General features: G+C 48.3%; 1 protein-coding gene across 1 annotated transcript; it reads right to left on the minus strand.

Annotated features, from left to right (window-relative positions):
* Positions 1 to 22,586: 22,586 nt before the first annotated feature.
* LOC144146381 (uncharacterized) lies at positions 22,587 to 47,448 on the minus strand. Its single transcript, XM_077678337.1, has 4 exons — positions 46,603 to 47,448; positions 27,060 to 27,303; positions 26,285 to 26,524; positions 22,587 to 22,765 (listed from the first exon to the last, which is right to left on the minus strand). Exons 1-4 carry the CDS (start codon positions 47,446 to 47,448, stop codon positions 22,587 to 22,589), a joined length of 1,509 nt encoding a protein of 502 aa, XP_077534463.1.
* Positions 47,449 to 72,089: the final 24,641 nt, after the last annotated feature.

The following is a 72,089-nucleotide window of genomic DNA, read 5'->3' on the forward strand; positions in this document are numbered from 1 at the left end:
GAAATGCGTTCCCGAGATACTTAGCAAAGCAACGTCATCAGCAAATCTGGGGTTACAAAGCTATTCTCTTTAGCCCTTAAGCCCACAATTTCCCATTCTAATGTTCCGAATACCTCCTATAAACATGCTGTCAAATGCGTCGGAGAGACTGTGTCTTCTTGTCTGGCTCCGTTCATACTTGGTATTTTACTGTTGTAATTATGGAGCCCTATGGTAGCTGTAGGCCCATTGTAGATATCATTTCCTATTCTTACGTGATGATCGGCTACACCCTTATACCGCAATGCCGCCATAACTGCTGAGGTTTCAGCCGAGTCGAATGCGCTCTTATAAAATACGCATGCAATGTATCAGGGCTTAGTATACACCACGGATTTTTTTTCTCGAATGATCGCTCATGTTAAAAGTCTTTTCTTTAACATCCTGTATAAAACCCTGCTTGCTCATTCGGTAGACGGAAGTCTAAGGGGGCAGAACGTCTCCTAGATACTACTTGTTGTAAGTAATTTGTAGACAACTGACCGCAAGCTGAGCAGCTAGTAATTTTTCAAGTCTATCACGCGACCGTTCCTATGGTCTAGGATAATGTTCGCGTTCTTAAAAAATTCCACCACACTCGCGGTAACTGGACCGCCCCACTCGCGGTGCAATTTGCCCGCCATCCTTCAAAGGGGACTTTGCCCCCTTGCAGTTTTTGACAGTTTTTTTTACTTCTTTCTCGTTACTGGTCAGTGGTATACCTCCTCTGAACTGGTTCTTTGTTCGGTAATATCCTGGATATGGTGATTAATATCCAGATATGGTGATTAACACCCAACTCTATTGAACTCCTCAGCTAATACAATTATTTCAAGCCTATTTATGATTACCTTTAGTTGCTCGTATTTCTGTGCAGATATGTAGATTTTGGCCAAGGCCACGTTCTTCTCCACTGCTTATAAGGCTGCCTCCGTTCTTTGCAATATGCTCAATCCTCTCCTTAATATACATCGTTATGTCACCTGTCTGACTCTTATTAACTTCGCAATCTCAGCGAGTTCCATTTTTTGGAACTTGGAATTTGGAAAGAAAGAAAGAAAGAAAGAAAGGGGAGAAAAAATGCCCGCCAGGTGGGATCCAAACCCACGACCTCCAGAATACCGGTCCGGTGCAGTAACTACTACGCTACCGGCGGGGCGATTTTCCCCTCCACTTTCTGGGAGATTTATGTTTAGGTATTTTTGTTTCCTGTGCTTGGGGGTGGTAGCCAGCGCCTCTCGGACTACTCGGGGTGAAGGGGACCTTCTTTTTATCCCCCGGACCGTGACTCCAGTGTCAACGACATGTCGAGAGTGGTCGACTAGCGTTGAAACCTCTTAAGCTTCCTATGGCACCAAGACGGCCAGAACAGAGGCCCTCGCTATGCATGTAGCTAATCAGAATAAGAAATGAGGGGCTCGTGGAAAATAACACAGAAATAAGAGTTGGCAGTCAAGAAAAGCTCGGAAGCAAAGGGGAGGATGTGGTAGGCCATTGAAACAGATAAAGAATTTGGAAAGAAAGAAAGAAAGAAAGAAAGAAAGTGAAGAAAAAATGCCCGCGAGGAAGGATCCGAGCCCACGACCTCCAGAATACTGGTGTGGTACGATAACCACTACGCTACCGGGGTTGGGGGGCTATTTTCCCCTTCACTTTCTGGGGTGGGTTCTATCTGGGGTGGGATCCGAACTTTATCTGACGCTTGACTGCCGGCATTTCTTTCTGTATTTCCTAACGAGCCCCTCGTTTCCAAACCCTATTATCGTGTGAAAGCTTAGTGAAGGCCTCGGTTCTGGCAGCCTTGATGCCAAGGTAGCATAAGAAGATTTCCCGCCAGTTACCCGCTCATGACAGGCTGTACACGTTGGCGTCATGCCCCGGGGGTTGAAAAGAAGGTCCCCTTCTCCCCGTGAAGTCGGAGTGGCGCTGGCAACCACCCTCAAGCGTCGGATACAGTTGCAGTAAATATAAATACCCCAGAAAGTGAAGCAGAACACAGTCGCCCAGAGAGCTGAATTGGTAAGGCATTTGAGATGTAATCGAAAGGCGTGGGTTCGGTACCCACTTTGTGCGCGTGTTTTTCTTTCTTTCTCACGTAATTATAATAATAATGAAAAAAAATAATTTGACGTCACTTACGGTAAAATATAGTCTAACCGTTCCCCTATACCTTCTTTAATGTTGTAGACTGCCGGCATTTTTTTCTGTAATTCCTAACGAGCCCCTCATTTTCAAACCCTATATATATATATTTATATACATATATATATAACACAGGAAATAAGGGTTGGCAGTCAAGAAAACCTCAGAAAGCAAAGGGGAGGTTGTGGTGGGTCATAGAAAGGGATAAAGAATTTTTTGAGTCAGAACGAAATTGGTGAAATAATGCTCGCCGGGTGGGATCCGAACCCACGACCTCCAGAACACCGGTCTGGTCCGATAACCACTATGCTACCGGCGGGGCTGTTTCCCCACCAGTTTCTCGGGTATTTATGTTAGGTATTTTTTGTTTCCTGTACTTGGGGGTGGTAGCCAGCGCCACTCGGACTACACGGGGTGGGGTGAAGGGGACCTTCTTGCAAACGCCCGGGCCGTGACTCGAGTGCCTACGACATGTCAAGAGTGGTCGACCAGCGTTGAATCCTCTTAAGGTACCTTCAGCACCGAGACTGCAAAAACAAAGGCCCTCCCTAAGCATGTAGCGAATCAGAAAATTGGAAATGAGGAGCTCGGTTAAAATAACACAGAAAATAAGGGTTGGCAGTCAAGAAAACCTCTGAAAGCAAAGGGGAGGTTGTGGTGGGTCATAGAAAGAGATGAAGAATTTTTTGAGTCAGAAAGAAATTGGAGAAATATTGCCCGCCGGGTGGAATCCGAACCCACGACCTCCAGTATACCGGTCTGGTGCGATAACCACTACCGGCTGGGCTGTTTCCCCACCAGTTTCTCGGGTATTTATGTTAGGTATTTTTTGTTTCCTGTACTTGGGGGTGGTAGCCAGCGGCACTCGGACTACACGGGGTGAAGGGGACCTTCTTTTAAACCCCCGGGCCGTGACTCGAGTGCCTACGACATGTCAAGAGTGGTCGACCAGCGTTGAACCCTCTCAAGCTACCTTCGGCACCAAGACTGCCAGAACAGAGGCCCTCGCTAAGCATGTAGCGAATCAGAAAATGGAAAATCAGGAGCTCGGTGAAAATAACACAGAAAATAAGGGTTGGCAGTCAAGAAAGACTCAGAAAGCAAAGCGGAGGTTGTGGTGGTTCATAGAAAGAGATGAAAAATTTTTTGAGTCAGAAAAAAATTGGTGCAATAATGGCCGCCGGGTGGTATCCGAACCCACGACTTCCAGAATACCGGTATGGTGCGATAACCACTACGCTACCGCCGGAGCTGTTTCCCCACCATCTTCTCGGGTATTTATGTTAGGTATTTTTGTTTCCTGTACTTGGGGGTGGTAGCCAGCGCCACTCGGACTACACGGGGTGAAGGGGACCTTTTTTTAAACCCACGAGCCGTGACTCGAGTGCCTACGACATGTCAAGAGTGGTCGACCAGCGTTGAATCCTCTTAAGCTACCTTCGGCACCAAGCCTGCCAGAACAGAGGCCCTCGCTAAGCATGTAGCGAATCAGAAAATGGGAAATGAGGGGCTCGGTGAAAATAACACCGAAAATAAGGGTTGGCAGTCAAGAAAACCTCAGAAAGCAAAGGGGAGGCTGTGGTTGGTCATAGAAAGAGATGGAGAATTTTTTTTGTCAGAAAGAAATTGGTGAAATAATGCCCGCCGGGTGGGATCCGAACCCACGACCTCCGATTTCACCAATTTCTTCCTGACTCAAAAATTTCTTCATCTCTTTCTATGACCACCACAACCTCCGCTTTGCTTTCTGACGTTTTCTTGACTGCCAACCCTTATTTTTTGCGTTATTTTCACCGAGCTCCTCATTTCCCATTTTCTGATTCGCTACATGCTTACCGAGGGCCTCTGTTCTCCCAGTCGGGGTGCCGAAGGTAGCTTAAAAGGGTTCAACGTTGGTCGACCACTCTTGACATGTCGAAGGCACTCGAGTCACGGCCCGGGGGTTTAAAAGAAGGTCCCCTTCATCCCGTGTAGTCCGAGTGGCGCTGGCTACCACCCCCAAGTACAGGAAACAAAAAATACCTAACATAAATACCCGAGAACCTGGTGGGGAAACATCCCCGCCAGTAGCGTAGTGGGTATCGCACCAGACCGGTATTCTACAGGTCGTGGGTTCGAATCCCACGCGGCGGGCATTATTTCACCAATTTCTTTCTGACTCAAAAAATTCTTCATCTCTCTCTATGACCCACCACAACCTCCCCTTTGCTTTCTAAAGGTTTTCTTGACTGCCAACCCTTATTTTCTCTGTTAGTTTTACCGAGCTCCTTAGTTCCCATATATATATATATATATATATATATGTAAATATATATGTATGTATAAGGGGTATGCAAATACCAAAATTTTAGAATACCAATCGAATACGAATATCTAGCCTCGAATATCGAATCGAATACCGAACAATTAAGGCAGGAAGGGGATTTCAAACTCAACCTTTTTTAATTTAATTGTATATTTTGATGAAAATTGGCACAGCAATTTGAAATACCTCTATAATGACACCTTAAAAATTTAAAGATAATATTTTGTGACATTTTTTTTTTTATAAAGTATTCTTTCTGTTCACCTTGTAGCGAGCTTGAGCGGCTTATAAAACATGACAGAAGACTTGTTCGTAATGCATTTCATGCCCCAATGAATGGGCGAGGTCGTACAGTGGGATTTTTTATTAAAACACGTTTTTACTTTTACTTGTTTTAAGGTGAATTTACAAAAGGCACCAAGACCATGAACGACTATTTGAATAAAAATTCACAAACCTTAAACATGAAAAACCAAGAGTGTCACGCCCGGAGCTGTTCGTCAAGGAACTTAACGCAAAGAAGTAAGTCAAAATAGACCTAGCGGTCACGAAGAAATCACTGGAACAAGCTGCGTGCATGGAAAAAAGCGTTTTTAGAAAACGGCTTCCCGAGTTGTAACATTGACTTTATTCCTTAAAAGTTGGTAGGGTTGCAGTTTTTTATGTCCTTTTAAACGCAGGACTTCTGAAATGCCTTTCCTTGAAATTGGTGTGACTTTTGCAGTCTTTTTCATTCCATAAAACATCATTATTAGCTCCTCTGAAAAGAGAACATGGCCCAGTTTGCAGAGCAAACGGAGGTAGTTGGTGTTGAATGCATAGTAGGTCAGCTGGTTGCCTGTAGTGAGCTGAACAACTTCCCTCTGCAGCGTTGTGACCATGGCAACAAGTGATACTGACTTTTATTTTACTTAAATTTGAAAACAGAATTTTGACTTATTTTGCGCTTTATAACCTAGTCTGTAGCAGCAACTTCATACACGTACGCGCAGGTGTTCGTTGCCAAAAGTAAACATACCACAAGGGTACAAATGAGCTACTTTGAAGCTTGGTATAAGGTTCTACACAACCCCAAATTCAATGCATGTACATTTTTTATTACAATGGACAGTAAGGGCCTCTAATATTCCTCGCAGAACAGCCAATATGCAATAAACTATAGATGTAAATATCGGTACTATTAATGACCCTAATAATTCAATTGTTTAAGTGCTACGATAGTAAGGCACATTTTCAACACCACCAAGGCGTTGTTATTCCTATCTCAGACGTTTCTGCATGATTACTCGAAGTGCTCGACAAACGTTGTGAAAGAAAGCGATATGGCTCGTCCGCATCGCGGCACTCGTATACCGCTACATGTCACACTTTGGTTAACCCTTACATGGCCCGCCTGGTCGCTCTTACGAATAAATCTAACGTCACTGGCATTGATTACAACTACGGGGTTCAATTGTACCCGGTTGCGCAGTCAGGAGATGCTCCAACGCGCATTGAACTACGCCGTGCGCGCCGCAGCTTTTGACGCATCGGCCATTTCTTCCCCAAGGCTAGCGAGCCTACTGTAAAGCAAAGCAATAACTTAGCGTGTAAGAATCGCAAATCAGACTAAAATTTTACTTCGCGAACAGCTATCACAAACGCGCACACCGCGTTTCACCCTTAGGGATGAAATGACGCGCACCACGAAGCGTTCCTTTTCTCCGCCTTTCGAGCTACGCAACCTCCCGTAATCTGGCTGGAGATCTCAGACACTGCCATTGCGATAATTTCCGCGTTTAATACCACAGCAGATAACATGACTGAACAGAAACTTGCCGAGCGAAGAATCGAAAATGAACTCAGAAATGCGCACTACGCAGTTCAGGCGGCCGCTATCTTGCATTATCGTGGCGATGTCCGATCAGGAGGGCTGTTTCAGCGCGGTCCGTCCGGAAAGGTTTCTGCGCGCGCCGACCGGGCAGAATCTTATTCTGGATTTGTCTGCGCGTCTTTGTTTTCTTCTGCTCGTGCGTTTGTAAATCAACGAAGATGTAAGAGACGGCCTGTACCGGAGAGAGGATCGCTCAGCCCATATAATGTACCAAAATGGCCGCGCCAGGTGTCACCGTTGCGGAGGCACCGCTACCGAAAATTGCCATTTTTTTGCTGTTTTGGGCTTCATTGCCGCTTTTCGGCGGAAAAACGTTGCAAAAGCATAGGATACGAAAACCTACAAGCGGAATACATAGCCTTCAAAAAAACGATGTTTCGTTCATTTTCTTTCCAAGTTAAAAGCCGCGTACGTCCTGCGTTAAAACTAATCAATCGAAATATTCTATAATACCGGATTATTCGAACCATTTTGAATATACGCACATCCCTAATATATATATATATATATATATATATATATATTATGTGCCACAGGAAGCTGAAGAGGGTTCAACACTGGTCGATCACTCTTGCTCTTGACATGTCGTAGACACTCGAGTCAGGGCCCGGAGTTAAAAAAAGTCCCCTTCACCCCAAGTATTCCGAGTGGCGCTGGCTACCACCCCAAAGCACAAAAAACAAAAATATCTGAACATAAATACCCCAGAATGTGGAGGGGGAAATTGCCCCGCCGGTGGTGTAGCGGTCATCTGCGCCAGACCGGTATTCTGGAGGTCGTGGGTTCGGATCCCACCTCGCGGGCATTTTTTCTCCATTTTATTTCTTTCCAAATTCTGTACCTGTTTCAATGACCTACCACATCCTCCCCTTTGCCTTCCGAGGTTTTCTTGACTGCCAACTCTTATTTTCTGTCCTATTTATATATATATATATATATATATATATATATATATATATATATGTGTGTGTGTGTATATATAGCGATCATAAATGGGAAATGAGGGGCTCAAGTAAGACAGAATAAAGGTTGGCAGTCGAGAAAACCTCGGAAAGCAAAGCGGGGAATGCTTTACGTCATAGAAAGAAATGAATTTTTTGAGTCAGAAAGAAAGTTGTGAAAAAATTCCCGCCGGGTGGGATCCGAACCCACGACCTCCAGAATACTGGTGTGAGAATCAATATGTCCGATGCGCTAGTGCCCACTTCAAGGAGACATGGATAAGGGCCCTTGTACTGTCGTGGCAAATTCATCGTATACTTCGTCTGCGTCCCAGGACAATTATCATCATCATACCATTCCTCATCTATTCTTCATACCCATCCTCTTCATCATTCCTGGGGCTTGAGTTCTTGGTTGCGGTTGAGAATAAACGAGCTGTTTCCACTACCTCTGCGACGTGTCTTCTGGGTGACGGCTGCCCTTGACGTCACCCTCAACTGGTTGAGGTCCACCTCGGTCCCGTCCTCTGTCTTTCCCAGTCGCACACCTGGAGCTCCGTTCCGGTAGGCACTTGTCTCTGATGATGCAGCACGAGAGCCGGAACAGCACCCCCCCCCCCGGATCGTCAGCTGCTATGCCTGCTGCGTTTACAATCACCAGCCACCAACGCGATCCGCCAAGTTTTTCTGGCCGTCGAGGTGAGGATGTCGACGACTGGCTAGAGAGCTATAATCGGGTCAGCAGCTTTATTCGGTGGGATGACGCATTCAAGCTTCGAATCGTCTCCTTCTCCCTGCATGAGGCAGCCAAGACGTGGATCGGTAACAACGAACACACCATCACCGACTGCACAAACTTTACTCGGGAGCTACGAAAACATTTCGGCACGCCGTCTATTCGCGCCAACGTAGCCAGACAAGCGCTTGCCGTTCGCATTCAGCGCCGTGATGAGACATTCGCCTCCTACATTTAGAACGTCATCGCTCTTTGTCGCCGTGTGGATGAAACCCTGCCAGAGGCTGACAGGGTGCGTCATGTTTTGAAGGGTATCGCTCCGTTTGCCTTTAACGCTCTGGCTGTGGAAAATCCGGCAAGCGTCAGTGATGTCCGCAAGACTTGTCAACGGCTGGACCAACTGCAGTCTATTCGCCTTCGCCAGGAGGCTTGCGCCTCTCATCAATACTGGGACTCGGATCTGCGCAGCCTCTATCGCACGATCATCCGCGAAGAACTGCAGCAACAGGACTCGCTTTGCTCGTCGCGTGACCATTGTCACACTAATGCGCCGGAGCTTCGAGATATTGTCAGGGAGGAGCTAACATCCATGAGGGATATTCACCTGCACGTTCTCCTCTTGCCACCGTCTGCACTCAGTCCTACTCGCCCACGACCCCTCCATTGGCCACCGTCTACGGCCAAACCACCCTTGCAGCTTCAGCCACCGTCGCCGCAAGCCTATGTGACACCGATTGCCTCAGCCCTTGCTTCCCTGCATTATAACATCACCATGCGATCGGGCCGTCAACGGTTTCCTGGAGATGGCCCAGTGTGCTGCTATTGTGGGATCAGGGGCCACATTTCTCGTTTCTGCCGTCGGCGTCAGCAAGACGAGCGAAGAGGCTACGCGCCGTTCGAACATGACTATTCCTGGTTTTCTAGGGCTATCGGCGTACCGAACACGTTTCCCCCCCCCCGCCGCCCTTCGTCGCCTCCAGGTCCACTCGAGCCTTCCAGTCATCGTTCTGCACGCCGGCGCTCGCCTTCACCGTACCGTCGAATTGTCCCCCCTCCGTCGTGCCACCCACGCTACTAACACCACCAGGAAAACTAGCTCCTGCAGTTTTTGGAAAGAAAGCTGCACTAGTGGGAAAATCGACAATTCCTCCAGACAAACCCTCAAACACTGTTAGAGCCGATGTAGAATGTGTTATTGTTGATGCGCTAGTGGACACAGGAGCCAGTATTTCAGTGGTTGATGAAAAGTTATTTTCAGAACTGCGAAAAGTGAAAACTCCGTACACTGGGCCCTCTTTATGTAACGCGAACCAAGGTGTCATCGAACCTACTGGATATTGTACAGTGCGTGTTTTCATCGATGGAATTCGGCACCACATACAGTGTGCGGTACTTCCGCATTGCGCCCATCAGCTCATTTTAGGGTGGGACTTCCTTTCGTCGGCATCCGCTATTATATCCTGTGACCGCCAAGACATGGAACTGACGGAAAGGGTTGATTCAACTATTGATGACGCGCCGCAGCAGCGCCTAGTAGCCAGCGCGCATTACATCCTTGATCCTGGCAGTAAGGAAATCATCTCGGTTAGTTCCAATCAGTTTTGCGATGGTGACATTCTCATCACTCCCTCTCCTCGCGTCCTTCCCAAAGGGCTGGTGATCGCTCTGAGTCTCGTGCGCTTTTCAAAGGAAACTGCTGCTGTTATCGCAGTTAACACCAATCATGAGCCAATGATCCTACCTCGGCTCACCACCTACTGATGCTGCCTCTACTCCCGCCTGTATTTTCCCTCTCTGTGCGGTCTCATGTACTACTAATCTCAATTCGGACTCTCCTGATCCCACTCTAACCGCCACAATGAGCTCTGACCTTTCCCCGGATGAAACTGAGTCGTTAATTTAGCTTCGAACAAACATAAATCTATATTCGATTTTATTTGTACCGTACTGGGTAAGACATCGGTGGCAGCGCATCGTATTGAAACCGACGGGTCTCGCATTATTCACCGCCGTCCTTACCGTGTGTCTTCATCAGAAAGGAAATTTATCAATGACAAAGTCACCGAAAGGCTTCAGCGGAACATTATTCGCCCTTCAAATAGTCCGTGGTCTTCTCCGGTAGTGCTACTGCAGAAAATGAACGGATCGGTGAGATTTTGCGTCGATTATCGCGCTTTGAACAAAGTTAACCGCAAGGACGTTTACCCGATGCCACGGATTGATGACGCCCTCGGTAGCTTACAAGACGCCGAATATTTCTCAAGCCTTGGTCTGCGCTCGGGGTACTGGTAGATCCCCATGCATGATGACGATAAAGGGAAGACCTCGTTCGCCACACCCGACGGGCTCTATGAATTTCACGTCCCGGCATTTGAGCGTTGCAATGCCCCTGCAACATTTGAACGAATGATCGAAAATGTCCTCCGCGGTATCAAGTGGAAAATATGCTTTTGTTATCTCGACGACATCGTTATCTTTTCTTCAAGTTTCACTGAGCATCTAAAGCGACTGGATGAAGTTCTCACCTGTCTTTCCAATGCGGGGCTTCAGCTCAACACTAAGAAGTGCCGCTTCTCAAGTCGAAGCATTAAAGTTTTGGGGCACGTAGTAAGCAAGGATGGTATTCGGCCTGATTGTGAAAAAAATGCTGCTGTAATCAACTTTCCGCGCCCGTTACAACAAAAAAATCTGCGCAGCTTCTTAGGTCTGGCTTCGTACTTCCGTTGCTACGTCCAGAATTTTGCTGCTATTGCTTCTTCTCTCAGCAAGCTGATGCACTCCGGAACACCCTTTGAGCGGTTTGATGAATGTGAGCAGGCCTTCCAAGAGTTGAAACATGCACTTCAGGTCCAGTACTCTGTCATTTTGACGAGTCCTGACCGGTTATTCTGCATACTGACGCCAGTGGACGTGGCATCTGTGCTGTGCTTTTGAAGGCTACACATGGAAAGAATTGTTTCTTACGCCAGCCGCTCTGTCAGTCCAAGTGAGAAGAATTACACAATTACCGAGCAGGAGTGCCTCGCTGTTGTTCGGGCTGTTCAGAAGTTCCGCCCATGTCTATACGGCCGTTCCTTTACAGTGGTGACAGACCACCATGCTCTCTGCTGGTTGCTGTCGCAGAAAAACCGAACTGGACGCCTCGAACGCTGGATTATTCGACTGCAAGAATATCACTTTACAGTCGTTTACAAGCCTGGAAAGAAGCACCTTGATGCAGATGCCCTCTCACGATGTCCGCTGGAGTCATCCGAATCTCCAGGTACGACTCCGTCGCGCGGCACGACACTTACCATCGCCCCTGTCAGCCACATAGGGCCTAACCACGTGTCTGACTTGGCAGGACTTCAACAATCAGATCCTTACTACCATGAAATAATTGACTACCTTACCGGAACCAAACATCCTGGGAACAGCCGCTGCCGTCGTCAACTTCAACAATTGCGGCTTTTAGATGGAGTCCTTCACCATTCCAACGGCCGTGTTGTACGCGTAAGTTATGAAAGGCAATACTTCATCCCAGTTTTTGTGGTCTGATGCTACGTACATTGAAATCATGTTTAGAAGTGTTCGAGTTGTGCGTTCAACAAGTCCGTTGGTCTGCGGATGATATGGTGTAGCATGGCGAAACTGTAAGGTGCAAAGGAGAAGTAGCTCCTCTACAACATCCGCAATAAATTGGCGGCCACGACCACTAATAAGTACGCGCGGAGCGCCACGCCTCAATATCATACAATTTAGCAGGAACATAGAAACCGAGGCTGCTTAAGCCGTTGGTACGGCCGCAGTTTCTGCGTAACGAATGAGGTTGTCCACGCAGATGATAAGCCAGCGGTTTCCAGCTAGCGTCCGTGGAAGTGGGCCAATGAAATCAATCCCGACTTTTTGAAATGAAGCAGTGGGTGGATTCACAGGATGGAGAACGCAGGGCGGTGTGGTTGCAGGACGCTTGTAGCGCTGACATTGCACACAACTGGCGGCGTATTTTTCAGTCGTGCGCCGCATGTTGGGCCACTAAAAGAGTTCCTGTGCGTGGTGTAATGTGCGAGCGGAGCCAAGGTGTCCAGACGTCAAGTCAACATGCATACCACGAAGCACGCAAGGGCGCAGCCGCTCGGTACAACGTGAAGGAACCGCGCTCCAGTCGCATTGTAGTTAGCTTTGTAGAGCAGCTAGACCATCCAGTAGAGAAAAGCGGTTGGTAGGGTTGAAGTCACGACGACTGCCGAAGAAGGACGCTAGATTGGGGTCACCTTGCTGCTCTTGCCGGAAGGTTTCTATGTGAGGAAATGTCTCAATGACTGCTGCAAGATAGTCGCCGAAATTGCCAGCGTCGCAAGCGGTAGATGAAACTGGGAGCCGGGAAAGGCAGTCAGCGTCGGTGTGTCGGCGGCCGCTTTTGTAAGAAACAACAAAACCAAATTCTTGGAGTGTGAGGGCCCAGCGGGCTAGCCGTCCAAATGGATCACGAAGCCCAACCAGCCAACATAAGGAGGGGTGGTTCGTTACAACTGTACACATCCGTCCATAGATCTAAGGGCAAAACTTATGCAAAGCAAAGATGACAGCCAAACATTCTTGCTCAGTCACTGTATACTTTTTCCTCGGGTTTGCTGAGCGTGCGGCTGGCGTGGGCAATTACATGCTCAGTGCCGTAAAATCTCTGCACAAGGACTGCTCCGATTCCGATGCCGCTGGCGTCCGTGTGCACTTCTGTAGGAGCAGCCGGATTGAAATGGCGTAGTATTCGCCCCGACGTGAGAAAAAATTTCAGGTGAGGAAAGAAGGCTTCGCACTCAGATGTCCAGTTGAAAGGAGCATTTTTGCGTAACATAGAAGACAGAGGAGAAGCTTGCTATGCAAAGTTTGGTACAAACCCTCGAAAGTAGGACCATAGCCCCAGAAAACGTCGTAGGTCGCACCCGCCGCGGTGGCTCAGTGGCTAAGGCGTTGCGCTGCTGAGCACGAGGTCGCGGGTTCAATTCCCGGCCGCGGCGGCCGCTTTTCTGATGGAGGCAAAAAGCAAAAATGCCCATGTGTTCGACATTTCGGCGCACGCTGAAGATCCCCGGGCGGTCAAAATTAATCCGGAGCCCTCCACTACGGCGTGCCTCATCGCCTGCGTTGCGTCGGCGCGTTAAACCCTACAATCAATTCGTATGTCGCGCACAGACTTTGGCTGCTTAAACTGACTCACGGCTTCAATCTTTTGAAGATCAGGTCTAACGCCGTCTTTTTTGACCAAGTGCCCAAATACTAAGCTCTGGCGCTCGCCGAAGCGGCATTTTTTGAATTTAGCACAAGACCGGCTTTTTCAAGGCAGTTCAGGACCATGTCAAGGCGGGTGTTGTTCTCTTCAAAATTGCGTCCAGAAATTACTACGTCGTCGAGGTAGCACAAACAAATCTCCCACTTTAAACCCCGCAAAATTGTGTCCTTGAACCTTTCAAATGTAGCTGGGGCGTTACAAAGTCCAAACGGCATGACGTTAAGCTCAAATAGCCCGTCAGGAGTCAGAAAAGGCATCTTCTTTTTGTGGACCGGGACCATCGGAATTTGCCAGTAACCAGATCTTAAGTCAACTGACGAAAAGTAGGAGGCGGAGTGCAGACAGTCAATGATATCATCTATGCGAGGACGAGGGTGCACGTCTTTTTTTGTAATTGCGTTCAGGCGTCTGTAGTCAACACCGAATCGCCTGGAACTATCCTTCTTCTTCACCAGGATTACCGGCGCTGCCCAATGGCTAGCTGATTTCTGTACCACTCCATTCTGTAGCATCTCGTTGACCTGGTCTGCCATGACCTTCCTCTCGCCAGGAGATACCCGATACGGTTTTAGCCGGAGCGGGCGGGCGGTTCCGGCGTCTATGCCGTGGCGAGTGCTAGAAGGCGGGATTTCGGTTTGTTGCCGGGGTTGGTGGAAAAGTCAAACACTGTCGCATGCCTTGAAAGGACATAGGCTAACGCCTCTCGCTCGGCAGAAGATAGGCCTTTGTTTATTATCTTCAAAAGCTGTTCACCACGCGTAGCACAGTTACCCTGGAAATCACAAGTTTCGTCACTTACTCTTTCCAGCGATACTCTGGTATCCTTTTCAAACAGCGCAAGCTTCATCCCTAGCGGCAGAACGGTAATAGCTGCTGAGCAGTTAACTGCGCATATGGAACTGCGCCCACCGTGTACGGAAATCAAACAGTGCGACAACAAAACATCCTTCTTGACGCAGTTCGGCAGAATGGGCTCAACAGTTGCACAAAAGGAAGGCTCCACAGCACCGCAGACCATGGCAAGTACAAAGGACGCTGATCGGGGAGGTAGAACCATGTCTACCAAAACAACCAAAGCATGTTAGCTCGAACGTGAAGATTCTTCGGCAAGTGCAGAGTAAAGAACACTGCTTACACAGAATTCGCCAGTCGCACAATCTAACTTAGCACCACATTCTTGCAAGAAGTCAATGCCAAGAATAACTTCGTGTGTAGGCTTCTGAAGTACCGCAAATTCTGCTTTGAAGCTTTTGCCCCCTAATGACACATCCACTGTACAAGTACCAAGGGGCCACAACGGTTCACCACCAACGCCTCGAAATGTGCCACTGCGATCCCAGCTGAACATTACTTTAGTCCCAAGGCTGGCTTTAAATGCCTTGCTCATCACAGAAACTGTTGCACCAGTGTCCACCAAAGCCATCGTTGGCACACCATCAATTAAAACTTCAATCTTATTTTTCACCATGTAAACGGGCAGTGGTATATTTTGTAAACGCTGTCCGGCGACCTCTGCTCTATCGGGCGCGCCGGCTAGTTTCCCGCAGGTGGCGACATTGGACGGTGCCTAGGTGATGTAGACTGGCGGCGCCGTACAGGCGGTAGAGTCAAACTTCTGTCCGAAGCGGGGGAGCCATTGTGTGTACCGGTCGGCTGGTTGTTACGTGTTGACGACAGTGGTGGATACAATCGAGTGCAGGTGTTGAGATTATTGGGCCGAGGAAACGTGAACGTGAGATCGTCGTTGGGTCCTTGGCGCCGATGGCGACAAAACCGCGAAATATGGCCGACTTGTCCACATCGATAGCGGGTGGGTCGTTCGCGACGAGGATACTGCTGATCAGGCGAGAATTGCCTTCTTGAAAAACTCGAGTGATGGTCCTCTCCCGGGTAGTATACGCCCTGTGTACGATGGGAATCACGATGAAATTCTTCCCGTTGCTGGTAGTGCGGGGCCATAGTGTACACGCCCCTTTGCTGGTAGTCGTTCACGTCAGCAACGTCCACCGACGGCCGTGAGGAGCCAAAATGTGTTGTGGAATGGCAACAAGTAGGTGACGCGTCGCGGAGGAAGCTTCCGTCACGAGAGGGTATCCAGTAACGAGTAACGTCTCCATGCTGCAGGAGCTCCTCGCGAACGATTTGTCGGATAGTCGCAGAGAGGTCGGCAGACAAGCTGACCTCCACCCTGGCCACCCTTGTGACGTGGGGCTAGTCGGCCAAAGTTGGGCGTAATCCGACGCGCCTGCAAATTTTCAAACATTCGGCAGTGGTGAATCACATCTGTGACCGTATTCAAGTGGTCCTTTCCGATAAGGAAATTGTATACGTCTTCTGCGATCCCCTTGAGGACATGCCACCTCTGTCATCTTCTGCCATGCTGGCGTCAACGATCCGGCACAGCTTGAGGATTTCCTCAATGTAAGTTGTAAATGTTTCCCCGGGCACTTGCGCTCTCTGGAGAAGCGTCTGTTCGGCCCTCTTCTTCTTCACTATCGAGTCACCAAATACCTTCCTAAATACTTCAACAAAGCGTTCCCATGTGGTCAATGCTGGCTCGTGGTTTTCAAACCACGTCAGTGCTGTCTCGTCCAAGAAGATTTCGAGGAAACGCGTCGGGCCACAGCATCCCAGCGGTTATATTTACTCAGTGTTTCATAATGAGCAAGCCATTCATCCACGTCTTCTCCGGCCTTTCCTGAAAATGACCGGGGGTTCCCGATGGGGCTGCCAGCTTCCCGTCAGTGGTGTCTGGGAACTGCCTGCAGGTAGAGCCATCGTTTCTTGGACGGGCGAGAGGCCAGCAACGCGACGGCTTCGGCGGAGATCCAGGGACACTGTTGTCCGCGGCGTCGTACCCCGCACCTTCACCAAAAACTGTTACGGTGACGCTCAGGCGTTGAGGGGTGACCTGAGAGTTTATTTAAAAAACCTGGGTGAGGTCTGTCGCTGAGCGTCGTGTCCAATCCCTGGATACCCGAAAAGCACCTCGTTCTTCTCTTCGTCACCCCGGCGTGTTTGCCGCCGGTATTGGCTGTGACATAGTCAATGCCATCTACCGTGCACAACATTCAACAAGTTATGTAGCGTTACAATGTATATATATATATATATATATATATATATATATATATATATATATATATATATATATATATATATATATATATATATATATATATATATATATATATATATATATATATATATAGTCTGGAGACAAAAGAAAACTGATATAGAGCGCGCGAGAATACGGTAAAAAGTGACAAAGACACAGGAGAAACATTAAGACATAAAAGCTTACCGAGATTTCAGAAAGAGGACTTTTGAAAGGAGGTCCTCTTCCTGAAAACGTCCTCCTCCAGTATGGATGCAGTCGGATATGCGTATGTTACAGCCAGAACAACAAAAAAGAGAGAAAGGGGTGAGGGAGAGAGGGAGAGAAAGGGGTCGTATTAACAAGGCAGCTGTCAAGGTTGTTTCACCACGGGGCAACGTACCTGGAATGGGCTGAATGCTCAGACAGTGCGGAAGACAAGACAATCGCGGTTTCAAATGGAAGGGAAAAGTATACAATAAGGTATTCAGTTGGTGGGGAGACTGGTTCGGACGAATCCATACAGGCATGAACAAAGAATGTGTTTTGGGTGTGCCCCCCGCGGATGGACAGAATAGATACAGTACACAAAAGAGAATTGCACAAAAGCTAGCAACTGAACAGGAAATAGGTAGGGTCCATAGATCTTACAAAGGGTTAAATGTTTCTAAGAGGGGGGGGGACAGGACCTCTTTTCCAAGGACAAATCACATTGTTGAGTCGCATTAGGCTAATAAAGCTGCTGTATTTGGGGAGGTTCTGTGAATTCGCATGGGAAACTCAAGGTTAAAATTAATAACGAATGTGATAAAAATTATGAAGTCGCCAATTTTATTCGAGGTATAAGCGCGCGAGTTTTCCGCAACTTTCATTAATACCAAGCGTCGCTGACCCAAAATTATAAATGAGGTCATATTCCCGAACCTCGCGGTCGTGGTGGGTTTGAAAGCAGATTCTAAAATTGTTGCTTTAAGATGTAAAAATCCGTGACTGGGGCCATTCACACGTCTTGACAGGGGAAATAAGGTCAACTTTTTGTATGAGAGCGGTGATTGTTGAACCATTTTCGGAAGGGAGTTTCAGTTTGGCCAATATATGGCTGCCTACAAACAGTGTACTCTAAAAGGTATGCCAAATTAGCGGAGTCACTGTTATAGGTACCCTTTATATTTACGTAGTAGTCTGAAGGCATGCTGGTGGCATGCTGTGAAGTGGTAATGTGTGCACATATTTACATCGAGTTTTATTACAGGGCATGCAACCAGGCGTTTTCGGTTCGCTGATACGAGAGTTAGGAAGAAAGTCAACTAAATTTTTTTATGCCGGTAGACAATGCGTGGTGCTTCGTAGAATATGCGTTTTATTCGTTCACTTTCAATTAGGATATTGTGATGTTTTCTTAGTGCGGTTGACACTCTTGGAGCGGAGGATGAGTAAGTTAAAACTAAGTTTGTCTGCGGGTTAACGTTCGGGGCTTTTTCTTACAGGTTTGGTTATGGTCTGATTGGTTGTCTCGCACTACAGCGTCGTCGATAAATTGTTCCGGGTATTTCTTATTTAGGAGAGTGGTCTTGAGTTCTCAACAGTTTCAGTTTAATTCGGCTTGGTTCCTTCAAATTATCCTAAAATGGTGGGCTTGCCTCTACGGTGTTGCTGTCTTGCAGTGTCTGACATGGCTACTTTGAAAGTGCAAATATTGCCGCGTGTTTCTTTGTTTTCTACACAGTTTAGTTTGAAGCCGACCTTGGGAAGTAGTAACGGTGACGTCCATAAAGTTTACATTGTGTTCTGAATAGGAATAAGCAAGAGAAATACGAGGAGTGGCTAGGTTAAATGCCTCAATGAAGGTGAGGAGCTCGACGTCACCGTGCTGCCAGATCATGAATATGTCATCAATATATATTTTATAGTACAGTGGCTTTAAATTTTGGTGTCAAGAAAGTTTGATTCGAGGTGAGCCCTCAAGATATTGGTGTAGCTCGGTCCGATTCATGTTCCCATTGATATTCCGCTGACTAGAACCTAATGAACTCCATCAAACTCAAAATTGTTAAGTTCCAGAATGAGCCTAAGGAAAGTTTAGAGAGTAAAATAATCGATAGGTTTGTCGCACGGTAACTTCTCAGACGCAAGCGATACATCGGTGATACCTCCTTAATGGGGGATGTTAGTAGGCAGGGACGCAACAACGAGGGTGACTAGCAGGAAATTATCAGGAATTTCAATTTTGAGATGTCTCAGAGAAAATCACTGGTATACTTAATGAAGGAGGGAAAGCTGGGCGGAATGCCGCAAATGAGATTATGGACAGAGCGCGAGAGTATTTTGGTAACAGGGCAAATACCAGAAACCATGGGGCGCCCTGGGTTGTTCCTTTTGTGAATTTTAGGAAGATGAAATTTGACAGCTACTGGACATAAAGGGATCAAGGAACGAGCCGGGGTTTCATTTATTGTTTTATTTTTAACAAGCTCAGGAAGTGGTTTTTTGACGATTTGCTTATAGTCTTGAGTGTGAGCTTTAGGTTGGGCTTTGTAGAACGTCGATACTAATAGTTGCTTATTGGCCTCGTGAACATAGTCGGTGTTTTAAAGAATTACGATGGCACCTCCCTTATCGGCAGGTTTAATAAATATTTCGGGATGGCTTGCCACTTCTCAAGGGCTTTTTTTCGTTGGTATTCATGTTATGGTGGAAAGAAATTTGTGTTGGTTATGCTTTTCGCACATCGCCTTGGACAGCTTTCATGTACATTTCGAGGCAACTATCACGCTGTGTTGGAGGGGTCCAGTGCTTATAGCTAGATAGGGTGCATCGGGCTTCTTCCGTCGCAGGGTTATGTTAGAAGTATTCTCGTAGCCTCATGTTTCTGGCGAAATTCCCTAAGTTCTTAAAAAGTTGCAATTCATGAAAACCACCAGTAGCCGGGAAAAGGTTTAGGCCCTATGACAAGACGTTCGTCTGAACCTTGGAGGGGGTTATACTGGAAATGTTCATTACAATCCCGGTAAGATTTTTTTGTGATGGCAGGCGAGGGAAAATTATTGGTACTTGTGTTTAACTAAACTGGTTGTGGTGAGACTGTGAGAAGGTCCCATTCATCGATTATGGCTTTGAGGACCTCCCACCCAGCTTGCCGAGTCCACGCTGCTGAGGGCTTACACCGAAGCTTCGAGGGTTTGGCCTTGCTGTCCGGCCACATTTGTGCACTCTGTTTCATTCAACAGCGCTGCCATCTTCTGGGGTGGCGCGACTTCGAAAGCACAGCCAACCCAGGTGCAGCCCCGGCTATCTTTTGAAATGACAGACTTTCCACCACTGCCTCCAATTTTATCCAGGGCAGGTCCCCGGAGGAATATCCGGCCAGCAGCCGACCGCCACCGCACCCCGGATCCATCACAACCACGGCACCCTGGGTGAACGCCAGCAGCCAGTTCACGGACGAGCGTGGCGTCAGCGGCATGCCGCCCCCACCCGCCAAACTTGAAACGGCCACTACCCCACAAGGGAACGCTCGCGGCGATAGTACAACGCTCCCCAAAAAGCGTCGCATCGACAGCATTCGACGCCCAACCTCCGCATCTTCAGCGACCGCCGAGGCCACGGGAAACAACAGCAGCGTGTCCGCTGGACCTTCCAGGGTCCAAAATACAGGGCTCAGTGCTACAAGCCCATACACCCTTCGCAAGAATCAGCATAGCAACAACTGACTACAACACAACAAAACAGGTAAGGCGGCCTCCTTTCTCGTTTCAAGACAGTTTTAAAAGTTTAGAAAAATTACTAAATAGCCCATAAGTTCGAATTGCACGTTCCCACTCTTGCACAGTATTTGGCTGCCGCAGTGGATCCCAGGGGTCTAAGGATTAGAATAAAACCTGCTACTACACAACATTCCCCGTCCAATATGAAAAAGTGGAAACAGGTACTCGATAAGACGTCTTTACAATTAACTGAGATATTCCTCAATCACTTCGAAACTACGGCCCATTTAAGAAATGCGTTCCGAATGTTTGTGATGGCAAAATCATGTAACTGTACTCTGATGAAGGCAAGATTCGTTGCCGCTACCCAAGTAAACCTTCATTGTTATTGTTCTTTCTCTCTGACTCTTTACTTATAGAATTTCTGCGTGCTTTGTGAGTTTTATTTTTCTCTTGATTTGTATATATATATATATATATATATATATATATATATATATATATACATATAATATATAAGACACAAATAAGAATTGGCAGTCAAGAAGACCTCGGAAAGCAAAGGGGAGGATGTAGTAGCTCAAGATAAAGAATTTGGAAAATAAGAAAGTGGAGAAAAAATGCCCGCAAGGTGGGATCCGAGCCCACGACCTCCGGAATACCGGTCTGGTGCGATAACCACTACGCGACCGGCGGGGCTACTTTAGCCTCCACGTTCTGGGGTATTTTATGTTCAGGTGTTTTTGTTTCCTGCGCTTGGGGGTGGTAGCCAGCGCCACTCGGACTACTCGGAGTGAATGGGGACCTTCTTTTTAACCCCCGGGCCGTGACTCGAGCGTCTACAACATGTCGAGAGTGGTCGACCAGCGTTGAACCCTCTTAAGCTCCCTATGGCACCATGACTGCCAGAACAGAGGCCCTCGCTATGCATGTAGCGAATCAGGATAGGAAATGAGGGGCTCGTTGAAAATAACACACAAATAAGAATTGGCAGTCAAGAAGACCTCGGAAAGCAAAGGGGAAGATGTAGTAGCTGAAGATAAAGAATTTGGAAAATAAGAAAGTAGAGAAAAAATGCCCGCCAGGTGGGATCCGAACCCACGACCTCCAGAATACCGGTCTTATTTTCCAAATTATTTATCTTGAGCTACTACATCCTACCTTTGCTTTCCGAGGTCTTCTTGACTGCCAATTCTTATTTGTGTCTTATTTTCAACGAGCCCCTTATTTCCTATTCTGATTCGCTACATGCATAGCGAGGGCCTCTTTTCTGGCAGTTTTGGTGCCATAGGGAGCTTAAGAAGGTTCAATGCTGGTCGACCACTCTCGACATGTCGTAGACGCTCGAGACACGGCCCGGGGGTTAAAAAGAAGATCCTCTTCACCCCGAGTAGTCGGAGTGCCGCTGGTTACCACCCCCAAGCGCAGGAAACAAAAACACCTGAACATAAAATACCCCAGAAACTGGAGGCTAAAGTAGCCCCGCCGGTAGCGTAGTGGTTATCGCACCAGACCGGTATTCTGGAGGTCGTGGGTTCAGATCCCACCTGGCGGGCATTTTTTCTCCACTTTCTTATTTTCCCAATTCTTTATTTTGAGCTACTACATCCTCCCCTTTGCTTTCCGAGGTCTTATTGACTGCCAATTCTTATTTGTGTCTTATTTTCAACGAGCCCCGCATTTCCTATTCTGATTCGCTACATGCATAGCGAGGGCCTCCGTTCTGGCAGTCTTGGTGCCATAGGGAGCTTAAGAGGGTTCAACGCTGGTCGACCACTCTCGACATGTCGTAGACGCTCAAGTCCCGGCCCGGTGGTTAAAAAGAAGGTCCCCTTCACTCCGAGTAGTCCGAGTGGCGCTGGCTACCACCCCCCAAGTTCAGGAAACAAAAACACGTGAAAAAATACCACAGAAAGTCGAGGCTTACGTAGCACCGCCGCTAGCGTAGTGGTTATCGCACCAGACCGGTATTCTGGAGGTGGTGGGTTCGGATCCCACCTGGCGGGCGATTTTTCTCCAGTTTCTTATTTTCCAAATTCTTGATCTTGAGCTACTACATCCTCCCCTTTGTTTTGCGAGGTCTTCTTGACCGCCAATTCTTTTTTGTGTCTTATTTTCAACGAGCCCCTCATTTCCTATTCTGATTCACCATATATATATATATATATATATATATATATTGTAAGGCGCGCACCAGTAGTCTTGGGGAACGTCTTTATTAGGCGAGCCTTGTCCTACGTGACAGGGAGCGAGCCCCAGAGAAAAACCAAGACGGGCGTTGATGATGATAGACAACTGATGACGATGATGAAGCATGATTGCATGTGGAAGACAGGCGTCCGGTGTACGAGTCCACTGGCGCATACCCTTCTGCTAGTACTTCGCACATACCGTTTGTGTACAACTACCGGGGGATTGTCCGGACGCACATTCCTCTGGTGTCGGGGCACTAACCAGCGCTTACAATATCCCCCCCCTTTGTGGAGCGGCCGACTCGGGCGCTAAGAGTGTGTAGACCGAGAGAAAAATGGCTTGAGCCGGGAAACGTGCACGGTCTCGGGTCCACGACAGCGACGGTCGGTGACACTAGCGTTGGGGGTCACTCGGTAATTCACAGGAGAAGTCTGCTCTACAATGGTGTAAGGTCCGATGTAGCGGGGCAAGAACTTCTCACAAAGTCCTGGGGCACGAAGGGGAGTAGAAAGCAGAACTTCATCACCAGCTTTGAATGAGACAACGCGATGCGTGGCGTCATAATTGGCCTTGCGCTCTTCTTGTGTAGCTGTTGTCCTGAGACGAGCTAGATGACGGGTATGATCCAGTCGAGAAATGAACTCATCGGGTATGTTGGTTCTGGGAAGTACTGGTGCGGACAAGAAAGACGTATCAAGAACAGAAGCTGGTTGGCGGCCATAAACAAGGAAAAATGGCGAAAATCCTGTAGTACTTTGAACGGCGGTATTATATGCGTACGTGACGAACGGAAGAATAATGTCCCAGTTTTTGTGGTCCGGTTGAATGTAAGAAGAAATCATGTCGGAAAGGGTGCGGTGGAACCGTTCGGTCAGGCCGTTCGTTTGAGGATGGTAGCTGGACGTAGTGCGGTGAACAGTCTCGGCTGCGCGGAGAACCTCTCCAAGCGCGCCAGAAAGAAATACACGACCTCGGTCGCTAAGAAGAACTCGGGAAGGTCCATGGCGTAAGAAAATATTCTTCAAAAAGAATTCAGCCACCTCGGTAGCGCAGCCTGTGGGAACAGAAGCCGTTTCCGCGTAGCGAGTGAGGTGGTCTACGGCGGTAACAATCCACCGATGTCCTGCCGAGGTAACGGGGAGAGGGCCATAGAGATCAATCCCTACAACTTCAAATGGAGATGAGGGACAAGGCAGGGGTTGGAGTGTCCCTGCGGGGCCGGAAGTGGGTCGCTTGCGATACTGACACGCGGCACACGACGCAACATATTTCGCCACGCTAGCGGATAAGCCGGGCCAGAAGTATCGCCTTCTTATGCGGTCGAATGTCTTGTGGAAGGCTAAATGACCTGCGACAGCATCGTCGTGAAATGCCTCCAAAATTTTGGGTTGAAGAAGACGGGGAATGACGGGCACCCATCTGTCGCCTGTTGGATGGTAGTTGTAGCGGTGAAGAGTGCCGTTAATAATTCTAAATTTGTGTAGCTGTCGTCGTGAGCGGCTGTTGCTGGGTCGACTCGCCCCGCTCAATTGGTCAATGAGCTTCCGGCAGTAGCTGTCGTTTTTTTGGAAAGCACTGAAATCACTGGGTGGTTCCACGCGAGAGTCCACTGGCGCAATATTTAAGGATTGCATTGTTTCAGAAGACGCCGAATACCATCTTGGGTCGAGGATAACGGGCAACGTGAGAGGGCGTCTGCATCTGTGTGCTTCTTGCCGGACTTGTACACAACGTGGTAGTTGTATTGTTGCAAACGAAGCACCCAGCGTCCAAGCCTCCCAGTTAAGTTCTTGAGGGAAGCCAACCAACAAAGAGCGTGATGGTCAGTGACCACAGTGAAATCCCGCCCGTACAAGTATGGCCGGAATTTCTGGACGGCCCAAACTACTGCAAGACACTCCTGTTCTGTTATCGTATAGTTCCTTTCCGCAGGTGTCAAAGTGCGACTTGCGTAGGCAATTACTTGCTCTACGTTGGAAGGTCTTCGCTGTAATAACACAGCCCCAATTCCGTGTCCGCTGGCGTCGGTGTGAAGGATGGTCGGTGCTTCCTGATCGAAGTGTCCGAGAACAGGGTCGGAAGTAAGTGCGTGCTTCAATTTTTTAAAGGCTGTTTCACAGTCCTCGGACCACATAAATGGGGTACCAGATGCCAGGAGTTTGTGTAGGGGCGTAGCAATTGAAGCGAAGTTTCGGATGAAACGACGAAAGTAGGATGCCAATCCTAAGAAGCTTCGGAGTTCTTTTTGGCGGTCTGGGCGCGAGAAATTCAGCACAGCATTCACTTTATCAGGGTCGGGCCGGATTCCTTCCTTGCTAACTAGATGGCCCAATACTTTAATAGATGTACTTGCGAATCGGCAATTCTTCGTATTGAGGGTCAGTCCGGCATTGGCAAGGCAAGTTAAAACGTCATTGAGGCGCTGAAGGTGTTCTTCGAAAGTGGTAGAAAATATAACTATGTCATCAAGATAACATAAGCACGTCTTCCATTTCAAACCACGCAGGACCGTGTAGATCATTCTTTCGAATGTCGCCGGGGCATTGCACAACCCGAACGGCATTACGTTAAACTCGTAAAGACCGTCAGGCGTGGCAAATGCTGTTTTTTCTTTGTCTTGTTCGTGCATAGGTATTTGCCAATACCCCGATCTCAGGTCTAGACTTGAAAAGTATTCTGCACCTTGCAAAGTGTCTAGAGCATCATCGATGCGAGGCATCGGGTATACATCTTTGCGGGTGATGTTATTTAGCGCCCGGTAACCGACACAAAACCGCACGGAACCATCCTTCTTCTGGACTAAAACAACAGGTGACGACCATGAACTCGTTGAAGGACGGACTATCTTGTTTTTGAGCATATCGTCGACTTGTTCCTGAATGATTTTTCGCTCCTTTGGTGAGACGCGATATGGGCGGCGGCGAATAATGCAAGAACCATCTGTTTCTATTCGGTGGGTGGCTGCGGATGTTTGCCGCAAAACGGAGGAGGAGGTGGAGTCAAATAGGGTTTCGTGCTTGGCCAGAAGATCGAATAGTGTTTTCTTTTGCTCCGGTGTGAGATCAGAACTGATAGTATCATCAATGGTGTGCGATGGTGATTTATGACCGGCCGAGCATTCTGCAGATGAAATAGACTCGAAGGAAATGACGCTCACTGCTTCGTCGCGCGGAACAGAAGCAATTGTCGCGCCTTGAGGTAATAAAATAGTCTCGGTCGAAGTATTCTGTGCGACCAGAAGAGCAGTTCCACGAGAAAACCGTATTAGGCAGGGGGGTACAAGAAGACCGCGAAGAGAGAACTTTCCGGTAGGAGTAATAAACACATCGCCATCGAGAATTTCGGCACAGTGAACGGAGAGCATAGCTTCTTGTCCAGGAGGCAGAGAAAAATCGCAGGAGGCGGCCACCAGTTGTAGTTCCGGGGAATCAGAAACACTGGCCAGGTCAGTGTCGGTCATACGAAGCAAGGGTTCTTTGCACGAGATCACAGCAGACGCCGATTTAAGAAAGTCCCAACCCAATATCATCTGATGAACACATGAAGGTAGTACTGCGAGCTGAATGTGATGTCGAATGCTGGCAATGGTAACACGGGCTGTACAGACTCCGGAAGGTTGGATCATGGCGTTGTTAGCACCACGTAGAGAGGGACCAGGGTAGGGGGTTCGTACTTTACGCAATTTGGAACACACGTCTTCCCGAATTATAGAAATACTAGCACCAGTGTCGACAAGAGCTTCCACATCAATTCCTTCAACAACAACAGATAATGTGTTTGATGGCCGCTCAGGGGGACTTCTAGAAATCCATCGCAACCCAGTTTCGCCCCCAGAAACTGCAGTTTCTAGTTTTCCGTGTGGTAGTTGGCGCCCTGGGAGGCCGGACGAAGCGGCGAGACAGAGCGGTGGCGGGAGGCGGACGGCGAACTTCTTCTCGGGACCCGGGGGCTGCGTTGCTGATCCGGGTGGTCGTTAGGCGAGGGCAAACGTCTGGCGTCGTGGAACCGTTGGGAGTAGTATTGGTAGGATGGCTGACGGCTGCCTTGTGGGATGGTGGAGTAGGCGAGTCTTTCGTCTTGTTGGCGCCGTCTACAGAAGCGGGAGACATGCCCCCGGATGCCGCAATAGAAGCAGATGGGTCGCGGAAGATGCCAAGCCGGGTAGCCGTACGCAAACTGCGGAGGAACAGCAGGTGGCACTGGGTAAGGATTGACTTGGCCTGGATGCGAAGGGACAGGCGGTCGACTGACAGGAGCAGAGACAGTTGCCAGAGGGGAACATGCAGGTTCAGGGAGAGGTGCCGTCAGAACTGGTGCACTGGGAGCAAAAGGCAGTGGAGCCACCAAGGCGGGGTCAGAGACTGGGTGAACGTTCGTTCTAGGTTCTGAGGGAGGCACAAGGGAAGCCAGTTCCTGCTTGATTAGTTCACGCAGACCCGGTATGGAGGCCTCGCGGCGTGGTTCGGACAAACCGTGCGATGTCTGCACTGCCAGTTCCTCGCGGATGATCGAACGTATCAAATAGCGCAAATCGGCTTCGTCCGTCGAGGCGCGGCTATCCCACTGGATTGGCTACCGACGTAGTGACTGAAGGTCATCGAGGCGCTGGCGCGTCGGGACAATCTGGCTAATGGTGGTAGGGTTTTGTGCGGCCAGCGCGTTAAATGCCAAGGGGGAAATTCCTTTGAGGACATGGCGCACTCGGCTTTCCTCCGTCATGTCTGTATCCGCACGGCGGCATAAGGCGATGACGTCCTCAATGTACGACGTGTAGGACTCACCAGGTCGTTGCACGCGCTCGTCCAATTTCTTCTTGGCGGCTTCGGTACGCATAGATGACGCACCGAAGACTCGCCGCAGCTCCGATGTGAAGCGCTGCCAGTCAGGCAAGTCGCGCTCATTGTTGTGGTACCATGTCTCGGCTATTAGGTCAAGGTAAAAGCCGACGTGCCTCAGCTTGAGGCAATCGTCCCATCGATTGAAGGAGCTGACTCGCTCGTAATGATCCAGCCAGTCCTCCACGTCCTCATGGGGAAGCCCAGTAAAAGACCGGGGTTCGCGCTGCCGGCAGGTTATTGTCCAGGCTGGCGCCGATAAACTCGCCGAGGGAGCACCCATAACGGCGTTCACATCGGTAGGGCCACCTTGCGTCATAGTGATTGCTTGCGCCTTGCGCCGACCTGAGCGGAGCTCCAGGGGTAGGCCGGGGGTCGAGGTACACGGGATCGAAGGAGCTTACCTCCACCACTTGTAAGGCGCGCACCAGTAGTCTTGGGGAACGTCTTTATTGGGCGAGCCTTGTCCTACGTGACAGGGAGCGAGCCCCAGAGAACAACCAAGACGGGCGTTGATGATGATAGACAACTGATGACGATGATGAAGCATGATTGCATGTGGAAGACAGGCGTCCGGTGTACGAGTCCACTGGCGCATACCCTTCTGCTAGTACTTCGCACATACCGTTTGTGTAGAACTACCGGGGGATTGTCCGGACGCACATTCCTCTGGTGTCGGGGCACTAACCAGCGCTTACAATATATATATATATATATATATATATATATATATGTAGGGAGCAATAACACTTCGAAGATGGTAGAGAAAACAAGAAAAGAAAACTTCGAAGAAGGTAGCAACCACGATTGTTGCCAACGTTTTACCAAAGCGACTTGCCTTTGTCAGTGCAGCCCCTCGTGTGGCTGGCACGCTTTATATAGGTTAGATCCCCAGGTGAGAGGAAAGAAGTTATTGGAATTGAGAAAAGGGATTGGTTTTGGAGTTATTGAGATATTGAGGGGGATAGAAGGTTGTATAGTTTGAGCCGCGAAGTCGGTAAGAGGAAAATCAGCCGGGCGGGGGTTGATATTCTGGGAAATTCTTGGACAGAAAGGATGACGGGGTGTTCGTTGACCCGCCACGTGGCCTCTGGAAGTGTTCTGAGAAACGCCGGAAGCAGAACAGGCGGTGAGACGAGTTCTTATAAGAAAATATCTGCTAGCCTCAGGTGAAAATAAAAGGTAGAGAAGGGGGGAATAACTAGGTCTAGGAAAAAAAGGGAAAAAAAGCACGCACACACGCACACACATACACACAAAAAAACAATAACATTACAAATGAAATGGCACGTATCGCTAGCAGCAACATTCCTGGAACATGCTTTTCCTGAAACTCAAAAACGAAAATATAAAGTCAGAGGGACCATCCGGGCACAATTCGAAGCGGAGCAAAAAAGAGAGCCAGGAATAAAAACAAAATGAAGTTCCAGAAAACAGGTTGGAGGGATGGCTTCCCGTACTAAACTCGAAGCTAAGGAATGAAAACAATAGGAATTAGGTGACCACATAAGAAGGGCGAGGGCGGGGTTATATTCTTTGGATAAGGTACAAGCAAGACAGGGCTTATTGCTGTATTCCCTTTGAAAATCGCAAGGATTCCAAGTTGCCATAGGCGCATAATTCCAGCAGGCTCCATGGAGGTGAATTTGTGAATTAAATAGGATTATCGGTATTTTCTGTCCCTAGGAGACGTAAAGTTTGACTGAAGTATATACAACCTAAGGTCATCAAAATTGTGGCCTGGTTGGTAGAAATGCTGCGCTACAGCTATGTAGGATTTGTTAGGAGTATCTGCCCTTTGTCCGTTAAGACGTACGCACATAGGTTGACTCGTTTGGGCTACATACTGTTTGTGGCACATTTAACATTATAACTTATACACAATAATTGATGAAGTGAACGTAAAACTTGGATTATACTTGTGAACATACTTATTGGCTGTGTTTTTTACAATGCAATCTGTTTGCATGTGCCTGCAAGTTCAGCATCTTGGATGGGAGCAGCTGGCTATGACTGGTTGCTTCGAAGGCCCTATTTTAGCATGCATTCTTCCTATTTGTCCGATAGGTAACCCTTGGTGCTTCCGTGAACTTCTTTTTAAGTTGATCGTTACTGGCTAAAATGGGGTAGTATTTCCGCAGGACATTATTTACGTTTGGGAGAGCGTTTGAAAATTACTTATTAGGGCAGGTGGCCTGGCCTTTTCGTTTTGTCTCTGTTGAGCACGGCAACCCTTTTGAGATTAGATGCACGTTGGTACACCTGATCGAGCGAGCTTTTGGGGTGGTTCCTGTTCATAACGGTGGACTTGAGTTTGTCTAGATGGTTTGCGTAGTGCCTGTAATCACTGTATACTCTTCTAAATCTGGTGGCTGGTCCAACAATGATCCCTTGTATGCAGTGTCTCGGGTGATGGGATTTCTAATCTAGATACCGCTGCCTGTCTGTTGGTTTTCTAAAAAGCGTGGTTTTACGTTTACCGTCGTCTAGAATGACGGTAGTATCCGAAAAGTTCACTTCTTTTTCAGAATGCTTGCAGGAGAATTTAATAGTCGGATGCGACGATTTGAGAGGAGATATAGACGTTTTTATAGTCGTGCGACCGTGTTCCCAAATTAAGAAGATTTCGTCTATGTAGCGGAGGTAAACCTGAGGTTCATACGGCAAAGAGTTTAACTGGGTGACTTCACGTCGCCCCATGAAATCATTGGCATAGGTCAGCGCGAATGGAGTAGCCATGCTGGGCCCCGAAACTTGCAAAATGTAGGACGAGTCAAATTCAAAATATTGGAGAGTTGAAACTACTTTTGTCGAAGTTATGTACACTTTTGGCGCATGTTGGTGCGGGTTCTCCAATAAACCTTTTGAAATAGCTCCGATTCTTTCGAAGAAAGGGAGGCTTGTATCCAATACGGCAACGTCAAGAGTAACAACGAGGGTTCCACTGGGTAGGCGCCCACCCTTATTTATCTCTTCTATTATACGGAGGAAGTGGGGGTGTCCTGAACGAATGAAGAAAGACGAGCTGGAATGTTGGATAGGTAATGATGCAGAAACAGAGATAATGCTTCGGTTGGGGTATTGTTATGCGAAACTATGGGTCTGCCACTAATTGCGGCAGTAAAACATAATTTTGCGGGGACTTTGTGGACTTTTGAGAGGAGGTAAAAATGTCGTGCCTGCTTGTTATTCGGTTTCGTAAAATTTAAGTCACTGGTCGTTATTAATTCTCTAGACCGCAGATATGTGAGGCTCTGAAGGATTGTTAGGCTGTAATCCTGGCTCGGATCATTATCTAAGAGCTTGTAGTGGCAAGTGTTCTTGAGCTGCCTCTTAGCTTCATCTTTTTATTTTCCCACAGGTAAAACAACTACGCTACCACCTTTGTCGTCTAGCTTTATGACTATGTCGGTTCTGGCTGATAGACTATTCAGGGTAATTCTTTCGACGGGGTAAGGTTCTTGGGCTTGTTTGGTTGCTTAGTTCTTGTCAATATTTCTCTTGATACTGACTGTACGTAGACATATAATTCTGGAGATTGATCTACATCTGTAGTCAAAGTGCTAGGACTGTGGAGGGTGCCCTCTTTAAAGCAGCCATGAATACAGAGCACAAGTTTGGTTCATTCAAATGACGCCGTCGTTAGAGTCACACTGACACCAGTTTTAACGTATACTTCGCGCAAATAAGCTATATAATTAGAAAAAATGAAATGGACATGCGACCCAGTCGCTCATTTCCCGCAACAGAACCTATTATGTCATACCAGACTTCTCTGCGATTACCTGAGGCCGGAAAAAGCAAACGCAATTAGGCTGAGTTTATAAGCTTGCAGAACGAGCAGCAATTTTTGCTTAAATATGCGGCACATTCTTTTTAAAGATATAAGAGTGGTGCGACAAACATTGGAAGTTACCAAAGCACGTGTAAACATAAAAGTAGTGATTCGTACTGCTTTTGGTCTTGCGCGCACTATGCTTAGTTTAGCTCCACAGGACTGCGGGGCTTTGGGGTTGTCTCAGACGACACCGGCTGAGTGACACAAGCAACGGTGTCATACGGGACCGTATTTTTCGAGGGAGCACTATGTTTCACGATACGATTATTTCCTCCCAGAACAAGAACAAGCCAGTTTTACATATGGCTTGCGACGGTATGGTGGCGCCATTTAGGTTCAGTAACGTAAACAAACACATGACTTTGCAGCAGGGTGGAGAAACCCTTTTAATGGTCCCGTGCCGCCGCAATTAGGTCAACTTGCTGAACACGTTGTTCTTTTCGTTTCCCACGAGACACAGCAAGGCGAAACAGATAAGATGATTCAAACTTCACCAGTAAACCGCATTGTCGCGATAAGTTTAGCGCGGTTTTGATACAATGACTTGCTTTTGCGGCGAGCGAGGGACCCAAAATGGCGGCGTCAGCGTATGTGTGTATCTAGCCTGTACGGCGGGCGCGTGGATCAAGGAACCCTAGGCACCAGAGCGTTCGGTTCCTGGGATGTCATTCCAGACCATGAAAACACACGATTTAGCGGGAAAATCAAAATTTTAACTTAAATTGATACGTGTCTCAGTGAATAAAGCACCATTTGTATCCGGACAAGCTCTGGGGACACAATAAAACACAAAATCTTCCGAAATAAACAAACTTGTATTTTGTCTTCATGGCTATTTTAATATCAGGTTGGTCCTGTTTTTCCCAAAAAAACTCGCTTTGCCTCATTCTCCGAGAAAATTGTCTGAAATCTTTATGCAACTCGTATTCATTCCCACGGTTATTTGAGGCGCAGATAGATAGACCTCGTTGTAGGATACCTTTTTCGTCGGCTGTTTGTGTTCTCGAAATGTCAATAACGTTGCTGGGGCAGGTACCGAGGGAGCTCGTTTCTTCTATAGGAATATTGGCTGGGGTAGGAGGTTGTACTAAAGCAATCTATGGATCAATGGGGGACGTTACACTACCTAATACTATAAAACTCCATAGTCCTGGTTATTAAGATGTTGATGTTCTACAGTGCAAGCTGTATTTCACGAATGAATCTGGTCACATTGAACCTCAACCGCCTGCGTACTGCTAAGATCAATTTCTTTGTGATTTATAAAATATTAAGGTCTAGATTGTCCTGCTCAGTTAGTGGAAGAGCTTCAATCTGCTCAATGAAGAGGCTGAGTTGGCTAGTACGATGGTCTCTAAGAATCTCTAGGAGAGAAAGCGAAGCAATATTTAGAATACATTGCCACCTGGCAGCTAGTTCAGGAAGGAGCACACCATGGGAACAACTAACTTTTAGGCCGAGACCTTTGGGGATCTGTTTGCTTTGGAGATACGAAAAGTAAGTTTTGAGATGAAATTTGACGTTGGTTTGTTTGCCGGCTAGTTTTCGATCATTAAGGAAAGAGTGGGATTTAGGGGTTGGAGCATCCGGTCTACTAGGTGGTAGTCATTTGTGTTTGTTTTGAGCAGACTTCCAGGGTGACACTTTTTTGCTTGGAGTCAGTTGTTAGGGGGTCTGCTAGGGGTGAGATCCACATCTATGCCTGTTTAGGTGCTTGTTTGTGTTCTAGTGCATGTTTGGGTCGGCGTGAACACTGAGCGTGATGTCTTTGGTGGGTCAGGTTGTTCGGTTGCCGGCTGTGCAGCTGGTGTTGTGGCCACGTTCACGGTTTGTGTCTGGCGTCACATGTGCTACTCTTACGTGGACGTGACATTTTGCTATTATTGGGGATGTTGGGTTGGTTTTGTTGTTCTGTGCTGTCCGCGGACTGGAGGCTGATGCGTGTAGAGGGGAGCGTCACCTTAAATGAGTTCCTCAACCTGTACTTGATGTTTTCGGAAATCAGTCCGACGCCTCGAAAGTTAGGGTGTAGTCTGTCCTTGGGCAGGTGACCTAGGGGTCGTGGTGAAGTTTTCCATGATGGATGACGTCAACGTTTCCTTTGTAGTGTCCAAGTTCCACGAGGAAGTCGTTAAGCTTAGCTGACCTTTGTGAGTGAGCTATAAGTCTGTCTGTCTGGCTTGTGTTTGTTTTTGATCCTGGGAAGTACTGTTTTGAGGGTTATCTTGGCGTTGGGCCCATTGGTCCGAAAGTCGTCAACAAGAGTTCTCATGGCCGCGATAGTGCTTATAGCGGTGTTTTGCTTTAAATCACTAGTGCCAAAGTGAAGAATGAAGTGAGTGATGATGTGAGTGAGTGCGGGAGCAATAAAACTTGGAAGATGGTGGAGGACACAAAAAAAGAAAACTTCCAACAAGGTAGAAACCACGATTGTTGCCAATGTTTCAGGACAGTTTTCTTCTTTCTCACAGTTTTCCACAAAGGTATATAAGAATTCTGTTCCAAATGTTTGTGAGAACCAAATCATATCACTGTACTCTCATGAAGGTAAGTCCCGTTGCAACTACGTCAGTAAGCCTTCTTTTTCTTGTTCTTGCTGCGTACCCGGCTCTTTACGTGTAATATATATGTATATATATATAAATATATATATATTTATAAGGTTAGTAGAGACAAAGAGACACGAGAAAGACGTAGAAAATAGAAATAAGTTTACTGACGTTTCAGGAAGCGAACTTCCTTTCTTCAGAGTACCAAATAAGTTCGTTTCAGAGTTATATATAAAGAGAAAATGTAGCAAGGTCGAGGACAACGTAAGACAAGGGAGAGTTTGTACAATTGGATCATGGTTGGTGGGTAGTAAAAGAATAACGAGACAGCGGAAAAAAATTATAAAAAGGATAATAAGAACACATAGTCACGTGGTACGCACATGGGAAAGAAAGAGAGAAAAACCAAACAAAAAATTAACAAGGTAATTCCCCCCCTCCCCCGTGGCAACAGGGGTGAAAGAGGGGTCAAAACAAGATATGCCCATGCACCTGTTTGACAAGGGCAAAAAAATTAGTCACGCGGAACGAAGAAGGTCCAAAGAAGATATGCCCATGCACACAAAAGGCGCACATCTGCCCATACACACCCGTTCTAAGAATCAGGGTAAGGTCATTGGAACATGAGACACTTGGCTTCTGATGGTGGGAGGCAAGGGTCGCGCCCAAAAGCAGTACGACAGGCAGTTTTGACAGGAAATGAGTGTACATTGGTTTACAAAGAGCGGGGAAAAAAGGACAAGGTCAAACAAGTCACGAAAAGAAAGAAAACAGGCAGGTGCACGCGTATGACGCGGCAGCAGATAGTATTCATCTGGCCGGCGCATGGTACCAGTTCAGGGAATACCGAGGCGGTCAGCAACGAATATTAGAAAACAACAGTACAAAGAGGACTCGAAAGCAGACACATGCGCTCGCGTACACAAATTGATTACAAGGAAAGAATATCAAAGGTAACAATGGTACTGCAGCCTTCTACCCAGATCACTATGACCAGACTTGTTTTTAGGATTTGGTTTAGTGAAGCCATTGTGCTAAAAAACGCGGTGCTAGCACGAAACTATACCCATTTACGGAAGCTCGCCAACTGATAGGAGAATATTACAGGGGGAAAGAAATGAACAGGCGTAACACTACCCTGAGAAATGCAGCCGAAATTTTAATCGGAGGAAAGACACGTCAATTTGCCATAACTTTCATTGATGCCAAACGACGCTGACTTAAACCTATAGATGAGGTAGGACTCGCGAACCAAGCGATCGTGATGCGTTTTAAAACTAGATTCAAGAATTGTGGCCTTCAGTTGTTCAAAAGAATGACCAGGAGTGTTAACATGCTTTGATACGGCTTGCCACGTGACTTTTCGAAGCCAGTTCGTGACAAACGGCGAAACTTACTGCAGTTTTCAAAAACAAATAAAAAGGATGGTGACCGTGGGAAGCTCATTTTTGACAGGCTACGCATAAACAACGACGTGTACGTGTGGGACACTATTGCAAATCAAGCGGCACCTGTTCCAAATCCAACCACGGTATGACTGCATTCCCCTCTCACTTCCCATTCAACACAAAATTGCTGTCCATCCAACAAAAGGTCCGTTCTAGTAGCCTCCTTTTTTTGTACACAAATATCAGAAGCGTTCGGTCAAAAAGCATACCGCTCTCCTCCCTGGACGATTCTAGCACTCCATCAATTATTGCGCTTACTGAAACGTGGTTAAACGAGGACGTTCCGGAAAGCAGTTTTTTCTAACCTGGGCTAACTATAGGTTCTTCCGTTGTGATAGAAAACACAGAAAAGGAGGTGGCGTTCTTCTAGCGGTAACAAATGACGTACTTGCCTGCCTGTGTATGTTAGTTCTTTTTTGGAATGTGTATGGGTTTCCATAAAGTGTGGTATTCGTGACCTAATTGTTGGCGTTTTTTACCGGCCACCCGATGAGAATACTGATTTTTCAAGTGAATTTACCCGTGTGCTGAAACTAATCTGCTCCCTTTTTCCAAATTCTCTACTCTTAATTCTTGTCGATTTCAACTTTTCTAACATTTCCTGGTCCACTCAATCGGTTACGGATGGCCAAACCGAAGCGCATAACTTTGTTCAGTCTTGTTCGATTTTTCACTGGTTCAATTAATTAGTCGTCCAGGCGCAGTTCGTCCACATCGGCTTACGTTCTCGACTTAGTTTTTACCAACGACCCTGATATTTTGTCTGTCATCACGCATCTCGATGGGCTATCGGACCACGACATCCTTAGTGGTATGCTTCACATTTCTCCTATCAAGCGCAAAACTACTAAAAAACAAATAAGATGTTACAATAGGGCTGACTACACAAGCATTAACAATGAACTGTTCTCATTCGCAGATAATTTCTAGGAAGAACACAGTTCCCGTTCAGTTGAAGATAATTGGGTCATTTTCAAAAACGCACTTACTAATTTATTCAACAGGTTCATCCCAATTATCACCATAAAAACAGAAAACACCGCTCCTTTGTATAACAAGCGACTTTGACGCCTCAATAACAAAAAAAAACGTATTTATTGCCGCGCCAATAAAAGAGACCACTTTTCCGATAGCTGGCTGCGTTACCAACGATGCGATAAAGAATATCAGTCACTGCTTGCATCAAGTCGCCGTCATTTTTTCAAACATGACTTATCATCTATGTTAAAAAATAATGCTCGGAAATTTTGGCGTGTTATCAATCCTCTTAGCCATCCTGACATCATCCTCACTGACAGTAATAATGATGCCATTCCCATGTCTCAGTGTGCACAGGTTTTAAACGACGCCTTCATATCAGTATTTACGTGTGATGCCACCGCCTCATGCCCTAAAGTTAACTCCATTCCAGACATCAGCACGCCTGAAATAACAATCACTGAAGCTGGAATATTTTCATTGCTCAATCGACTCAAAATTTCTACTGCCTCGGATCATGCGGGCTTCAATAACAAAATACTCAAACATTTATCAGCTAGCATTTGTCCCATACAGTGTGCTCTTTTTTCCCAATCCTTATCATCAGGTTGCATACCCCATGACCGGCGAATTGCAAAAGTAATCTCAATCTTCAAATCTGGGGAACGCTCTTCTCCCCTAAATTATCGTCCTATTTGGTAAACCAGTAACATTTGTAAACTCCTCGAACATATAATACATACACAAATTATCAACTACCTGGAGGATCATAACATCATACATAGGTACCAACACGGATTTCACAGAGGATATTCTTGTGACACACACCTCGCAGGTTTCATTCATGACATTCATTCATCTCTCGACGATGGATCCCAAGTTGACGCCATTTTTCTGGACTTTTCAAAAGCCTTCGACCGTGTTCCTCATCACAGGCTCCTCACAAAACTTTCTCGGCTTAACATTCACTCTAACATTTTATCATGGGTAAAAGATTTCCTTTTATCACGCCTACAGTTCACGTCTGCTAACACTTGTACCTCTTCTATCAAACCTGTTACTTCCTGAGTCCCCCAGGGCAGCGTACTAGGACCGCTACTGTTTTTAATCTATATTAACGACTTACCATCCTGTGTCTCTTCCCGAATAAGAATCTTTGCTAGTGACTGTGTGATTTACCGAATAATTTCTTGCGATAATGGCCGTGAAGCTTTGCAAACTGGTATTAACGCTATCAATGCAAGGTGCTCATCTTGGCTAATGACCCTAAACCATTATAAAATTAAGTATATGTCCTTCACTAATCGCGCCTCCCGCTTTCCTACCTCCTACGTGCTCAATAAGCGTTCAATTGACCTCGTATCTACTTATAAATATCTAGGAGTTCACCTTCAAACCGATCTGTCATGGCATTATCACATAAAACACACCCTGGCTCCCGCTAATCGCTCTTTCGGTTTTCTAAAGCGTAACCTTAAACATGCTCCTTCTGACATTCGAAAACTTGCCTTTACTACACTAATAAGTCCTAAAATTGAGTATGCATCAGCCATTTGGGATCCCCATCAGGCATACATCGTAACTGATATTGAATGTCTGCAAAACCGGGCTGCTCGCTTCATATATTCAGACTACTCACCTCATTCTAGCGTCACAGCACTAAAATGTCGCGCCGAACTACCTGATCTAGTACATCGCCGCCAACTTTCCCACCTATCACTGTTCCATAAGCTGTATCACCACGCGTCACTTCACGATGATTTCTTCGAGCCAACTCCAGTCATTTTCCCTTGCCGAGACCACTCCTACAAACTTAAACGCACAAATTTCCGCTCATCTGCCTTTGCCCGGTCTTTCATTCCACGTACAATAGTCCAATGGAATAATCTACCATCTCATATCCTTCTCAAAAACACAACACGAAATTCCAGGAACTAATTCAACAGGTAACCTAGCGCTTTCATCTTCTTTGTGGATTTTTTTTTCCCCGTCCTTGAAATTGTGTACTGAACATTTTCATTTTTGCTCTGTATTTTATTTTTGTTCTTGTTGTTCTGATAGATTGTACATCGTGTCGTGGTTGAATTTGAACCATCTGTATTATATTCCTGTCTTTTTTGTTTGCTCTAATGATTTGGTTACTGCGTTATCACTTTTTTTAAGTTTACAATGTGTATTTATTTGCGTTCTCAGTGTGAACATTTCTGCTTCTTTTTGTTTATTTTTTCCGCTTTACTGCACTAATACAACACGTGTGCTATGTAGCCCCCCTATGTAATACCCCCTAACGGGGGACTTTAGGGGTATTGTGAATAAATAAATAAATAGAGGCAAAGAAGGGCAGGTTTTTGCATGAGAACGGTGATTATTAAACCTCAAACGAAAGGGTGTTTCAGTCTGGCCGATGTATTGTTTCCCGCAGAGGGTGCATTCCAGCAGGTATACGACGTTGGCGGAATCATAGTTAAAGTTCCCTTTTAGATTAACATATTAGTTTGAAGCTGTGCTGGCGGCGCGCTGTGTGGTGGTCATTTGTGGGCATACCTTACACGTGGTTTGTTACAGGGCATGCGTGGTCGGCGGATGCTGGATTTAGTGAGGACCTCGCCCAATTTTTTGCTGCGTCTACAAACGACGCGTGGCGGCTCGGGAAATATTCTCTTTAGGCGTTCACTTTGAGCAAGGATATTGTGATGTTTCCTTAATATGGATGCAACTTTCGGAGAAGAGGCCGAATGTGTCAAAACGAGGTTTGTTTGTTGATTGGGTTTTGGAGCTTTTTTGCGGAGAATGTAGGTGTGGTTCAACTGGTTAGCTTGTGTAATCACGTCATCGATCACCTGCTCTGGGTATTTTTTATTCAAGAGCGCGGTTCTAAGTTCTTTGCAGTTGGAATCCAAATCCGCCTGGCTTGTGCAGATTCACCTAAAACGGTGAGATTGGCTATAAGGTAGTGCAGTCTTGTAGTGCCTGACATGAGTGCTGTGGAAGTGAAAATACTGGCGCTTGTCCGCAGGTTTTCTATAGAGATTAGTCTGAAGCCTGCCCTGAGAAACTGTGACAGTAACATCCAGGAAATTTATGCTGTGCGTAGAGTAGGAATGAGAGAGGGAGATAGTAGGATACGCAAGGTTAAAAGCCTCAATAAACGCAAGAAGTTCTATTTCACCGTGCTGGCATATCATGAATATGTCATGGATACTTCTTTTGTAGTACAATGACATCAAATTTTGGGTTTCGAGGAAGTTTGACTCCAGACATCCCATAATGATATTCGTAAAGTTGGGCCCGATTTTGGTGCCCACTGACGTTCCGCGGACTTGCACGTAATTGACACCATCAAACTCAAAATTGTTAAGTTCAAGGATAAGGTGAAAGAAAGTTTCAAGGGTGAGAGAATCGATAGGTTTGTGACCCGCCGACCCCTCATACGCACATGATACAGCGGTGATTCCATCCGCATGCGGAATGTTTGTGTATAGCGACACGATATCCAGGGAAACAAGTAAACAGTTGTTAGGAATTTCTATCTCCAGAATATCCGAGAGAAAATAATTTGTATCCTTAATGAAGGATGGAAAGCTGAGGGAAATGTCTTGAATCAGAGAGTCCACATAGTGCGAGAGGTTCTTGGTGGCAGTACCAATGCCAGAAACAATGGGGTGACCTGGGGTGTTATTTTTATGAATCGTAGCGAGAAGGTAGAATCTACCTGCTACTGGGCTTAAGGGGATAAGGGAACGAGCAGTTGTTTCAGTAATTTCCTGATTTTGAACAAGCACATTGAGTTTATCTTTGAAAATTATCTTATAATCATTACTGGGATCACTAGGGAGTGCTCTGTAGAACGTGGATTCTGATTGATGTCTATTAGCCTCGTTGATATAGTCGGATTTTTCGAGGATCACGATGGCGCCTCCTTATTTATCGGGAGGATTGATTACTATTTCATGGCAACCTGCGAGTTCTTACAGGCCTTTCTTTTCCTTGCTTGTGATGTTACGGCGGAAAGAGTTCACAAGCAAGGAAAGGAAACATCACAAGCAAGGAAAAGAAAGCCCTGGAAGAACTCGCAGGTTGCCCCGAAATTGTAATCAGACCGAGCGATAAAGGAGGCGCCATCGTGATCCTCGACAAAGCCGACTATATCAACGAGGCTAATAGACAACTATCAGAATCCACGTTCTACAGAGTACTCCCTAATGATCCCACTAATGATTATAAGCTAATTCTCAAAGATAAACTCAATGTGCTTGTTCAAAATTAGGAAATTACTGAAACAACTGCTCGTTCACTTATCCCCTTAAGCCCAGCAGCAGGTAGATTCTACCTTCTCTCTACGATTCATAAAAATAACAACCCAGGTCACCCCATTGTTTCTGGCATTGGTACTGTCACCAAGAACCTCTCGCACTATGTGGACTCTCTGATTCACGACATTTCCCTCAGCTTTCCATCCTTCATTAAGGATACAAATTATTTTCTCTCGTATATAATGGAGATAGAAATTCCTAACAACTGTTTACTTGTTTCCCTGGATATCGTGTCGCTATACACAAACATTCCGCATGCGGATGGAATCACCGCTGTATCATGTGCGCATGAGGGGTCGGCGGGTGACAAACCTATCGATTCTCTCACCCTTGAAACTTTCCTTCACCTTATCCTTGAAATTAACAATTTTGATTTTGATGGTGTGAATTGCGTGCAAGTCCGCGGAACGTCAGTGGGCACCAAAATCGGGCCCAACTTTACGAATATTATTATGGGATGTCTGGAGTCACACTTCCTCGAAACCCAAAATTTGATGTCATTGTACTATAACAGATATATAGATGATATATTCATGATATGGCAGCAGGGTGAAATATAACTACTTGCCTTTATTGAGGCTTTTAACCTTGGGCATCCTACTATCTTCCTCCCTCATTCCTACTCTACGCACAGCATAAATTTCCTGGATGTTACTGTCACAGTTTCTCAGGGCAGGCTTCAGACTAATCTCTGTAGGAAACCTACGGACACGCGCCAGTATTTTCACTTCCACAGCAGTCCTGTCAGGCACTCCAAGACTGCACTACCTTATAGCCAATGCCACCGTTTTAGGCGAATCTGCACAAGCCAGGCCGATTTCGATTCCAACTGCAGAGAAGTTGAAACCGCGCCCTTGAATAAAAATACCCAGAGCAGGTGATCGATGACGCGATTACACGAGCTAACCAGTTGAACCGCTCCGACATTCTCCGCAAAAAAGCTCCAAAACCCAATCATCAAACAACCCTAGTTTTGATCCATTCGGCCTCTTCTCCAAAAGTTGAATCCATATTAAGGAAACATCACAATATCCTTGCTCAAAGTGAACGCCTAAAGAGAATATTTCCCGAGCTGCCACGCGTTGTTTATATACGCCGCAAAAATGTGGGCGACGTTCTCACTAAATCCAGCATCAGCCGACCACAGACTACTGGTTGCATGCCCGGTAACAAACCACGGTGTAAGGTATGCCCACAAATGACCACTGCACAACGCGCCGCCAGCACAGCCTCAAACTATTATTTTAATGTAAAAGGGAACTTTAACTGTGATTCCGCCAACGTAGTATACCTGCTGGAATGCACCCTCTGCGGCAAACAATACATCGGCCAGACTGAAACACCCTTTCGCTTGAGGTTTAACAATCACCGTTCTCATGCAAAAACCTGCCCTTCTTTGCCTCTATCAAAGCATGTTAACACTCCTGGTCATTCTTTTGAACAACTGAAGGCCACAATTCTTGAATCTAGTTTTATAACGCATCATGATCGCGAGGTTCGCGAGTCCTACCGCATCTATAGGTTTAAGTCAGCGTCGTTTGGCATCAATGAAAATTATGGGAAATTGACGTGTCTTTCCTCCGATTAAAATTTCCGCTGAATTTCTCAGGCTAGTATTACGCCTGTTCATTTCTTTTTCTTTATAATATTCTCCTATCAGTTGGCGAGCTCCTGTATATGGGTATAGTTCCGTGCTAGCACCGCGTTTTTTAGCACAATGGCTTCACTAAACCAAATCTTAAAAACAAGTCTGCACATTATGATCTGGGTATAAGGCTGCAGTACTATTGTTAGCTTTGATATTCCCACCTTGTAATCAATTTGTGTACGTGAGCGTGTGTGATTGCTTTCGTGTCCTCTTTCCATGTAGTGTTGTTTTGTAATATTCGTTGCTGACCGCCTCGGCATAACTGGTAACATGCGCCGCCCAGAATTATACTATCTGCTGCCGCGTCATACGCGTGCACCTGCCTGTTTTCTTTGTTTTGCTGACTTGTTTGACCCTGTACTTTTATTCCTCGCTCTTTGTATACCAATGTACACTCATTTCCTGTCGAAATTGCCTGTCCTACTGCTTTTGGGCGCGACCCTTGCCTCCCAACAGCAGAAGCCAAGTGTCTCATGTTCCAATGACCTTACCCCGATTCTTAGAAAGGGTGTGTATGGACAGATGTTCGCCCTTTGTGTGCATGGGCATATCTTCTTTGGACATTCTTCGTTCCGCGAGACTAATTTTTTCGCCCTTGTCAAACACGTGCAACGGTATATCTTGTTTAGACCCCTCTTTCACCCCTGTTGCCACGGGGGAGGGGGGAATTACCTTGTTAATTTTTTCTGTTTGGTGTTTCTCTCTTTCTTTCCCATGTGCGTACCTCATGACTGTGTGTTCTTATTACCCTTTTTATATTTTTTTTCCGCTCTCTCTTCATTCTTTTGCTACCCACCAACCATCATGTAATTGTACAGACCCTCCCTTCTCTAACCTTGCCCTCACCCCTGCTACATTTTCTGTATATTGTCACGTGCCAGTCTGTGGGATGAGAGCATTATTAAGTAGGACAGACATGCTAATCCCCCGCGTGGGTACGTGCCGTGTGATGGGCACAGCAGAGGACGACGAAGGAGCGCGTTAGCTAGCGGCTCGTGTGCTCGGTTCTTGGTCGCCATATTGCTAGCCACCAACCGGTGCTCTGTGTGTTTCCTCTGGCAAGTTAGGCACTTCGCCTAATAAATACTTTGCCCCTGCGTCTTCGCCAAGACAACTTCTCTGCGCCCCTGTTTGACAGGACGCAACAAAAAAAAAAAGTTCCTGCGATTTTGCAGCCGCCCCATTCCATAGGGGTGATTTCCCGTGCAAGCCGGGTGAACTTCCCAAGCGTTGTAGTCCCACACAAGGGCCGAGCGCCAGGCCGGGGAGTCGCTTGTACCTATTTTACCGGTAGGTGCCCGGCGCCACCAAGGAACACGAATTCGCATGGTGCCTTCCACAGCCACGATGGACGCTCAACTCGCAACCGCCTGTGGCAGGACAAGCCGCCAGACTCTTTCACCCCCGGCAATGGCGCAACGCGGCATGATGGCCGGGGGCCCCGCCAGATGGACAAGGGTCAGGGGCCCCTTCAGGGGCCCCGTTCAGGTTCTAGGAACCTGAACGGGCTGCAGAAGTCCGGCTGGTCGGCCGGGTGGTGCTTTCCGTCGCTGGCAGTCCCGGCAAGTTCGTACATACTGCCGTACGGTGGCCGATAGCTTCGGCCAGTAGTACTTCTGCTTGATCCGTGCCAGCGTACGTGTGTAACCGAAGTGACCGGCGCTAGGCTCGTCGTGACAGGCCTGCAAGATTTCATTCCTGAGAAGGTTGGGTACGACGAGCAGGTAGTTACTCCCACTCGACGCGAAATTTCTCTTATAGAGAACGTTGCTCCGCAGACAGAATGAGGACAGTCCTCTGGCAAATGCCTTCGGCACGACGGTAGCGTGGCCTTGTAAAAAATCAAACAGCGATCGTAGTTCCGGATCCGCGCGCTGCTGCTCCGAAATGGTGGGTGCGTCCAGAACTCCGATTAGCGCGGCATCATCGCTGTCGTCGTCATCGGCGGGGGCAAGGCCAACAGGAGCTCTTGAAAGGCAGTCTGCGTCTGAATGCCGCTTGCCGGATTTGTGTATGATGGTCATGTCAAATTCCTGGAGCCTTAAGCTCCATCGCGCAAGACGGCCAGTAGGATTCTTAAGGTTCGTGAGCCAGCAGAGGGAATGGTGGTCGCTCACGACGGTAAAATGACGCCCATAAAGGTATGGTCGGAATTTGAGGAGGGCCCAAACAACAGCAAGGCACTCTTTCTCGGTGGCCGAGTAGTTGCTTTCGGCCCGTGATAGTGTTCGGCTGGCGTAAGCGATGACTTTTTCGGCGCCGTCTTGCCACTGGACGAGAACAGCGCCGAGCCCCACATTGCTGGCATCCGTGTGAACCATAGTTTCGGCATCCTCGTCGAAATGAGCCAGAACAGGTGGTGTCTGTAAGCGCCGCCGGAGCTCGTCAAACGCCTCTTGCTGTTCATCACTCCAGATGAAAGCTACGTCGTCACGTGTGAGGCGAGTGAGTGGGGCCGCAATGTGGGAGAAGTTCGCTATGAATCTCCGGTAATAAGAGCACAGCCACAGAAAACGCCGAATGCTCTTTTTGTCGGTAGGCGTGCAGAACTTCGACACGGCATCAAGTTTATCAGGATCCGGGCGTACGCCAGCTCGACTGACAACGTGACCGAGAAAGAATAGTTCTTCATACCCGAAGTGGCATTTTTCTGGTTTTAGTGTCAGTGCGGCAGATCGGATAGCCTGAAGAACGGACGTCAATCGCTCCAAGTGCTCTTGAAAGGTCCTGGAAAACACGACGACGTCGTCTAGGTATACCAAACACGTTTGCCACTTCAATCCAGACAGAACCGTGTCCATCATTCTTTGAAATGTTGCAGGCGCTGAGCACAAACCAAAAGGAAGAACTTTGAACTCATAAAGCCCGTCGGGAGTAACAAATGCGGTCTTTTCACGGTCACGCTCATCGACTTCGATTTGCCAGTATCCGCTCTTTAAGTCCATTGACGAAAAGTAGCGGGCATGTCGTAATCGATCGAGTGAGTCGTCTATTCTCGGCAGAGGATATACGTCTTTTTTGGTGACTTGGTTCAGTTTGCGATAATCGACGCAGAATCTCAAGCTGCCATCCTTCTTTTTGACCATGACGACGGGTGACGCCCAGGGGCTTGTCGACGGCTGAATGACGTCGTCGTCTAGCATCTGGTCCACCTGCTGCCTTATCGCATCGCGTTCTTTCGCGGACACTCGGTAGGGGTTCTGCCGAACCGGTCTTTCATTTGCGGCAGTAATTATTCGGTGTTTGACCAACTGGGTTTGGCGGACCCGACGTCGACGAAAAGCAGTCCCGGAAACTGTTTAAGAGCTCAGAAAGCTGGCGTTGCTCTGTCGGCGGGAGGTTACGGTTAACGTCGATTTCGAGCTTATTTGGCACCACGGCTGACGCTTGACTCTGTAGAACGAAGCAGTCCATTGCGTTGTCGATGTCTTCGAAGACGGCAACCTTCGTTCCCTTTGCGACTTGTCGACGTTCATTGGTGAAGTTTGTCAGCAGTACCTCCGCTTCGCCGCACGCTAGCGTCAACAGGCCCCCATCAATGGCGATCCCACTTTCCAGAAGAAGGGGACTCAGGACCTCGGCAATACCAGGGCCGCTTAATAGGTTATCACACCTAACGGAAACAAGCATGCAGTATCTTGGTGGTAGGCTAACTTCGTCACCGACAATTCTCAGGTGTATGGGTCGGTTGCCGGTACGTTCTGGTGTGTTTTTCGTAGAAAAACTCACAAAGCCTTCGCCGACGTCGATTACCGCATCATGATCGCGCAAGAAGTCCATTCCTATAATAAGCTCTCTGCAGCACCCCGGAAGGACGACGAACGTACCGACGAAGTCCGAGTCACCAATGCGTACCCTCGCGCTACATTTTCCGACAGGCGTCATTAGGTGACCCCCGGCATTCCGAATCTGAGGTCCATCCCATGGCGTCTTGACCTTTCTGAGCCTGTCAGAGAGTTCCCGACTAATTATCGAGTAGTCCGCCCCGGTGTCCACTAATGCGGTCATTTCTTGTCCGTCGAGAAAAACTGTAAGTTCGGGCCGCGCGTTCACGTCGACGTCGAAGTTTTGGGCTGCCGGTTCCCCAACTGCCGGCGGTAGAGGGAGGCCTTCGGAGCTTCAATTACTGGCAACCTTGCCTCCCAAGGTTGCGTCATCTAGTTTCCCCGAGGTGGCGTTGCAGAGCGCCGGGTAGGTGGCCCTCCAGGAGTGCGGCGGCTGGGCGAACCTTGGGAAGCTGGGGACGGCGAACGCGATCGGCGGAGTGGTGCAGTAGCTCGACGCTCGGCGAGGTAGTCGGAAATGGCGACCGGTCTTTCTCCGAATTGGGGCCGAACCGCGTTGGGTAGGAATCCAGGCAGTCCAATTTCACGGTAGGGGCACCGGCGATAAATGTGCCCTGGTTCGCCACAGTGATAGCAGAGCGGCTGGTTGTCCGGAGTTCGCCAAAGGTCGGTCTTGCGTACTTGGGGACGATAGTATTGTTGCGGACGGACCGAAGAGTTATTACGAAACTGCTGTTGGGCAGTAAGAGGGACTGCTTGTTGTGGCCAGCATTCGGCTGGGTGCGGCGGGTGGTATGGAAGAAGCGGCGCGGCAGGTCTAGTGGTTGCGGCGGGAGCCTGGACAGTGAGAGCCGTGGCGTAGGAAACTGGGCATGGTGACGCTGGCTGCACTGCTGGTAGGGAAATCGCGTTGCGAATTTCATCGCGCACTATGTCGGCGACGGAGGCCTGTATGGGCCCCGATGGGATGATGCCGCACTTAGCGAGCTCTTCTCTCAACACAGCGCGGATGAGATCCCGAAGGCGGTTGTCGTCATCCGTGGCCATGACAGCAGAGATGCTCGACGATGTTTTGGCGCCCGTGCGGTCGTATTGTCGGGAGCGCTGTTGTAGTGCCCTCTCAATGGCAGTAGCCTCGCGGATGAATTCTTGGACCGTTCGTGGCGGATTTCGGACGAGACCAGCGAAAAGCTGTTCTTTTACGCCATGCATGAGATGGCGTAATTTTTTACATTCTGCCATGTCTGGGTCGGCTCGCTTGAACAGTCGGGCCATGTCCTCCGCGAACATAGCCACACTCTCGTTAGGTTTTTGAGTCCGTGCTTCCAGGAGACGCTGTGCTTGTTCGCGGCGGTCGGCATTGGCGAATTTCGCTTGGACCTCGCGACGAAAGTCCTCCCAAGTGCGCAGGCTTGCTTCCCAATTCTCGAACCACGTTCGTGCACCGTCCTCAAGAGCAAAATAGGCTTGCTGAAGCTTTTGGGTGGCACTCCACTGGTTGAATGCAGCCACACGCTCGAACTGTTCAAGCCAGTCCTCAACGTCTTCGTAATCCTCTCCGTGGAAGTGGGCGGGTTCGCGCGGCTGCTGAAAAGTCACCGTAGTAGGCATTGCCTGCGCCATTACCTCTGGCTGAGAAGCGTGCCTTCTTGATGTAGACTCCAAGAGAGGGCCCTGTTCTGGAGGAAGGCCGAGTTTCCGGCGGCTACACCGATGAACCGGAGTGTGGACGGGCGAAGGTCTCTCGGGGATAACGTCCGGGGGCGTACGGGGCATCGGAAGCACCCTCCACCAGTGTTGCGTCCTGTCAAACAGGGGCGCAGAGAAGTTGTCTTGGCGAAGACGCAGGGGCAAAGTATTTATTAGGCGAGGTGCCTAACTTGCCAGAGGAAACACACAGAGCACCGGTTGGTGGCTAGCAATATGGCGACCAAGAACCGAGCACACGAGCCGCTAGCTAACGCGCTCCTTCGTCGTCCTCTGCTGTGCCCATCACACGGCACGTACCCACGCGGGGGATTAGCATGTCTGTCCTACTTAATAATGCTCTCATCCCACAGACTGGCACGTGACAATATATATAACTCTGAAACGAACTTATTCTGTACTCTGAAGAAAGTAAGTCCTCGTCCTGAAACGTCAGTAAACCTATTTCTATTTTCTACGTCTTTCTCGTGTGTCTCTGTCTTTGCCAACCTTATTTTTTCGCGCTCTGCGTGAGTTTTTATCTAACCAGACTATATATATATATATATATATATATATATATATATATATAAAGTATAAGTAAAGAGTCGGATACACAGCAAGAACAATAACAAACAATGTTTACTTACGTAGCGGCAACGGGACTTGCCTTCATCAGAGTAAAGTCACATGATTAAAGTTACTTTATCAGAGTTACTTTACTTTACATCAGAGTAAAGTTACATAAAGTTACACAAAATCATGTAACTTTACTCTGATGAAGGCAAGTCCCGTTGCCGCTACGTAAGTAAACATTGTTTGTTATTGTTATTGCTGTGTATCCGAGTCTTTACTTATAATTTCTGCGCGCTTTGTGAGTTTATCAATGTCTAGATTTTATATATATATATATATATATATATATATATATATATATATATTGTCGCGAAGACAAGGACGATGCAGTTGTCTTGAATGAGAAACACGTTTATTGGAGCGAACTTGTGCTCCCCTAACAACTCAAAAGAATACAGAGGCGGCGAAGCAGCGGTCAACAAAGTGACTTGCGTCGGCGAGTGTCGTCGAATCGAATGCCCCGGCGTCTGCTCTGCAGGCTTTTTATCTTTCGGCGCGCGTGGTTCTGGAACCGTCGATTCGCATCGAGAACATTGTAGATGCAAGAAGATTATTCCGGGATGTTCACGTTAGATCGGAATGCTCTCCCTATCAGAACAGATAACACATGCGGCACAGCAAGAAAGAATGGAGCACGCGCTTCCCTTGGCGCAGAGATAACACAGACCGGCGCAGCCGGGCGGTAAAAGCAAAACACAAATAAACAAAGCCAATGTATGGTTCGCGGCATTACCCCCCTCTAAGGGTGCATCGACCCGATGCTAACATAAGCGACAGTCCAAAAATAAAAATAAAATTTGTTATCGACCGTAGAAAGGTTTTAAGCGAACCACGTGGACGACTTCGGGCCGCGTGCGTCGTCGTGATGTTCCGGAATCACCATCGGGGATCACCTCGTAGGTAAGTTGTCCGACACGTCGTAGAATCTGGTAGGGTCCGAAATACCGTCGCAGGAGCTTCTCACTGAGTCCGCGGCGTCGGATGGGAGTCCAAACCCACACACGATCCCCTGGTTGGTACTCGGCGTCTCGGCGTCGGAGGTTGTAGCGGCCCGCATCCACCAGCTGCTGGTCCGTTATACGAACTCGAGCGAGCTGGCGGGCCTCCTCCGCACGTTGAAGATATCCGTGGACGTCGGCGTTGAGGTCGTCGTCTTCTACATGCGGAAGCATGGCGTCGAGCATCGTAGTCGGCCTTCTACCGCAGACAAGCTCGAACGGCGTCAGCTGCGTCGTCTCCTGGATAGCCGTGTTGTACGCAAACGTGACATACGGGAGCACTTCGTCCCAAGTCTTATGTTCAACGTCAACGTACATTGACAGCATATCTGCGATTGTCTTGTTCAGACGTTCTGTTAGTCCGTTCGTTTGGGGGTGGTACGCCGTCGTTCTTCGGTGATCCATGTTGCTGTAGCGTAATACTCCTTGCATCAGCTCCGCAGTAAATGCCGTTCCGCGGTCGGTGATTAGGACTTCCGGGGCTCCATGTCGCAGCACAACTTGGCTTATAAAGAACTTTGCCACTTCTTGTGCAGTCCCCCTCGGAAGAGCGGCGGTCTCTGCATAGCGCGTCATGTAGTCTGTCGCTACGACAATCCACTTGTTCTGTGATCGTGACGTAGGGAACGGGCCTAAAAGGTCCATTCCAATCTGTTGAAATGGTCTGGAAGGGACGGCGATCGGTTGCAGAAGTCCGGCGGGTCTTGTCGGCGGCGTTTTTCGTCGCTGGCAGTCACGGCAGCTCCGGACGTAGTGGGTGACGTCAGAGGTAAGGCCGGGCCAGTAGTACCTCGCCTTGATTTTTCCAATAGTGCGGGCTGTGCCAAGATGTCCAGAAGACGGGTCGTCGTGGCACGCTTCCAAAATTTCGTCACGAAGGTCCGCGGGGATGACGAGAAGGTAATTCGCTCTTGTTCCGGGGCTGAAATTATTCTTCACGAGGACGGAGTTTCTGAGGCTGAATGCTGGTAAGCTGCGTTTGAAGGTCCTAGGAACGGCAACGTTGCATCCCTCGAGGTACTCGATTATGACGCGTAAGTCGGTGTCGGCACGCTGCTGGTCGGCTAGGTCGCTCTCCGTCACGATCCCGAAGAACGCGCTGTCTTCATCAGCGTCTTGTGGTGGTGGGTCGACGGGGGCGCGGGACAGGCAGTCGGCGTCGGAGTGTTTCCTGCCGGATTTATAAACGACTGTAACGTCGAACTCCTGCAGGCGCAAGCTCCACCGCCCAAAACGTCCGGAGGGGTCCTTCAAATTGGCGAGCCAACACAGCGCATGGTGGTCTGTTACAACCTTGAATGGCCTTCCATACACGAATGGGTGAAATTTTGAAATCGCCCATATAATAGCCAGCCACTCTTTCTCAGAGGCAGAATAGTTTTTCTCCTCCTTCGACAGACCACGGCTGGCATAGGCGATTACCCTTTCGCAGCCGCTTTGCTTTTGGACAAGGACGGCACCCAAGCCTATATCACTGGCGTCCGTGTGCATTTCTGTTTCGGCATTTTCGTCGAAATGAGCGAGCACGGGCGGGCTTTGCAGGCATTTTTGCAGCTCGCTGAATGCTTTTTCTTGGTCGTTTTCCCAGCTGAAAGGGGTGCTATCTTTCGTCAAGCGCGTGAGTGGCTCTGCAATGCGTGCGAAGTTTGCGACGAAGCGCCGGTAGTATGCGCACAGCCCGAGAAATCGTCGCACGCCCTTCTTGTCTTTCGGCCTTGGGAAGTTCGCAATGGCTGAAGTTTTTGCCGGGTCAGGTAGGACTCCCGCGGCGTTGACGACGTGGCCCAAGAACTTGAGTTCCCCGTATGCGAAACGGCACTTTTCAGGCTTCAGCGTCAACCCCGACGTACGAATGGCCTCGAGTACAGACTCCAACCTTGCAAGGTGTTCGTCGAAAGTCCGGGCGAATACCACTACGTCGTCGAGGTATACGAGGCAGGTGTGCCACTTAAGGCCAGCTAGCACAGTGTCCATGACTCTTTGAAACGTCGCTGGTGCTGTGCACAGCCCAAACGGCATCACCTTGAACTCGTATAGGCCGTCTGGGGTTATAAATGCAGTCTTCTCTCGGTCTCTCTCGTCCACTTCAATTTGCCAGTAGCCGGTCTTCAGGTCCATCGATGAGAAGTACTTCGCGTGGCAGAGGTGGTCGAGGGCGTCGTCGATTCGGGGGAGGGGGTACACGGCCTTTTTCGTGATTTTGTTCAGCCGCCGGTAGTCAACACAAAACCTTAATGTGCCGTCTTTTTTCTTTACGAGTACGACGGGCGCAGCCCAGGGGCTTTTCGATGGCTGTATAATGTCGTCGCTGAGCATGTCGTCGACTTGAGTCCGGATGGCTTCCCGTTCGTGTGAAGAGACGCGGTACGGTGACTGTCGGTTAGGTCGGGCTCCATCTTAGGTTATTATTCGGTGCTTCGCTAGAGGGGTCTGACGTAGTTTTGCGCTCGACGAAAAACATTCGCTATAGCGACGCAGCAAAGCCAATAATTTGTTCCGTTGTTCTTGCGGTAGCGCTGGATTCACGTCGAAGGGCTGCGGGAGCTTGAAGGTTTCTACGCGTGTGCGTTCAAAGTCGGCGACCGCGATCACGTCACTTGCTCCTTGCGCTTCTTCGAGGAATGCAATTACCGCGCCCTTGTTTAAATGCTGGTACTCCTCGGTGAAATTAGTAACCAGAACGTGGGATTGGTGTTCCTTGAAGCGCGCAATACCTCTTGCGACCGACACACCACGGTCGAGAAGCACCCTTTGATCAGTGTCTACGATAGCGTCGACGTCAGGAGCAGCATCTTCACAGTAGACGGCGACCATCAAACTTGCGCGGGGTGGCAGGGTGACATGATCATCGGCAATCCTTACAGCAGCCCGTCGTTCGGGGTTCCGTTCCGGCGTCATGGAGTGATTGGGGGAAAAAGCTATTGACTTGGTCTGCAGATCGATTATTGCACCGTTGTCCATCAAAAAGTCCATTCCAAGAATTACGTCGCGGGAGCAGTTAGGCAGAATGACGAACGCCGCAGGGTACGTTGTGCCGTCTATGGTGACGCGCGATGTGCACGTTCCACTTGGCGTCACGAGGTGGCCTCCTGCTGTGCGTATGTGCGGACCGTCCCATCTGGTCATAACTTTCTTCAGTTTAGACGCAAATGGCCCGCTCATTACCGAATAGTCAGCTCCCGTGTCTACGAGGGCGACTACGTCAAAGCCGTCGATGGACACCTTGACGTCAGATGCAGTCTTCCTCGAGTTCCGGGTTCGTCGGGGCGTCGTATCTCTGCTTGTACGTGTTGACGGTCGGGCAATGTGCATCGTCGTTGTCGTCGTCTTCTCAACGGACGTCTTGGTCAGGTCGGGTACGCGTCGCGCCGTGTAGCTGTCATCGTGTTCAGGAGTCTCGTTAGGGCTAGGTCGGGTCGTCGGGATGAGGGCATGTCGTGAATGATGGTCTTCAGCGAGTCGCTGCGTCGTTGGAGGGTTTTCATTTTTCCGCCGTTGTGCAACTTCACGTCTCAAAGTTGCTGCTTTTAGTTTCCCCCGCGTGGGCTGGGGGACCTTCCACGTGAGAAGTCAGCAGTGCTGCGGCGGTTCGGTGACTGAGACGGGTAGGGCGACGGTGAGCGGTTGAAGCGGGCTGGTCCTCGGTTGGTGTTGGAGAGGTATTCTTCGATCTCAGCAGGGCGCTGGCCGTATCGGGGGCGTGGCGCGTCGACGGAGAACCCTCGCAAACCGAGCCTCTTGTAGGGACAGCGACGGTAGATGTGGTCGGCCTATCCGCAGTGGTAGCACAGTGGGCGATTATCGGGCGTTCGCCACACGTCGGTCTTCCTTGGCGTCTGGTATTGGTCTACAGGGCGTCGGGCGGGCAGCGTTGGACGGCGGTATGGCTCGGCCTCTTGACGACGGGTTGGAGCAGGGCGGGGTTGACGAACAGCCGAGGAGTAGGTCATGGCTTGTGGTTCGCAGGGTGCTTCCGACGGCGTAGAAGTTCCCAGTGCGTTTTGGACTTCTTCTCGGATTACGTCGGTCAGGGAAGCCACTTGAGTTTGCGGCGTCGTTGGAAAAAGCTTCCGAAGCTCCGCAATGTATCGGAGCTTCTATTTGCAGCAGCGATGGTCTCCGAGAACAGCGCGTTGACAGGGCGGTCGTACTGCCTCGTTCGAATTTCTAGCGTCTTCTCCATCGCGGCCGCCTCAGACGCGAATTCGGCCACTGTCTTCGGAGGGTTACGGACTAGACAAGCAAAAAGCTCTTGCTTCACTCCTCGCATTAGAAACCTGAGCTTCTTTTCCTCGGTCATTTCAGGGTCCGCACGACGAAAAAGTCGCTTCATCTCCTCAACGAAAATCACTACTCCTTCGTTGGGGTGCTGCGTTCGAGTTTCAAGCAAAAGCGCAGCTCGCTCTTTTCTCACCACGGTAGTGAAGGTCTTAAGGAACTCCCTCTTGAATTGAGTCCAGTCGGTCAAAGAGCTCTCATGGTTCTCGAACCAAGTTCGAGCAGCATCTTCTAAGTAAAAGAAGACATGCCGGAAAGTTTCTTCGTCCTCCCACCTGTTGAAGATGCGGACGCGCTCCAACTTCTCCAACCATTCTTCGGGGTCTTCAGCGGGGGCTCCCCGGAACGATGGCGGTTCTCGGGGCTGCTGCAGGATGATTGGCGACGTTGTTTCTTGCACCATGGTGTTGGCTGCAGCGTTCCTTCTCTTGGGCCCTTCTGGCAGAAGACCGAACTCGGGTAGCAATCCTTGCAGTCGGGGGCTTTCTCTGGTTGGACTGGCTTGGCGGCTTCGAGATGTCGTAGAGGGCATAAAGTCTTAGTACCCCGCACCTCCACCAGATGTCGCGAAGACAAGGACGATGCAGTTGTCTTGAATGAGAAACACGTTTATTGGAGCGAACTTGTGCTCCCCTAACAACTCAAAAGAATACAGAGGCGGCGAAGCAGCGGTCAACAAAGTGACTTGCGTCGGCGAGTGTCGTCGAATCGAATGCCCCGGCGTCTGCTCTGCAGGCTTTTTATCTTTCGGCGCGCGTGGTTCTGGAACCGTCGATTCGCATCGAGAACATTGTAGATGCAAGAAGATTATTCCGGGATGTTCACGTTAGATCGGAATGCTCTCCCTATCAGAACAGATAACACATGCGGCACAGCAAGAAAGAATGGAACACGCGCTTCCCTTGGCGCAGAGATAACACAGACCGGCGCAGCCTAGCGGTAAAAGCAAAACACAAATAAACAAAGCCAATGTATGGTTCGCGGCAATATATTTATATATGTGTGTGTTTGTGTGCGTTGCGTGTGTGCTCTAAAAACTTTGGTCATCCTGTAATATCCTATCTTAATGTAAGAGTAATATGTTATCCAATCTCCCATGCCCACGCATATTAAATCTCGCCCCTCAGTCCCCAGCTGCTGCGAAACAACTCACCACGGCGGCGGCCTGAGGTGTGGAGCAGCAGAGTGTGCTAAACATCCCTGGATCCCCGAGAGGCCACCGTAGGTATGTAAACTTTGCAACGGTTAATACAATTTTAACAAACGGCCCGGGTGTAGAAGCTCTGTTCCAGGAATTAAAGGGCAGTGGATGGGATGCAATTTGGCTTAGTGTGGCTAGGAGAACAGATGGTACTTTACACTGCTGAAAAACGGATACGTACTATCTGATCATGGTGTAGTGAACAGGACAGAACTGGGAGTGTTATTTCTGGTCTATAGAAGCACAGCTGGCAACATAAAAGAATACTGTAGTAATAAAGAAAGCGTATTCCTTCTTGTAATAAACTTATTAGGAGGCACAAATTCAAGGTAGTACAGAGTTCTGCGCCTACATCCCCGTATGACAACTAGGTAGTTGACTGCTTCTATGAAGATGTGGAATCGGCAGTTGCCAAAGTAAAGAGACCATATGGTGTAGTTATGGGATACTTCAGTGGTAAAGGGGGCAAGAAGCAGGTTGGACACAAGGCATTTGGGATGTACGGTTGGGGTTGTAGGAATGAGAGAGGAAACCTGTTTGTAGAGTTCGCGGAACTCAATAATATGCGCTTCATGAATACCTTTTTCTGCGAACCGGAGAGGCGTGAGATGATGTTAGTTTTCCGAATGAGGAGTATAGACATGAAATAGTCTTCATACTAGTCGATTACCCTGGCTTCGCGCAGGATGTGCAAGTGTTAGACGGGTGAAGTTTAGTGCCCCAAAGTTGGTGAGATCTCGAATTAGGCTTAATGTGAGGGTGAACCGTAACAACCTGGTACGAAAGAAGCCATTCAATGAGTTAACACTAAGACATGAAGTGGAATTCAGGATCTCATTGCAGAACCTATATTCAGCAATAACCGCGGAAGCAGACTTTACGACACAGGAGGCGAGGGACAATCTAACACGCTTTGTCACGGAGTGTGCAATAGAAGTCACAGGAAAGATCGCAAGACAGGATAGAGGTAAACTTTCGCAGGAGACGAAAGCTTTAATTAAGAAACGGCTAAGCATGAGTGCCTCCCTCTCCCCCCAACGCTGCACCGGAAGATGTCGTGATAAAAGAACCATCTGTTTACGCATGTAAACCAGGGCTCAACTTTATCCTCGCTGCTGTACGGCAGTCTATCCTGCGGTGTGGAATCGCCAAGCACAGAGCGTGATTACAGCAGGGCCAGAGAAGAGGATGTTCCACCTGCGCGGTAAAATCCGTGTTCCATGCAGCTCAGTGGACTGCCGCAGGTGAAACAAGTCGAAAAGACCTGTCTCAATGTCCAAGACGACGACAGCAGAAGGGAGTTTGCCAATACTTCCAGCGCCGCGGTTCTAGTTGTGGTGTAAGCTCCGGTGACCACAAAATGTGACGAACGCATCAAGGACTGATTTTAGCTTTTAACAAATGGTGCTGATGATCGCCCCACCATGTCCTGCAGCGTAAGTTACAGTCAGCGGAATTGCTCTGATGTAAAGAAGGCTAAGGTGACTGCGGTCCAGAAAGGAATAAAGACGCGCAAAACCGATGAGGGGGGTGGACATCTTCTCAATGCGGTTCCTCAAATTATTCGTGTGGGCGGCGAATGTCAACTGACTAGCAAACACCACACCCAAGAGCTTCACCGCAGTGACTTGCCGCAATGTCGTGCCGCACAGCTTAATGGTCGGCTTCCGCTGTGCAACTCTGTGTCCCCTCGATACCAGCAGGCATGTACACTTGGTGGGGTTCAATTTTAACTTCGCAGCACGCGTCCATTTTACTAATCTCTATAGAGTCATGTTGGCGAGGTTCTCAAGCGGCCGCCTTGTACCTCCCGTGATTACGACTACTGTATCGTCAGCGTAGGCCTGAATATGCACAGTAGGTGGTACAGGAAGGCACAGTAGGTCATGAATCGCGACGTCCCACAATAGCGGGCTCAAAGGTGAGTCCTGGGGGCTGCCCATCGTCGCCTGGACACGCACACTCCCCGCATGACTTCTGTAGTGCACCGGCCTTCCATGTAAGAACGATTCAAGCAAGCGGTAAATGTTAAAAGGGCAGCGGTGGGGCCGCAGGAAGTAAGGCAAGAAAGGGTGCCAAATTGATTCAAACGATCCTTTAAAGTCCAATGAAATGAGCAGAGCCAACGATCCCTCTTCACGGCAAGACTGAAGATGCGACCTCAGGTTGTGCAGCGCCGATGTTGCAGTCTGTCCCTGAGTGAATCCATACTTACGTTCCTGCAGTAGGCTGGACGTGTGCAGGAAGAAGTAAAGACGACCGTTGAGCATGCGTTCCAGTAGCTTACCGATTAGAGATGGAATACAAATGGTGCGGAATGAAGAGGGGTCATGCGGCGGGCGGTTCGGTTTCAGTAGAAAAATAACCGTCGCTTCTTTCCACACCGACGGGAAATAGACAAGGGATAGGCACGCATTAAACACGGCTAGCAAAAACGGGGAAGCATGCCCAACAAGAAGGGACAACATACTGGCCGTAATGCCATCAGGTCCAGGCGCGGAATTTAAATTTAAATTCCTAGCAGCCTGTTGTTGTTCATTCATAGTGAACTCGTAATCCGTTGTTGTTTACTCGTATGCTGTCCGGTGTATCAACGTCCTCATAGCCCGATGGGCAAGAATATCGCCTTCAGAATCATCGGTTGGCAGAAGAGTTTTTAGCAGTAATGCTGCCGATTGTAAAGTGGAGGAAGTAGATGAGATGTCAGATTAGTGAAGAGGGGGCAGAACGGAAGGAGACGAAAACTTTTGAAAAGCAATTTTGAAGGAAATTCCAAATACATTCCTACGGGAGGTTGCAGTGCACCTTCTCCTGACGGCTTCATCTTTTGGTGCCTCGATGTTCTTTTTGTACTCAGCGAGGAACTTGTAATCTGAGATCAGCACGGAGGAGGGGATCACGACGCATCTGATACCTCCTACGCATTGCTCTCACAGACTAGCGTTCCCGAGCCAATACATCGGTCCACCAAGCATTTCCGATGTGACGTTTTGGCAGCCGCTCCAATCGCTTCCTCAGGCAGTTGACGTTCGTATAAAACACTTTGACGATGCCATCCAGACTCTCCGGAGATACCATACCAGTAGAAGATACAGTGTGGAACCAGGGATCCTGTAGCAATTCTTCGACTAGACGAGACTCGAAAGCTTTAACCGCTTCTTTCGCTCTCATTGGAACGTCTTCTATACCAAAGACGATGAAACGGTAATCATACAGGGTCGGGGTGTCCCTAAATGTCCAGAAAACTCCAGAAGACCACACTGGTGCAGCAGTCAACGTGACGTCAATCCATGTTTCTGTGTAGTCGGTGACAAACGTTGAAAGAAAATTCGGGTCATTCAGCATCCGCAGCGGCAGCGAGCTAATGAAACGCGCAAACTTCTGCCCCCCTTGTGTTCACCACATCACCACCCCACAACCAGTTTCTCGCATTAAAATAGCCCGCATTGACCACATTGTCAGAATTTTGACTGTCTAATATTGGCGTTAAAGACATGAGGATATAACCCACAGCCACTAATGGAGCGACATATACTCCTATGAAGAGTACAGAAATGTCCGGCGCACTCAACACAAGGACGATGATGAATGATGACACATGAACAGGGAAGTTGTCCAACGATGGCTTACGAGAAACAACCATGCACCGCGGGGTTTGACCATTGTGGAATTTAAACCACCAGGCAGGAATCTCCGGGACCAGTTTCCCTCGAACATACGGGTCACAAACAACTGCGAAGTCAATTGGTTGGGCTTCAATATATGAGACATGGGCTGTCGCTGCGCGCGTGTGATCTAGATTAGTCTGTAAAAACTTCAGCGATGCCATTTTTTTCGGAAAACCTAAGTAGACAGTGGGGAAACCAGCGTAATTTCCTCGTAGATTGTCTTTGCTTGAAATCGGGCGATGCGCGCAGTCAAGACTTCGCAGCATGGTGCATTAAACGTATCAGCAAATCTTTCTTTCCTAGCCGCACGACACTCCCTGCACACCACGTTATTCTTGTTTTCAAGATTGCAGGCCGCTGATGGGTGCTACTCTGCACAATATGGGCAGGTGATGCGATCGTTTGGACAGCGGGTGGACACATGGCCATAAGAACAGCACTTCTGCCACGCAGCGACGTAGAAGTTTCCTTTGATAGGGCAGGAGGTCCAGCCTATGAGGAGTCGGTCACGATTTTTAAGTAATCCATACACCGCACGTGATGCATCGACGATGTACATATTGTTTCCCGCGCGGTCTCTGAAATATGTTCGATGACGGAAGCCGTCTTCGGGAATGGCAAGGTTGTTGTACGCATTGATATTTGCACGCAGGATTCCAGGGAGAATGCTAGGGTCCACAGCGGAAATTTTTAATCGCGGAAGATGAAGGGGGGGGCAACCTTGAGAGAAGCTTTGATTTGCACGTTCGAAGCAATGTCCTTCTCGAGGTTGTCGATAGACTCTCGGTCGGGAGAGGCGACGGTGTGGCCCGAACGAGACGGAATAAGCTTCACTTACTTTACTCCTATACCGCAGGGGTCATACCCGAAGGTAGATTTAAGTAATGTGATTATGTCTGGTCCCGGGCTAGCAGATGGCACAACGGGGGACAGCAAAGAACATGGTTTGGGTTGGTGTAAAATGCCAGGTGAGCGTTTGGGCCGACATCTTTCGATTATTGAAGGGCAAAGGCACCAGCTGGGGTCCACTGCGCGGCTTCGGAGCTAGCACTATTTGCGTGCGTGGAACAACTCCCACGGCCTGCTACTACAAAAGTCGGCATCAAAGCGGGGGACACAACTGTGCCTTTAGGGACAGAAGGGGTCTCGCAGTGAGACCTTACTTCAACAAGCTGCGCTCGTAATTCTTCAATGCGACCATCCGCCCGACCAAGATTAGTCTACAGGCCCACAGTAATGCCTTGCATATCAAAGAACAGTCCTCTTATCTTCTCTCGCGTGGCGACGGGAACCTTGCTCTGATTGTCCGACACGAGGCTCAGTAACTGTTTGCCCAGTATAATGGGATTCCTAACGTCTATGGAGGATAAATCATCACCACTGAGTGGGACGCAGTCTTAAAAGTTGGTCACAGAGCTTGAATAGCTTTTTTTTTGAACGGTGCACTGGATTGGCATAAAGGGGATTGGCACCTCCTTCTTGATGATGATTCACAGAAACGGTTAATGCTCCGAGTCAATCCTAGCGGGACTTCTCAAACTAGAAAGGCTATGGGCCACGGCGCCGTCGAACTGCATAGCTTGCAAATCAAGCTTGTCAATAGATACTAGATGCTGCGAAGAAACTTGCAACCATGTCATAGAGAACTCTTTAATCTAATGAAATTGCCCCAGGAGTGGTGAGTCATCACTACCTGCTAGCTCTTGTGATCGAGAAGCAATGGCGTTCCAGTGACGATAAGCCTAACTGTGAAGTCTCAAGGGCAAAAAGGGAGACGTTCGCTCAAGGGACTAGGGTCCAGCTCAATGCAATGCCCCTGAAGTTCACGAAGACAGCTGTACAGATCAGACGCGTTGACCTTGGCTAGAAATTGCCAAAAGCAAGTGAAACAACGGAGGTTAGAGAACACCACATTTTCTTCATCATCGCTTGGCTATGTTCCCAGGCGATGATGAAGAAAAGGTGGTGTCTTCTCACCACAAGCGACGTCACTTGAATTCACACACGTGGATCTAGAAAGAGTAAAACCAGATATTCTTACAGCCGTTACATGCGATTTGCGGTGCCGTCGTCCCAAATGCACGAGCGTCGGCCACGGCCGAGCTGGAGCGGCTGACGCTGCCGCTGTAGCCTGGCCGTGCGTCGGAAGAAAGAAAACGGAGAGGGGTTTGTTTTGAATAGTGAGAAAGCGGAACCCTGCCATCCTGTTGGGCCTACTCGGAGCTACACCACCACGCGACACAAACGCAAACACCGAAACAAACCGGCATGTGAGCTTATTTATTCCATTTATACAGATTTAAACTAAACAGTTTCGTAAGTTTGAGACTTGCGAGAAAGCTGACAGAACTTTTATAAGCGCTGTTTTTAAGAACTGGTTGCTCTATTTTCTTTTTGTAATGCCTTTACAACACAACCGAATTGGTATTCAGCAATTAAGAAAACGGAGTCCCATTAGTGACAACCAGTCCGCAAAAGGTAGTGTTTCTCTAGCGGCTAGATGTCTGTAAGTGATCTCTACACTTTTCTTCCCGCGCTGGAGACCAATCCTGAACGCATCTTTGTCGTACGACCACCTAATTCCGTCGGGTCCGGGTGACCCAGGAGTTGCTGCCGAACAAGTTACTCAAGCGGTGCGAAGTAAGCACGCAATGGAAGCGAAGCTGAACCAAAACAGGCCGAAAACCGTCGATAAAGCACAGGACAAAGCCAACAAAGAGTCCCACTGACACGCCCGCGGGGTTGAGCATAGGGAACGCTTGGTAATAGCGGCCTGTCGCCGCGCCATCTATACTGTGCTTTGTTAGTGAAACGTACCCTACGCCTCCGCAGCCTCATTGGAAGTTTCTTGTGTCGCACGCCACGGAAGAACCTGCGGCTGTTAAAGGGGGAAAGCTTTGTTTTAAAAAGAGGCGCTGCGATAAGGATCAGAATATTCCTATTCGCTGCCGTACTATTTTTCGTACACTACAAGTGTGCCTACGGCTCTCCTTTGAATCCATAGCTGCCCTATCGACAGAGTACGTGAATTTGAAACAAATCGTGCAAGTGAGTGAAGCTTGAAGCCGTAGAGAGAGATAGAGAGAGAGAGAGTAAACTTTATTAAGTTTGCCAGCTGTGTTTCTTATTCGTCGGCCGTGAGCCCTTGGGCTCTGGCAGCGTCCTCAGCCAGCTGGACGGCCCAGGGTTGATCTTCCGTGCTGGAGCTGAGCAGCCCAGTCTCCCACTGCTCACTGGTAATGATTGTGCGGCCATTTGTGATCGCCTGCGGACATTGCCATAACATTTCCACCAGGTCCGCTCGTTGCTGACATCTACGACACTCAGGGGAGTAGCGCCCTGGGTACCAATAGGTATACACAAGGGGGTTTGCATACGAATGCTTCTGTTGGAGTCGCCAAACCACCGACTGCCGCTTACTGAGGGATGGGTGCGCGGGTGGGAAGCGGACCCGGCCCGGAATTGGGAAGCGGAACGGTAATGACCTGTAACGTCACTGTATGACAATAGCCTGTCTCTGCCTGACATGGGGTCGTGTTCTGCATCAGACGTCACGTCCGCTCGGCCGGTAAAGCCTCGAGCGTCTTCGTGTTCAGACTCGTTATGTGCAAGGCCGGAGTGGGCCGGGGTTTAAATTAAGTTAACCTTGCCTGTCTCGTTTTCGAGGTTGAAACCAAAAATCAGGATTGCTGAAGCCTCCCTTGATATGTGTCCTTGTGAGAAATTCAGAATTGCTGATTTGGGGTCGGTAATGATTGTCTTGATTTTTGTGGAGGAAACCATGGCTAGAGCAATGGCTGCCTCTTCTCCAAGCACCGAGCCTCTCGCGCTGACACAGCAGGAGGCGATGGTGTTACCCTGATTGTTGACCACCGCTATGGCCATTGCCTCGCGACCAGCGTAATCGGCCGCGTCCGCGTAGGCAATGTTCTCGACTTTCACAAAGCGTCGTTCAAGGGCACGGGCTCTGGAGTCTCGCCGCTCCTTGTCATGTATAGAGTGCATGTTACGCAGGAGCGGGGAGACGTAAATGTTCCCCCTTATTGTTGGCGGCATTGCGAAACTAGTAGGCGCGTTGTGGGGGTGAGCTATACCCAGCGAATCGAGTATGTGGCGCCCCGTTGTGCTATAGGTCAGCCGTACTAGTTGCCCCAGGCGTTGGGCCTCGATGAGTTCACCCAGACTATTTGTACGCCCCAGGGCCTCAAATTGCTCGGTGGGCGTGTTTAGTGGCAGACCGATGGCCTGCTTGTAGGCTCTGCGGAGGAGAGCGTCTATTTTAATTGCCTTTGCCCGGGGGTACGGAGTGGGGTACATCACCCGACTTACTACAAAGGCCTGTACGATGCATAGGAGGTTAGCTTCTTTAATTAAATGGTTGCGACCAGCTATCCTAGATATTAGCCTGGCTGTTTGGTGCCCAACTTTTTCGAGCACTAGCAAGGATTCGGAATTATGTCCATTCGCTTTAATTCGAAGTACCAGAACTCCAATACTCGAGACGATGGGAATACGCTGCGAACCGGCGGGAGGAAATTGAACAGAGAGGGGAGTGGAAGTAGATTTACTCCATCTACTGGTTGGAAAGTAGATAGGAAGTTCTGATTTTTCGGGTGAGCAGCTGAGGCCCCGGGGTGCAACGTATTTTTCGACTGTGTTTATGGCTTGCTGTAGGGTACCCTCAATGTGACCGTCGCTACCACCGCACACCCACACTGTTACATCGTCGGCATAACAACTGTGCGGGAGCTCTTCTATGCCATTGAGGAGATTGGGCAGGCCGATTATTGCCACTTTGAAAATAAAGGGGGAAAGAACCGAGCTCTGGGGTGTTGCGAATGTAGTTTTGCACCCTCTTCCCGACCCCTAGACTGTTGAAGTTCTCTAGGTTTTCCGAATGTATGAAGTTATTGAAGGCTTTAAAGAGGTCCAGCCAGTGTACGGCACGGGAATCTGTTGACGAGGAACGCGCTCCATCAATAACGTCGTGTTTCTGCGGAAGCATCACATCCTGTGTCGAGAGTTTTGGGCGGAAGCCAATCATGGTGTGCGTGTATAAATAATTTTTTTCCATGTAGGTGTTGATCCTATTTAGTATGGCATGTTCCAGGGGTTTTCCTACACACGAGATGAGGCAAAGTGGGCGAAGGTTTTCAATTTGGAGCTTTTTGCCGGTTTTGGGAATGACGGTGACGTTGGCCGTTTTCCATTAAGCGGGGATGTGGCCCGCGTCCCAAAACACGTACAGTAGCGCGTAACAGTCTCGATGGAGTTGTCATCTAGGTTGCGAAGTGTCTTATGTGTTATGCCGCCCCGCCTCTCGGCGCTGAGCCCATCCGGAGGGCCGCAATGGCGTCCCGTACCTCCCGTAAGGTAATGGCACTGTCGAGGGAGCCGTTGTCACTGCCCGAGTAAGGGGGGGCGTTTCGGTAGCCGAAGGGGCAATGTAGCGATCCTGAAGGGCCTGGAGAAGCTGTTTGTTGGTCCCGGTAAATTTGTGGAAGAAAACGTTTAGATTGCGTCGTTGCGCGGTCTTACTTTTGTCAGGGTCTATTGGGCAACGCATGATCCGCCGTGTCTTAGCCATCTCGATCTCTCTCTTCATGCGATCACAAGCCGCGTCCTAATTTTGTCGCAAGAGTTGCAGAGTATAGTCTTCGATTTCCCTGTCAAATCGGGAAAGCCGACAACGCATTTTGCGATGTAGTTTATATTTGCGGAGTCGTTATGATAGACTGTTCTTGGCCTCCCTCATGTGAAGAAGCCGTGCGTCTGCCTGAAACAGGTCTGCCTCTGTGGGTACACTTTTGGTAGCTGTCTATCAGGTCCAGGGGCCGCGGTTTGATTTTCCGGTTGTGAGTCTGTTGCCCTGCGTTTCGGCGGTGGAGAGGTGTCTCGAACTGTGCCCATCGCGTTTCTGGAGTTACGCTCCACGATTTCCGAGGCCACCGGTGGGTCGGAGCTGCCGGTAATGTCCATTGTAGTTGCGGAGGTACGCTCCGGGAATTCTGCTGCCACTGGGTTAATGCTGCCGGTAGCTTGGGGGGCTTTTCTTTGGTATCAGTGGGGTGGGCGTGATGAGTTTGGGCTGGACTGCATTTCAGTTGAGCTATCTCTGCTTTAAGCGCTCGGTTTTCCAAGAGCACCATCTCTAGCATTTGGCGGATTCGGGTTATTTCGGAGCGCGAGTTACAGTCGAAGTCGCAAATGTTTTGAACCGGTCTCCCCCTACCCTTCCGCTCATTTGCACCGTGAGAGACAACGGCTGCCCAGCTCACCTTAATTGTTATTGAGGTTGTTGTTGATGGCCTTTTCGTCGCCGCGTGACGGGGATCGGGATGGTCGCCGCTGGAGGCTATATCCCTCTTTGCTCGGTTGGCGACGCCGCAACGATGATCGCGAACAGCTGCGTCTCTAGGCGGAGGTGTCCCGAATTCAGGCCGAGTTCGGCGGCCTGTGTCTGGCCTGCTCTGCCGCTCTTGTGGCGGCAACCGCGGGAAGGAGCTCGAGCAATCCCGGTCTCCGTCCAGGGCCCCACTGGATTTAAGGATGCTTGACGAGTTGCCTCAGTCAGTATTACCATGCTGTGTTTGCTGGCGGTCTTGCTGCTGCTTCCTGCGCTGCTTGTCCCACTTGTGCTTCTTCAGTACGCAAGGCGTATGATAACGGAGTCGGCATTTCTTGTCCCCAGTTGCGTGGTCCTTGCCGCAGAGTGCGCACTTGGACGTGCACGGGTGGTCTTCACCGGGTGTCTCTTCGCCGCAGAGTTTGCACATCTTTTTATCTGGGGCAGGGCAGACATCCACGTGGTGTCCTAGTCGGCCGCATTCGTTGCAGATTTCATGGCGCTTCTTGTGAAGGAAGCAGCGGTACTCGGACCCGTGGTGGTAGATGTAGTACGGACCGTTTTGCACTCGAAAACGATAAGGACCGAGTTGGTCCGGCCCATTCGTCTTACCTGAGGCATGGTGGGCTCTTTCTTGTATACCAGCCAGTTAGTCATGTCTGCGGCACTGTCGTAGTCTGGAAATATATGAATTACATTGACGGTGTCTTCCGGTGGTGCCGCATACACGGTGGCCTACTACATCTTTCCTCCAAGGTAGAGTGCCTTCACGTCGTTATATGTTCGGGCACGTTGGATGCTTTGTTTTCTCGCAACGATATTTTTCTCCAACTTGAGTGAAGCCGTATTAGCAATTTTTAGCATTGCGGAACCTATGCACACCTAAAGTACAGAATGTGTTTACAGAAGCCCTCAATTTTCTAACGTCAGGGCTGATGTCATTATCTGCAATGTGAGGCGTTGTGTGAAGCAATAAAAATATAATCAATAGCGAGGTTAACAGCAGAACCAGAACAATCACCATATGAAAAACCGTTTAGCGTAACTCAAACAGCTTTGTGAAAAGAAAGGGAGACAAAAGACTCAATGCTCCAAAATAGGGGTATCGGGGTTTAACAGCGTGGTAGCGACATGCAAACGCATGTGTTCTTGGGCTCGGTGCCGCTTTGAGATAATACAGTGCGGCGAGCGTGGCCCAGATAAGCACTGAAACAGGAGCGCCAAGCACAAAACAAGACGACGGGGGCAGTGCGCGTCGCTTTGCGCCCTTGATACAGCGCTACTCTGGACAACGCTCGCCACACCTCAAAGCGGTGCCTAGCCGAAGAAGCCATGCGTTTGCATGGTGCTACCATGCCGTTCCAAAATGACAAACGTTTTTGAGAATTTGGCCCCGGCAGCCACAAATAGCCGTACGGTTGATGTACTTTTAAGTGCAATGCACTTTATAAGCGACCCCAAACCTTCCACCGCCGGCGGCGCCGTCCGTCCGCAGTCCTCCTATCCCCTAGCAACGGCGTGGAGCGGAGAGGAGCGTCGGTAGCAACGGCGCAGTGACGTCACTCACCACGTGACGACACGCCCCTCACCGCTCCTCGCGGCGCGACGGCGTGGGCCGCGCGCGTCCCTCTCCCTTCCCCGCGCCGTGACGTCACATACTCCACCTCCTCTCCCCGGCAGCTGCCGTGCGCCGCTGTGTGTCACTCTCCCTCCCCGCGCCGTGACGTCACGCACCCGCACCTCCTCTCCCCTCGCTCGGCTGCAGCTGCCGTGCGCCGCTGTCCCTCTCCCCTTGCGCTTGCCTCCTTTCTCAGCCACCTGGCTCGGCGCGGCGTACCCCCCTATATATTGAGCGATAAACCGCCAGACCTCCGTGGGTCGGCTCGCGCGCGCTCTCTCGCTACAGTCTCCTGCTCGCTCTGCTCCAGTTTAGACCGTTCGCTGGCTGGGCGCCTCTCAAGGCGATGTCAGAATTACTACGCCGTGTACTCTCGGCGCAAGAAATGCATTCGCACTTCCTCACGATTCCCTTCGGGGAGGTGGGGGCAATTTTTTACGTGCAGTACTCAAAACCCCGAAGCATCGTGCTCCGGAAAAAAAATTTGCTTCTCCAACATAGTTGGAACGTTTTTTACTCAACCTATTTACTGCCACTTTCGAAGTTGGTAGCGTCGGTTGTGTAGACAACAATGAACAAAATAATTTCGATCTTTTTGGTGCAAAACAAAGTCTTTTGAAGAGGCGATAATTTTATCATTTCTGTTTACGTTGTGTTGGATGTTTACCATAGTGCCCTTTGTACATTTCCTTTGTGTTACTTGTAGGGCACACAGATGCCATGTCTTTTTACTAGACAACCGGACAGACTGCACCTTGTACAAAGATACCTAGCATAACAATAATGTTGAAACCGTATACAAAAATTTTATTTTTGCCTCGAAGTATAAAACTCCGAAAGTGATTTTTCGCCGTCTTTTTATATACGTAGAGCCATTGCATACGTGTGTAATAAAGACAAAATAAAGTAAAAAGACATCTTTCGTTTGTGTTACCCTCAGACATTAATACGAAGTTGGATATAGATGCTGGTTTGCTTCCCTAGAGATTTTTCCAAAATGCCACAAACATTAGTGATTAGATATAGTATTGTTCCCCTTTTTATAACCTAGAGTTTGTGACACGCTTCCAAACCTTTTTTATATGCATAGGACATACTCGTATAATATGTAATCAACTGATTAAAAAATTGACCAAATACAAGCAGTTAAATTATATACCACGAGGTTGTAATAGGACTCAAAGTATTAAATTTATTATGACATTTGAAGCCCTAGAACATCTAGCATTTCTAAAGTTGCTCAGCCTCTTAAATTTATTGCGAGAAATATTAGTGTACTAATTCGAAGCGTAGGTTTAAGCTTCCAAAAAAAACCGCAAAATACTTGCTGCGTCCAGAGTTCCGTCTAAACCAAGTCTAGCGCTTTTTTTTAAAAAAAAAGGCCCCATCTGGAAGTACTTCCCTCTAGCTAACCTACGAAAACGTATCCAACGTACAGGTCATAATGAACAGAAACCAATATTTTAAGAGACCAGTATCTTTCCTAGCTGATGACTGGCACATTTGAAACAAGGAATAAAAAAGGTGACACCAGCTGGGCTTCAACCCCCGTCTTTGGTATCGGTGGCTGGTACTCAACCTTTAGTGCACTGCAGGGAACGCTGCGCTCAGTCATAATTTTTCTTATAGCTACATGCGAATGTAACCGGATGGCGTTCGAGGCTAGACTTTCGACGTTCTGATAGCGTTTGACTAGATGAATTTCGAAGGAGAGGCTTACCCTCTGATTAGATGCTTTATTGTTTGTGTCCTTTTTTTCAAAGGTGCTTCTTACGACGTCATCACATAAACCGCCATTAAAATAGTTTAGCTGGCATAGCCTGGCTAGGTCTGTTCAAAAACTTGGCTCCGGTGTTTTTTATATGTATGGGCGGAGAAATATTTCATTGCAAATTAACTCGTACTGTGTACGCAAAGTAAAGAAATATATGCGGCTATTTTTTACAAAAGCGCACTGAATAGTCAATAGGCACATGAAGTGGTGATAAAATTGCTGCTGATTTGATGTCTTATATTGTTTTATTTTTGCGTTTCGTCCACTTTTGACAATAAAGGATGCTGCTCGCTCATGGTGAAAATTACTGCAATTACGTATACGCCATATTTTATGAAAGTTACTTACACGGCATCTATCTTAATTGCTTTAAGTGTGATTGTAGCACTGCTATACGCCTCGAGCGCTGTCCGTAGGGGCGCCAAGGAAATACCCCTACCGCCCTGTTTCAAAAGTTTCCGCCGGCGACTCCATCCCGCTCTCCACTGTCGCCGATGCTTTTGCAGCACGTTCACGACTGAGATCTACCATTTGTATGCGTTGGAACCAAGTTTGTGTGGAGCAGTCTCCCTATTCGCAAATTTGGTGTATTTGCATGAGTGTAAATGCCTCTTACGCAATCTTAGTATTTCACATTCGGCCTGTATCAGCACCAAGTGTGTCACTGGCCGGCATCGGGAAACCGGGTTATATGAATGGAGCTGATTGTCCTTCCACTCCTCTGAAATTTTCCAACGGTGTCTCCGTAAGGAATGTTTCCTCAAATGGTCATGATACGGCTATACACTACGGTGCCAATCTGGGTTGTGTGCTTACATAATCAAGCGGAGCCCTTATGCCTCATAGAACGCCAGTGAAAGTTGCCACTATCACACTTGAGAAATTGATTACGACCCTGCACAATGCAATTTGGCAGCATTTCACGAACATTCTACGAAAGAAGTACGATGACTAATGTGAAATTATACTCGGGATTCAGCACCCGTCAAAACATTTATTGTGAGGTTGTCTTGTCGCGAAGTGAATGCTCGCAAACATGTATCGTCCACGAGCAGCGCGGAGGTGGGCTTATAGAATAATCCGCGTCCGCGACTAAACGCTTCTTAGAAACATCATCATATGAGACAGGGAGCCTGTAGAACCTACAAAAATGATAATTAATGGCTCAGACACCAACTTCGCCTACGACACGTTTTATCTGTTGTGAACTGCGCCTATCTTGTACACTTCGAAAAATCCGTCCTCCGAGTTATCAGCTGGTCGTTGAAGTCGAAAAACAAAATAAAAGTGAACACGCACACTGTGTGTGTGATAACTAAAACGTTCATTCCTTGAAATTGTTCCGCATTTTTACACAACAATATAGTTAGGCACCACGCTCCCCCCATGTCTGGAGAAATAGAAGAGCATTTCGTATCTAGTCGGTCTGGTGAGCCTCATTGGCGACCGTGCTCGTGCTTGCCCCCTCGCGGCCGTCACGAGAATCGCCTTAATTGGGCCCGGTTGCGGGATTCGATACCCATTGGCGCTGCACGATTCTTTAGCGTCGTAACAGCGTAGTTGTCTTGATACCGCTGACATAAGATCTAAAGACGATTAGGCATACGTGTAAGGAGCCTTACTGCGTCCGCGTTGCTGTGACCGCCCAATTAAACTACAGCAATGCGTACTTTTACCGCTTCTCGCGAGAATCAGACGACGCGCTGCGCAAGGCGTTGTGGACACAGAGCCTACGGATTGGAAAAAAAGTGACGCCCACCATCCAAGTTTGGTCAAATCACTTCGCTAAAAACGAGTACTACCTCCCTAATCAGCAGCTACTTGCTTTTCATTGTGATGAAGCTGCATTGCATGCGCGTAGCGTCCTTTCTGTCGAAGCGCCTCCCCCGTGTGCTTTGCTCGAACTATGTAACTGCCCTTTTCATATATCTGTTAGGTGCTAAACATATCTGTTAGGTGCTAGAGAGGAAGCCTCTGAGCTCAAGGTCCTCTGCTTCGACATTTAAAAGACACCCATCACTGATTTTATACCCCCATGGAATCTCCACCCCGTGCTCTGTGACCTGTTTTTACGCAGCTTGATCAGAACACACACCAAGAATCGCGACTGCGCAGCACTTCATGTACCTGCAGGATAAACACCGGATTGACACAATTTTAGAGTGACACGTCAAACACTGCTACCGCTGTGTCTTTTGCTGCACGCGGAGAGATATTTTATGTCTGGTAAACCATGAACATCTGCAAAAGTGTTTTCACGGCAAAAACATACGGTATATCAGTGGTTTTATATCACATTGTCAAACGCGAAATTCCTAAGTCAATCGCACGGAATTTAAGCGTTGTACATGCGCTGTCCTGTATCAAACCATCTAAAAACTATGCAGGTAATCCCAAGTTTAAGACTATTCTATCTCCATGTACCGGAAACTTCGATAGAACCATATGCAGGGTTCCAGGCCACTCTTGGATCGTTGGGAATGAGGTTGCTTATAAAATAGTTGCCGGTGCTGCACTACAAGGCACAGTTGGTTTAACAACAGCACCGTACAATGACATGAAGCCACACATCACACAACAACTTCGTAAAACATGGAAAACCAACTCTAGAGAACAGGCAGACAAGTTATACGTCATTAGAGCACACTTGAGACCATACATCACCGACACACACAACTTATACACCGAAGTTGCTTTGGCTAGGCTACGGATAAGGCACACACATGCAACACGCTCGTACCTGCTCACGCGATCTTCAAGACCCCTGTGCAGCAGGTGCGGAGAGGCGCTATCCGTAGTCAACATACTCATTTAATGCAAGCAGTTCACAGAACTCAACAAACACTTTACCTACTCTGTACAGACAGCATATTCTACTCCACGCATCGTTGTTTTTGATTGACTATGTCATACACCCTGTCAATTGCGTTTTTAAGTATTTGTCAGGTGTTAAGATGTTAAACTTGTTTTCCCATCATAATTAATCAAAACTGGACCTATACACCAGCCACCACGACTGTCTTCGACTGTTTTTACTCTTGGCCTTATTGAGTGATTTTAGTGTTTACAACTTCACCCCTCATACATTGCGCCATAAACATTCAACCATCTTCATCATCCTGTCTTGCGAGTGAGTTTTCTACATTTTTTCCAACCTGCTGCTCCTCCTAGACCTGGCGACAATTCTCTGGTTACTATTGTTGAGTTGGAATTTATTATATACCCACTGTCCTCGTTCTCACCGATTTAAAGTGGGAAGTTGTTTTGCAGACTATTTTGATCTCCTCAAAACAGGATCCAACTGATGCTGTGGTATAACTTTTAATATTTTAGAAATTCGTTGTCCCCCCATTCAACCTAAACATAATGTGAGGAAGAATACCCGCTCCATGAAGGCTATTATAGATTTAAATCTATTAGAAGTATAAAAAACTGGCCTAGAAACCTAAAATGTTTTGGTTTGCGCTCTTTTCCCGGTTGGTTTTGCGCCATAAACATTCTACCATCATCATCATCATCCTGTCTTGCGAGTGAGTTGTCTGCATTCTTTCCAACCTGCTGCTCCTCCTAGTGCTGGCGACGATTCTCTGGTTACGATTGTTATGTTAGAATTTATTATATACCCACTGTCCAAGTTCTCACCGGTTTAAAGTGTGAAGTTGTTTTGCAGGCTAATTTTGATCTCCTCAAAACAGGTTCCAACTGATGCTATGTGGTATAACTTTTAATATTTTACAAATTCCTTGTCCCCCCATTCACCCCTAGATATAATGTGAGGAAGAATACCCGCTACCTGAAGGCTATGATAGATTTAAATCTATTAGAAGTATAAAACCGGGCCTAGAAACCAAAACTTTTTGTTGAAGAACAGCCAGTCCGCAGGGTAAAAAAAACACTACATTCCAAGTTTCACATTATCGGGAAGCAGGTACATATGGAATATGAACAGGGTTGGCCAACTGGCCTGCGATTGAAACTAGAGAAAAACAGCTAGCTAATGTCCTCATTGCGAAGTGTGCCCGAAATGGTCTAGTAAAAGTTTTGGAAAAGAAGGATGAACCGAATAGGGAGCAGAGAAAAAAGAAACAGAATACAGACGATGCTCAAAACACACACTTTTTCGCTAAGTTCCGTGTAGAAGTAGCTGTTTTAGAACGAAAGTCCATTTGAGGCATTTTCGTTCACCAGAACATCAAACTGCGAGGCACTGCT

This window comes from Haemaphysalis longicornis, unplaced genomic scaffold, assembly GCF_048455015.1.
Source record: "Haemaphysalis longicornis isolate Haplotype H1 unplaced genomic scaffold, Haemaphysalis longicornis Haplotype H1 scaffold_7, whole genome shotgun sequence".
NCBI classification, from domain to species: domain Eukaryota; kingdom Metazoa; phylum Arthropoda; class Arachnida; order Ixodida; family Ixodidae; genus Haemaphysalis; species Haemaphysalis longicornis.

Coding starts and splice junctions, on each gene's coding strand:
- LOC144146381 (XM_077678337.1), bottom strand. CDS start 47,448: ATGCCCCGTACGCCCCCGGACGTTATCCCCGAGAGACCTTCGCCCGTC. Junction 27,304..46,602: donor AGGCCTCCGTCGCCGACATA/GTGCGCGATGAA, acceptor CTTCCCCATGAG/GACGTGGAGGACTGGCTGGA. Junction 22,766..26,284: donor TACCAATACTACTCCCAACG/GTTCCACGACGC, acceptor TTCGTGCCCCAG/GACTTTGTGAGAAGTTCTTG.